Below are 72,089 nucleotides of genomic sequence, written 5' to 3'. Positions count from 1 at the left end.
TCAATTAATTATCCAGTGACCACACACAGCGACAACGAGATGGTGGCCTTTGCATGACAGTGGAGGGCGAGTTTTGACGATGACGGCGGCATGCCGGCAACCAGATCCTTACCCTTCTGTGGAGAAACAGATTATGCTAAGCATGCAAAATATCCTGCTCGTTAAAACAGAGAGCAGTTCGTGTTGCAGGGAAAAAAACGCAGAAGGCTCTTTAATGATAAAATTCTTCTTTTCCCTCAATTCAATTCAATTACAGATTTCTCAAAATTTCTATCATTTTAAGATTTTTTTATTTAATCTAATCCATTGGTGGTGATAAACGGAGTTATTGTGGCATAAGTTTCTAAAAGGGAATTTTAAAGATATATGCTCTATGGAAACAAATTTGTGTGGCAAACTCTGAAAAATGAAAACAGAGCTGTCATGGTACTCAAGGCGAAGGAAGAAGAACACACCTTTGTTTCTCTCTCTTCTTTAAAATTGTTTTTTTGAATTTTTTATTTACTTTATCTCTCAGCCGTTGGATTATGGGCTGGAAGATGGCAGGACAGATATGGTGCAGGAGGTGATCCAATTCCATTTATAGTACAATTGAGAACACAGTTGTAATGATCATTAACAATGAAAATGAATACTCATTATAACTGTTTAATGTAGCAGTTGACTGCTTTCTTTCCATTTTATTTATCAGATTTTTTTTTTTAATTTGACAATGAATAAAAATGTGTCACACAACCCCACTAACAGGCAAATGTGCCTGAAAAAAAAAACACAACTCCACAATTCTTCTTAATTTTATAGAATCAGCTAGTATTATTATTTTTTTGATCTCAATCAATTTGGTGCAATTAGTTTCAATTTTTTGTACATACATTTTTTTATGCAGTCATTATCACCGTATGTTAATGGTATTATTATGTTTTACATTAAAATTATTTTAGGGTCATTTTCACACAGTAATTGTCTAGGTGTAAAAATTTGTAGGGCCTTTTTCCATTTTTTCCAAGTGATTATCAAGTATCGTTAGAATTGTTACTTTTTTGTGTTCAAATAAAGAATTAAAAAAATAATCACATGCAATTTAATTCTATTTGTCTTCTATGAATGTTGCCTTTTATAATTAGTAGTGTCATAGAAAGGGTGAAATAATTCTCAATTGCCAAGTGGCAAAATATTCATGTGGATGGCTAAGAGAAGAGAAGCATTTAATTTGGGTCATTATAAATCATTCTCAATTGTATATAATATAGACTAGTATGGACACCCGTGCCAAGCACGGACTAAAATTTCACATACTTGGGGAGAGAATATTGTGATGTATCAATTGTTAGTTAAAGTTCAACATTGGATAAATGAGCAGAGGTTGTACAACAAATAAGTAAATGAACGCATATAATTAAGCCTAAATATTTTGAAAGAAGACGCGGTATCATTCTCACATGTGGTTGCTCTTTTTGCAATGTATCGAATCACATTAATGTTGACTACCTAAGAAGGACTTAAAGTGGTATCATATCTCGGTTCAACATTGGAGGGGAGCAGAAGTGGTTCTTGGCGGTGGACCATTGACACAAAGAGTCTCATACTTAATGTATATATGTTAATGTGTCCAGTGTGAGTTAAAATTCGACATTAATGTCTTAAGCCTTTGGGTGAAGATATAGAGTTATCTAGGCATGGCATTGGGGCGGGGTGGGAACGGGTTTTACCTTCCCCATCCCTGTCCCTGGCTCTCATATACTTACTCATTACCTTACCCATACCCAACAGGGATGAGGAATTGAATCACATCCCCGTCCCCAACGGGTTTGGTATCCCCGCCTCATCTCTATCCCCATAATGAATTATTATTTTTCAATAAAAAATAAGTTTTTTTAACCTCGAGGAAAATGTTGTAATGCATTATCCAATAATATGCTTATTTTAACATTTCATTGAGTGAATTAGTTGGTTGCTTCTTTAAATATCAATTGTAAATTTTATAAAATGTCAAATATCAATGGATGATAAAGTAATTTTCTACAATGGGATGGGTTTGGGTATGGGTTCGGGGTGAGTACCTATATCTATGTTATACCCATGTTTTGAAGTCGGGGAAAACACAAACTCATAGCCAAACCCAGTCAAAAAGGGGAAAACTCGTCAAATCGGGGTTGATTTGGACGGGTAACCGCGAGTATGAGTTTTGTTGTCATGTCTAGTGTTATCCTCATTTATGTGGTTGCTCTTGGTTGAATGTGATGTTACCATACTCAACATGTCTCTCTTCAATCCAATTCGAAATAAACCCCCTCATTGAATCCCTTTTCCTTTATGTTCAACATTCTTGTGGTCCTCCAATCTAATTTTTATATCTACATAATATTCATCTTAACCATAAAGGAAACAACAATGGATATTGAAGTGGCACAAATAAAATATATGTCTCATATATTTGTTTGAACTCTACACACACACTTTCAATATTAATGTCTCGACCTTTTTCAACTGCATTACCATCGTTGATTATTAGTTTTGCAACATCATCACACATAACATAAGTAAATTATGCATTCTAGCACCCTTTGAAAGATTGATAATAATCTAAAATACAAATTGGTCGGGTCTTCTTGTTCGACGTCATCTATAACATAGAAAATCATTTTTGCGAGTACATTATGCTCATCAATGTATTTTTTAAGCTCTCAACCAAAGACACATTAAGATCTTGACCGTCAACATTCGCACTGTATAAAGAAATATTGTATTTAAAATGTTCATTTGACTCTTAAACTCAATTGTTGGTGCATAATCAGAACCTAACATCAGACTACCATTGCAATTATAGTTTTCACCAATAAGAATGAGTGGTGACGGTCCACCTCTATTTTTTTTTCTTTTTTTGAAGAAAACGATCCACCACTATATCAAGGTGAACGAAAACATATTACTGTAAACTTTAATATTATCCTGGTAGTGTCAACTATTTGGATGACCACCATGTAATTTAACTAAGGGTCCTGCTAACCAGTACCCTGGGTGCAGCGGTTAAGCTTATCATAAAAGGGAATTATTACCACAAAAGAATGCTGCTTTTGACATTATTATCAATTAATTACACAATTTCAATGCATTAACTGCTATATAATTTCCTTTTTCATATTCTTAACCAGTGCCCCGGGGGCATTGGTTAGCATTTCCCTTTAACTAAATAATAGTTGCGCAAACTTCTACTATTAATTTATTTTTCTACTTAGTTATACATTAATTATTAAGGCTTAATTGCATGTTTGATCCCTTATGTTTATCTTAGTTTTCATGTTGATCCCTTATGTTTAAAAGTTTCTATTTGGTCTCTTACGTTTTAAAAGTTTCAGGTTGGTCTCACTTTGGAGTAAGTTAGTCCCTTCCATCACTTAACATTTAAAGATTCAGGTTGACAATAGCGGTGATGGAATTTAACCTATATAGAAAATCAATTTTAAAACATTTTTTTAATATTTTTTGTTTTTTTAAACTCAATATCATGTCGCGGAAGGGACTAACTTATCTCAACGTGAGTAACGTTTTGGACCAACTTGAAACTTTTAAAACGTAAGGGACCAAATTGAAACTTTTAAAACATAAGAGACCAACTTAAAAACTAAAATAAACATAAGGGATCAAACATGCAATTAAACCAATTATTAACTATATGTTGGTTATATTGTGTTTATTCGTTTTTTATAGTGTACTTATGAATGTTTATTTTTCAATTAATCTATATTATTTTTTTTTTTTGTTGATGAATCTATATTATACTGTAAACATTGGATTTAAAAGTAGAGTTGAATATGTTTTTCATCCCTATAAAATTAACAACTTTCCTTTTTTGTCCAAATAAAAAAAAAATTAATTTGTGCTAAAACCATTATTTTTAACTATTCTTAAACTTTTAATTTTTATCGATTTTTTTATCTATGTGTTTAGAACATAATTTTTTTATTTAAAACAAATCAAGCCAAGTTGATTTGTTATTGATGTTTTATCTACGGTTAATTAGAAACTATTACTACTCACAAAAACCAACGAATGAACTTATTATTGATTTGTTATTAACCTTTTACCCTTAAAACGTTTCTTTTTTACCACGTTACCCATGTATGGAAAGTGTTGTTACACCGTCGTCGAATTTTGTGATTAATCAGTGTCATTTTTTTTAGAGGATAATCAGTGTCATGTTGTTTCGCATTGCTCTTGATTAAAATTAATTGCAATAATGATGTTTATAAATTATATAACATGGTTGTATTTTGGATTTGGTTTGAAGTAAACATGAAATAGTACATATGGACACTTAAAAATTTGCAATTAGTCAATTAATGTTTTTTTTTTACAAAATCAATTAATGTTTTTATATTAAAATATTACTTTTTACAGAATATTTTAATTTATGAATGCATCCTTATGAAGTAAATCATCTTCTAGGCATATTGTTTTTCATCAAGCATATTCTTCTCATTTGCACACCAAACAACTTAATTTAAAACGTAATAGTTGACTCAAAAAAAAAATGAAATGGTTTTATGGTACATAAATGCTATTAACTTGCACTTTCTCTTTTGAATTATTTCAATTAATTTGCACTTCGTATTTTTGGTTTATTTTAATTTTAAACCGAAGAAATTAGCATTGTTTTGTACGGAAAAAAATAGCATATTTTTTAACCTTTTTTTTTTTTTTAAAAAACCTCTCTTATGATTTTATTTTTATTTTTATGATGTATGTATGTAAGGGAAAAAATATATTGTGTGCAGATTATTTCAAAAATTTGGTAGTAAATAAGGTAATAACTTTTGTAAATAAAATATTATTAAGAAAATGTACGCAATCAAATACAAATATTATGTAATGCATATGTGTATCGATTAATATCTTATGCAATCTAAATAATTCAATTTGTGGAAAGTAAAAAATTTACTCACTAACCATAACAAAAATTAAAGAGAAATTCTACTCCACACATGAAGTAATTATATTATTTGGGAATGATTAGAATATGGAAACTCATAAATCTATTACATTGAACCGTATAGAGTAGAACCAATTTGCCCCAATCATAAATTCACCATTTTTTTTTGCACCAATCATATAGGATGGTCTTGAAAAATACATCACAAAGAGTACAATGGTAGAAGAGCGTTTAGAAACCATTGTATATATGTGTAATAGTGATATTAAAAATCAATATAAATTAATTGTGATCAATGACGGATTTAAAGTTATTCAAATAGTATTCTCTACAAAAAATAACATTAATAAGAAGTATATTTGATAGTAGAAAAAAATGCACCTAGTAAATTGCAAATGAGCTTATATTTAAGGACACGAAAATTATTCAAATAGGGCTTATAATTAGTTAGGGAGGGATGGATTATCGGCCAAACATTGACCCGTATAATTCTCTTGAATAAAATATGCTAAATATGTTTAAATTCATATTAATAGATTATAAATTACATTATAAGTTCAAATAAGATGCTTATCATTTAAATTAGTTCGACATACGTTTTACATATCACTAAATTATTAAAATGAGCAAACGACAAAGAAGAGATTGCAAAATACACAATTTGTCTATCACAATATAATTATAACTGATCCGGATTGAAATTGAAATGAAAATATAAAAATTCTTGAGAAACTTATACAATTGAGTTTGTATTCGTTTTGTTTCTGTTCGATACAGTCTAAGATTTACATCGCCACCAAAGTTACTCATAGAATACACCTTTCTCTTTTGTAGGTGTTGCCCAAATTTGTATAACAACTTCTTCGCATAGTGAAATGAATTATATTACCTTGAAAGTACAAAGAAATAAAAATACAAAAATTAGATTAATTTATAATGTCGAAAAAATAAATAAATTCATTATATACAAATAAAAGTCTTCATGAGAATCATATCTAGATAGAACAGGTGTATGTAACCGTTGACATTGTAAACAAACAATACATGAATGATTCGAACAACTTACTTTGATTCTTTGATTGAGTTGATCTCACAGATGTTATCAGATCTTAGTGTCATGACGATTTTTTGGAGTTTCACAGCACAATTTGGAAGAAATGTGCAAGTGAAAAGGATAAAAGAAACATATGCTATATATAGGAAAATAATAAAAGCAAACGACATCATGAACAAATAAAAAATATGATGCAAAATTGGTTAATCATAAAATGTTTGATTGACTTACAACCTATAAGGTGACACATGTTACACTCTAATTGATTTATTTTTTCCCTCAAAAAAAAAATTGATTTATTTTTAAAAAGTGACATTATACTCTAATTTGATTGGCTCAATACAATTCTACCTATAAAGACATATGATGATTTGTTTAACTTTGATTAGTTAAAAAAAATAAAACAAAATATATTTGATTTGATTTTGGTTGAGAAAATAATCAATGATGATGTTTTGCTCCATCTACTTAATCAACAATACCGAAAAAAAAATCAACAATAATTGATTATAAATGCCATTTTCATTTTTAACAAAAGTTCCAAATATATATATATATATATATATTTGGTCAAAATAAAAGTTCCATATATACAACGTGAAATTAAAGTTTCATAAAAGATAAGTAAATGTGTATATCATTTTCATTTATTTTGAATTGAGATTGAAATTTGAATATGTGTATAAAAACATTGTAGAATTGTATTGGAGAAGTAATAAATGCTAGATGAAAAATGTAATGCCATGTGTACTTTGACCCATAGAACTATTCTTTTATATTATATAAAGATTGCTTCATGTGAGCCCTATATAGGCTATGCTATATCAGGTTTATAATATATAATAATTAATGTAAATTGATGAGACAATTAGCTTAAATATTGAACATAATTTAAATAATGCAAACATGTGCACACAATCAAATACAAGGGCAACAAATATTAGAATTTTTTCTGATATCTTGTGAGCTATCTGGGTTTTGGTTTTGATGGTTGGATTAGGCAAGTGTACCAAATCGTTCACCAAGTAATAAAGTGATAAGTAGATTATCGTATCTACATGGATTGTCGTTTCATCCAAACAATTCGCGTTACTTATTTGGGAACAATAAAATAAATAAAGAGATAAAGATTTAGAGTTCTGCAATTTAATCTGTTTGCAATAAAGCAAAGTTTACCTGTTTTGATTGCAAAATGTTAGCGGTAGTCAGGACTCTTCAAATCCCCTCTATTCATTTGTTAGAATTAATTAATAGTCAAGTCACGTTCAATTATTCTAAGTAGACTATTAGGTAATATCACCTTCGTAAGTGCCTAAGTCAAGGTTATGCTTTAGAGTAGACAAATCGCACGCAACAACTGTAAAACAAGTAGTATAAAGATAAATAACTAAAATAAAGACTTTGAATAAATTATCCAACAACCATAATAGAGGTTCATCTTAGAACCTAAGCCTAAAAATATTTAGTTACCCATGGTAACTAAAGACAAATTACAAAAGAAATAAAACATACCCTAGAGAAACTTGGAGTGAGGAGAGAGACTCCTCCTTTGAAGCTCCTAGGGATCGCTTTCCTCTTGAACCGCTTCGTTCTAAATGAGAAATTGTGAATGAGGAATGAAGTATTAATAGGGTGGAGTTTCCCCCTCAACTTGGGCTAATATATTGGGTTTTTCGTGTCAAAAAGTCACAAAACAGCGTCTTGGCCCACAAGGAACAGGCACAGGATCCTAAAACCATGCGCCAGGTGCATGTGAGTGAGTTTCTAGGCGCCAGGCGCCTACACTCATGCACCAGGTGCCTGATCATGTGTTCAGGCTCCCGGAAATATGTGCCAGGTGCATGTGAGTGTTGTCTGGGCCCCGAAACGCCTATTTCTTCGTCTTTTTGGGTGTTTGCTTCCATATAAGATGTCTTGGAACTTGGGAACATAATTCCTCCCTCTGTAACGCCTTCTGAGGCATATTGAATCTTCATTCCTCATCTTCCCAAGGTCTTCACAACTCTTCAGATGTCTTGCTTTGTCGATTTGCATGATTTCTTCGTCAATTACATCAAAACACCCTAAAATTACTATGTTTTGAGAAGAATAAAATTATAGACTCAAATATAGAAAATATTCCAGATGTCCCGAAATCGTAAGCAATTGCTCTAACACTCCTATATTCTGGATGTAAAACCTACTGAAAGTGACTGAAAAAAATGCTAAGAATAATGTATGATGACCTGTTGTAACACCCTAAACCCCGAATGCAATAAATCATGCGAATAAATCAATTATTCAAAGAGTTTAGATGCTACATCTCCAATTACTCCAAAACATGCATAAATAAGTTTTCAAAAACTAACTCGAAGCGGAAAAATAATATCATAATAACACATCAACAAATAACAGAATCACAACAACCATGTCTCAGGTCTCATAATACATCACCAAGAATATCTCAAAATCTCAAACATAAATAAACAATAAGTCTCAGCAACAACATAGACACATAACAAAAATGTAAAAGTCCCGACACGCCTAATCAGAGCCTTATCTAAGACTCCAAGCAATAAAAAGAGGTAGCTCCAAAGCTAGTCCTCAAGAAACTCACAAGCAACAAGAAAATCAATCCTGCACGCCGTCTACCCATTCATACAAACAGGCAAGCAATCAAACAAATGACCACTGGGAGTTGGATAATATTCCACATAATAAAATATAATCAAGTAAAGCATTGAAGGATTTCAAATATAAAATATGGATGCATACTCATCATTCCTAGAATACTAGTTTCATGTGAATATTATCATACTTCTATCAAAGCATATCTAGCATATTCATTTTTAAGGTCAAGTAAATACTCTTTCAATCAAGTTATTCAACAATGATTCATCACATCAACATTACTTCTCAAATATACAAGCGTAACCAAGCAACATATACACGACCACAATTCCACATAGCCACAACATTTACCAAATTTCACCGATGCATATAATCACCAAAGCACATAGTCAAGTATGACACGTTTCACCAATCTCATGTGCATTCAATGTTCTAGACACCTCTACATGCATATGAGATAATCACTTTTAAGCCACTTAATCCAACCCCAATGCTCCCGAATCATTTCTAAACTTAATCCACGATTAAACCACTTATAAAAAACACTTAAATTAAACCGCTTATAACAAACAGTTAAAACACATCAACACATCATTTCCTCATTCAAAATCATAATTGTTCACCCATTTTTCCAAAAACCCAAAAACACATATAAGTGACTTTTAAACCATGAACTTATCACTTAATTTTCACACAAACAAAACTTACATCATCCCATAATATATCAAAGACATAGAATTCAAGTTTAATGCCATTCATCATCAATTCACCAATTATCATGTTCATATCCATTTTTCACATAAACCTCAAACTTCACAAATCAAGCTAAACATCACAACCAACTTCAACTAGTAGTTTCCATCTTTGAAAATTTGTGCCCGGGACAACGCTTCAGTAGTAATTTGTACCTCTCCCATGCATCGTAGAGATTTTTTCCGTTTTCTTGTTGGAAACCAACTATCTCCTTCCTGTTTTCAAGGTATTTTGTTGTTGGGAAAAAGCGGCAGAGGAATGATTTCTTCAAATCATCCCAAGTAGCTTTGGTGCTACATGGAAGTGTGTTGATCCGATCCTTTGTTCGTCCACTTAGAGAGTAGACAAACAAAAGAAGCCTTTTGTCGGACTTTGAAGCTCCTATTGGATGAATGGTGCTGCAAGCTTCTAAAAAATGAGTTAGATGAGCATTACAATATTCGATCTCCCTAGCTACCTGAGAATTGGTTCTCCCTTAGTGTAACACCCTATTTCTATTAAGCGGTAAAACGCGCGAATACATCAGAAATATTCTAGAAATAGATGCTACGTCTCAAAACAAACCCAACAATATCATGCATATATATAAGATCTCAACGATCACAGCGGAATTCAAATCATAAACTTCAACATATACATGCCATGATCAATAAATCCTCAAATGAAAATACTTCAAATCCGACAAGTGGACAATAGCAACAAAATAGCAACAGAATCCAAAACAACAAATAGACGCTAAGCCTAATCAGAGCCTAGATACTACGACACTGACACGACAACGGAGAAAGCTCCCGTCGTCCAAACATCCAACAAGCAAACTCACCAAGCGTCTAGTCCTGCACAACGTCTACCCATCCATACAGACAGGTAGGCGGTCGAAACCACTGGGGGTAAGTATTACATTAATCATAATCAAACTATAATAGACATATGTATAATTGTAAAAGAGTTCACAAGTATTTGCATGCATGTTCAACATCAATCATACAAGCAATACAAGTATACACTTACCACCCATCATTAACAATCTCAAAAACAATCATCTGACAATTCAATTTATGCAATGCGCCTAGACTTGACACATATATGCATGTGGTACCAAATCAACAACAATGGATGCAACAAAAACATCCAAGTAAGAGTACACCTCCTCTTACTATGTAAAAGTACACCTCCTTTTACATTTCAACAACAACAACAACATGTTATGATGCATGGACATATAGCAATGACTCGATAATGCACAACTCCAACATAACAACTATCAAAACAATGTAAAAGTACACCTCCTTTTACATTTCAACAACTCAACAACATTGCATTATCAAGAATCATGCCCATACATTCAACAATCATAGCTCACATAAGGTTCATCCACATTCATCATCATCAATTTACAATTCGTTTCCATTTACATCACATAAATCAAGTAAAATGGAATAACACAACAATTTATGATAAACATCATTCTCAACCTTCCACAATCATTCAAACACAATTATTTAATCATATGTGACCATTCACAAAAGGTTCATAAGACTTTAGTCCTTCAAAATTCATTTCTACTAAGTTCGTCTCCAAAAGTCACCTTTTAAAATAATAGAATTTATGAACCAAAACCAACTCTACAAGCTCAATTGCCTATGCCATGTATTCTCACAAGTCGCTTATAGGTGCAGTAGAGGATACATAAGCATTTCATCGGCCAAAAACAACGAATTCATAAAAATCACAAAGTTCGTCTCACTTTTCCTCTTTTTACAAAATTTTCCATTTTCAAAGCAAAACAAGTTAGATCCCTCACATCATAGTTTAAATGCTACTAAACACTTTAATTGAACTCATAAAATATAAGTTTCGAAGATTGGAAACAATCCATGAGGTTTGGGTCGACTTAGAAATAGTTATGCGGAATTTTCGTAAAATTTCACCAAGACCACCTTGGAGTATTTTTATCATAACTCAAAAACCAAGAATTATTTTCAAGTCAAACCAAAGCCATTGGAAAGCTAACAAAATTCTCTACAACTTTCATGTTTACACCGAAAACCAATTCAAAACAGAAACGTGCAGAAAAGACACAAGAATGCGAAACAGGGAGTTCTGTCCTGTGCAACTCGCAACTGCGAGTAACTTTACTCGCAACTGCGAGTAGCTCCCAGGAAGCCACTCCTGCTCGCATCCAACTCGCAGCTGCGAGTGCAGTGCGAGTTGTGACAGTAGTTTCGGGAAAAAGAGCCATTTTCACCCCAAAACCCCAATTTTGACTCCCCAATGCCCAAAGTTGATTCCAAAGTTTGTTTAAACATTTCTAAACATGAAAAGACACTCAAAATCATATACAACTTGCCCCAAAACATTCTCTTAACCAAAATCATCATTTGACCCATTTTCATGAAAACTTCAAATAAACAACACAAGTTCAAAATTATGAATACCCAAGGTTCAATTCTTCAACAGCATCATCTCACAACATCAACAGCAATTAAACATCATGAATTTACCACCAATTCAACAACTACAACATAATTCATCAACTATTTCACTCAAGAACATGTTATATGTATATAAACCCATTTTGTCATGCAAATTCAACAACAACAACACAATTATCATTCAATTCACATACCCAAACATTGCATCACAACATAAGCACGAATTTCACCATTAATTTCACAAATAATCAATTATTCAAATAAGCACTTATGTAAGAAGTTAGGGTAGAAGCTACAACTAGGTGATTATGAGTAAAGACTAACCCCCTTACCTCTAACACCAAGAATCCTTAATTCAAGCTTCAATTTAGCTCCTAGATGGTGAATCTCCCTCTTGCCTCTAACCCTTGTTCTTGCTCTTCTCTCTAGTTTCTATCTCTTCTCCTCTCCAATGAAATGAAATGAAAATGTTGTAACCCTATCTCTTCTCACTAACATTAGTTTATAAAGGCTCACTTAATGGGCTTATCTCACAAACCTTAATGGGCCTAACCCATTTCTAATTCAACCTCAAAAATGTTACTACTCACTTACCGGTAAAATACAACACTAACGGTCACTTAACGGTAATTAAAATAATTACTACACCCTCTCTAGTAACTAGGTAAAATAATAACTTCCACTAAACACTAAAAAAAAAATAACTTTATGCAAAATTACAAAATTGCCACTGCCCTCAAAATGACCAAAATGCCCCTAAGTCCAAAATGACTAAAATACCCTTCTACACCGAATTCTACGAATCCCGACCAAAAATACACACAGAGGCAAATAATCACATAAGAGCACATATAACACACATAATAAATAATAAAATAAAACTAGCGAAAATTGGGCTGTTACAACTCTCCCCCACTAAAAAGAATTTTCGCCCTCGAAAATTACCTGAAGGAAACAACTCCGGGTACGCAACCCTCATCCTACTCTCCGATTCCCAAGTGGCACTCTCACCGGTCGGTCCAACCCAAATCACTTTAACCAAAATGATCTCCTTGCCACGCAGACGCTTCACTTCACGATCCTCAATCCTAACTGGCCAAGTCTCAACGGTCAAATTATCCCTTACTTCCAAATCATCTACTTGAATCACATGAGACGCATCATACACATATTTCCGCAACTGAGATACATGAAACACATCATGAAGATTCGATAAAGATGGCGGTAACGCAATCCGATACGCTACAACCCCAACCTTCTCAACAATCTCAAAAGGTCCAATAAAACGAGGAGTTAACTTCCGACACTTCAAAGCACGTCCAACACCGGTTACAGGATTCACTCTCAAGAACACATGATCACTAACCTGAAACTCAATATCCTTCCTCCTCTTATCATGATAACTCTTCTGCCTACTCTGAGACGCTCTCATCTTCTCTTGAATCATCTTAACCTTCTTGGTCGTCTCTTGCACAACTTCCGGACCTAACAAGGCACTTTCTCCTGACTCATACCAACACAAAGGAGTTCTACACCTCCGACCATACAAAGCCTCAAATGGTGCCATTCCGATACTAGAATGAAAACTGTTGTTGTAAGTAAACTCAATCAACGGTAAACATTCAACCCAACTGACACCTTGTTCCAAAACACAAGCCCTCAACAAATCTTCTAAACTCTGAATAGTCCTCTCCGTCTGACCATCAGTCTGAGGATGATAAGCAGAACTCAATCTCAACTTAGTTCCCAAATCATCTTGCAAACTTTCCCAAAACTTAGAAGTAAACCTCGGATCCCGATCCGACACAATACTAGAAGGAACACCGTGCAATCTAACAATCTGCTCAATGTAGACCTCAGCCAACTTAGCCACAGACATACCGGTCTTAATAGGAATAAAATGTGCCGACTTCGTCAACCGATCAACAATCACCCAAATCGAATCAAAACCCTTAACAGTCTTCGGCAACACTCCAACAAAGTCCATTGATATACTATCCCACTTCCACTCTGGCACAAACAACGGTTGCATCAAACCTGACGGCTTTTGATGTTCAATCTTAGACTTCTGACACACCAAACAAGCATACACAAACTCTGCGATCTCTTTCTTCATTCCAGGCCACCAAAACAACCTCTTCAAATCCTGATACATCTTAGTCGCTCCTGGATGAATACTCAAACTACTTCTGTGACCTTCTTCCAAAATCTGCCTCTTAAGCTCAAGAACTCTCGGTACACAAACACGATCACGAAACATCAAAACACCGTTCTCACCCAATCTGAAGTCCCCACCTTTACCTTGATTAACCAACACCACACGATCTACAAGTTCCAAATCTTCCTTCTGACCGTCCTTAATCTCTTCCAAAATATTACTTGTCAACTTCAACATTCCCAACCTCACACCATCCGGTGTCAATTCACTAACCAAACTCAAATCTCGGAACTGCTCAATCAACTCCAACTCTTTTACCATCAAGGTAGACATATGCAACGACTTCCTACTCAAAGCATCAGCAACAACATTGGCCTTTCCAGGATGATAGCTCAACTGGAAATCAAAATCCTTAAGATACTCTAACCATCTCCTCTGCCTCATATTCAACTCCTTCTGGTCAAACAAATACTTCAAACTCTTATGATCACTGAACACTTCAAACTTAGAACCATACAGATAATGCCTCCAAATTTTCAACACATACACAACGGCCGCCAATTCCAAATCATGAGTCGGATAATTCTTCTCATGCACTTTCAACTGCCTTGAAGCATAAGCCACCACCTGACGATTCTGCATAAGCACACCACCAAGACCCATCTTAGAAGCATCACAATACACAACAAACGATTCCTTAGGATTCGGCAAAATCAACACCGGAGCCGATGTCAACCTCTTCTTCAACTCTTGGAAACTCTTCTCACACATAGCATCCCAAACATAAGCTTGTCCTTTCCGAGTCAACTGCGTCAATGGCAACGCCAACTTAGAGAATCCTTCAATGAACCTCCGATAATAACCTGCCAATCCAAGAAAACTTCTAACTTCAAAAACAGACTTAGGTGATTCCCATTGCAACACTGCATCAACCTTCGACGGATCCACCGCAATGCCACCTTTAGAAATCACATGACCAATGAAACTCACTTCCCGCAACCAAAACTCACACTTTGACAACTTAGCAAACAACTTATTCTCCTTCAAAACTCCCAACACCATCCTCAAATGCTCGACATGCTCTTCTTCGGACTTAGAATACACCAAAATATCATCTATAAACACCACCACAAAACGATCCAGAAAAGGATGAAATATTCTATTCATGTACTCCATGAAGACACCTGGCGCATTAGATACTCCAAATGGCATCACAGAATACTCATAGTGTCCATACCTCGTTCTGAACGCAGTTTTGGATATATCTTCCGCCTTCACTCTAATCTGATGATATCCTGACCTCAAATCAATCTTGCTAAACACTTTTGCACCAACCAACTGATCCATCAAATCATCAATCCTCGGAAGCGGATACCGATTCTTGATTGTCACCTTGTTCAACTGCCGATAATCCACACACAACCTCATGCTTCCATCTTTCTTCTTGACCAACAACACAAGAGCTCCCCACGGCGAAACACTTGGCCTGATAAACTGTTTCTCCAACAACTCTTCCAACTGCTTCTTCAACTCTCCCAATTCTGATGCAGACATCCGATACGGCGCAATCGAAATATGACTTGTTCCAGGCACCAAATCAATTGCAAACTCAACCTCTCTCTCCGGTGGTAACTCGGTAATGTCGTCCGGAAAAACTTCTGGAAATTCTTGCACTACCGGCAAATCACCAACTCCTTTCTCACTACTCTCCTTCAAGGAAGCAAACATCATGAATACACAAGCTTCACCATCCAAAGACTTCTTCACTTGCTCCGCGGTCAAGAACCTTCTACCTTCCTCAGCTACCGACTTAGAAAACGTTACACTCTTGGTCAAACAATTAATGTTAACACCAAAAGTCAACATCCAATCCATACCAAAAATAACGTCCATATGCTTCAACGGAAGACACACAAGATCCAACTCAAAATCAACGTTGCCAAAACTAACTGGACACTTAGCACACACTAAAGAAGTAGTCACCGATCCACTAGCCGGGGTATCGATAACCATCCCTCGAGACAACGGAGTCACAACCAAACCCAAACGCTCAACACAACTAGCCGCGATAAAAGAATGAGTAGCACCAGTATCCATAATTGCAATCAAAGGAGTACTATTGATAAAAACACATACCTCAGATGAGATTATCCGGATGCTCCACCTCTTCCGCATTCAATGCAAACACCTTGCCCGCAGCCTTCTTCGGTTTGGTACACTTGGTGCTGATATGCCCCTTCTCACCACAATTGTAGCAAGTGATCTCCTTCTCCACATAAGTACAATCATAAGCCTTGTGACCCGCCTTTCCACACTTGTAACAACTATCACCTTTCTTGCAATCATTAGCAAAATGACCCAAAGTGCCACACTTGAAGCACCTCACCTTAGCAACATTCACCTTAGAACCTCCACCACCTTCTCTCTTCTTGCCTTTGTCTTTGTTATACGGCTTCCCAAATCCATGCCCCTTTCCTTTCTTCTCATTCTGAGCCTTGTAGTGATTAACCTTAGCTCTTCCAGCATCATCAAACATGCGACACTTATGCACCAAAGTGTCAAAATCACGGATCTCCTGAACACACATATACTGGTAGATGTCGGGCCTCAAGCCGCTCTCGAACTTCACACACTTGGAAACCATAACATCCTCCGCATTGATGTACGGACAAAACCTCGAAAGTTCCTCAAATTTTGCCGCATACTCAGCCACTGAACGGTTCTCTTGCTTCAAGTTCAAGAATTCTACTTTCTTCTTAGTCCTCAAATCCTCAGGAAAGTACTTCCTCAAAAACTCAGTCTTGAACCTAGCCCAAGTCACAGCTCCACCAACCTCAAGCCTCCCCTTAGCATTGGTCCACCAATACTCAGCTTTTTCTGTAAGCATATAGTAGCCATCCTGACCTTCTGGTCCTCACTAGTCACCATAGCACGAAAGATCCTCTCCATGGCTTGCATCCATGTCTGAGCTCCATCCGGGTCATACCTACCCTTGAACGTCGGCGGACTGTTTCGCAAGAAACGATCAAGCCTTCGCTCCTCAGCCTCTCCAGGATCACGATGACCAACCGCCACCCGCTCGTTAGCCTGAGCCAACACCTGAGCCATCGAAGCCAAAGCCTGCGCAATCGCTCCATCATCTCTACCACCAGCCATCTTACTTCTACACAAAACCAACCAACAGATAAGAACAACAACACAACAACACAAGAACAAGTACCGAAGGTAACTCATTACCATTCGCATACTAACAGGGCAATTCAACAAACACTAATCTACTAGTCTAGACAAGACTGACCACGGCTCTGATACCAACTTGTAACACCCTATTTCTATTAAGCGGTAAAACGCGCGAATACATCAGAAATATTCTAGAAATAGATGCTACGTCTCAAAACAAACCCAACAATATCATGCATATATATAAGATCTCAACGATCACAGCGGAATTCAAATCATAAACTTCAACATATACATGCCATGGTCAATAAATCCTCAAATGAAAATACTTCAAATCCGACAAGTGGACAATAGCAACAACATAGCAACAGAATCCAAAACAACAAATAGACGCTAAGCCTAATCAGAGCCTAGATACTACGACACTGACACGACAACGGAGAAAGCTCCCGTCGTCCAAACATCCAACAAGCAAACTCACCAAGCGTCTAGTCCTGCACAACGTCTACCCATCCATACAGACAGGTAGGCGGTCGAAACCACTGGGGGTAATTATTACATTAATCATAATCAAACTATAATAGACATATGTATAATTGTAAAAGAGTTCACAAGTATTTGCATGCATGTTCAACATCAATCATACAAGCAATACAAGTATACACTTACCACCCATCATTAACAATCTCAAAAACAATCATCTGACAATTCAATTTATGCAATGCGCCTAGACTTGACACATATATGCATGTGGTACCAAATCAACAACAATGGATGCAACAAAAACATCCAAGTAAGAGTACACCTCCTCTTACTATGTAAAAGTACACCTCCTTTTACATTTCAACAACAACAACAACATGTTATGATGCATGGACATATAGCAATGACTCGATAATGCACAACTCCAACATAACAACTATCAAAACAATGTAAAAGTACACCTCCTTTTACATTTCAACAACTCAACAACATTGCATTATCAAGAATCATGCCCATACATTCAACAATCATAGCTCACATAAGGTTCATCCACATTCATCATCATCAATTTACAATTCGTTTCCATTTACATCACATAAATCAAGTAAAATGGAATAACACAACAATTTATGATAAACATCATTCTCAACCTTCCACAATCATTCAAACACAATTATTTAATCATATGTGACCATTCACAAAAGGTTCATAAGACTTTAGTCCTTCAAAATTCATTTCTACTAAGTTCGTCTCCAAAAGTCACCTTTTAAAATAATAGAATTTATGAACCAAAACCAACTCTACAAGCTCAATTGCCTATGCCATGTATTCTCACAAGTCGCTTATAGGTGCAGTAGAGGATACATAAGCATTTCATCGGCCAAAAACAACGAATTCATAAAAATCACAAAGTTCGTCTCACTTTTCCTCTTTTTACAAAATTTTCCATTTTCAAAGCAAAACAAGTTAGATCCCTCACATCATAGTTTAAATGCTACTAAACACTTTAATTGAACTCATAAAATATAAGTTTTGAAGATTGGAAACAATCCATGAGGTTTGGGTCGACTTAGAAATAGTTATGCGGAATTTTCGTAAAATTTCACCAAGACCACCTTGGAGTATTTTTATCATAACTCAAAAACCAAGAATTATTTTCAAGTCAAACCAAAGCCATTGGAAAGCTAACAAAATTCTCTACAACTTTCATGTTTACACCGAAAACCAATTCAAAACAGAAACGTGCGGAAAAGACACAAGAATGCGAAACAGGGAGTTCTGTCCTGTGCAACTCGCAACTGCGAGTAACTTTACTCGCAACTGCGAGTAGCTCCCAGGAAGCCACTCCTGCTCGCATCCAACTCGCAGCTGCGAGTGCAGTGCGAGTTGTGACAGTAGTTTCGGGAAAAAGAGCCATTTTCACCCCAAAACCCCAATTTTGACTCCCCAATGCCCAAAGTTGATTCCAAAGTTTGTTTAAACATTTCTAAACATGAAAAGACACTCAAAATCATATACAACTTGCCCCAAAACATTCTCTTAACCAAAATCATCATTTGACCCATTTTCATGAAAACTTCAAATAAACAACACAAGTTCAAAATTATGAATACCCAAGGTTCAATTCTTCAACAGCATCATCTCACAACATCAACAGCAATTAAACATCATGAATTTACCACCAATTCAACAACTACAACATAATTCATCAACTATTTCACTCAAGAACATGTTATATGTATATAAACCCATTTTGTCATGCAAATTCAACAACAACAACACAATTATCATTCAATTCACATACCCAAACATTGCATCACAACATAAGCACGAATTTCACCATTAATTTCACAAATAATCAATTATTCAAATAAGCACTTATGTAAGAAGTTAGGGTAGAAGCTACAACTAGGTGATTATGAGTAAAGACTAACCCCCTTACCTCTAACACCAAGAATCCTTAATTCAAGCTTCAATTTAGCTCCTAGATGGTGAATCTCCCTCTTGCCTCTAACCCTTGTTCTTGCTCTTCTCTCTAGTTTCTATCTCTTCTCCTCTCCAATGAAATGAAATGAAAATGTTGTAACCCTATCTCTTCTCACTAACATTAGTTTATAAAGGCTCACTTAATGGGCTTATCTCACAAACCTTAATGGGCCTAACCCATTTCTAATTCAACCTCAAAAATGTTACTACTCACTTACCGGTAAAATACAACACTAACGGTCACTTAACGGTAATTAAAATAATTACTACACCCTCTCTAGTAACTAGGTAAAATAATAACTTCCACTAAACACTAAAAAAAAATAACTTTCTGCAAAATTACAAAATTGCCACTGCCCTCAAAATGACCAAAATGCCCCTAAGTCCAAAATGACTAAAATACCCTTCTACACCGAATTCTACGAATCCCGACCAAAAATACACACAGAGGCAAATAATCACATAAGAGCACATATAACACACATAATAAATAATAAAATAAAACTAGCGAAAATCGGGCTGTTACACTTAGCGTGGAAAAAACTGAGTGTTTGATGTCAAAGAGGACAAGATTCACTGGTTGGAACCCCTGGGATACTTCGTCAATGTTATTGTGCCTCCCGTAGTCTCCTAATGTTACGCGTTCTGGTTCTCCAGTCTCTTCGTTGGACGAGAAGTCACTAAGACTTGGAAGTGAAATAGTTGTTGCGTCTCTTGCTTCTCGGATTGCTTTTTGAATAGCTATCCTGGTTTTATCGATATCGAATAACAAGGTACCTTTTTTTGAAGGAAAATAGCAAGGTACCTAAATCTGCATCATGTATAAACAACTCGCAAGGAATTTTAAGAAAAGCTTGCAATAGAGAACTAGACTATAACAAGAAGGAAATAAATAAATATTTTATTTTCGAGTTTTGTCGCTATATGGAAAAAAATTTGACTAAAAAATAAATAAATAAAATTCTTTAAGTTAATATTAATACGGGCCAGATTCAGGCCACCCTTTATTATTGTTATATCCTTTGTGAAACCACAAGTCTTAATGTTCTATTTATATTTTGTATTTTGTAACAAAAAAAAAAAATCTATATTTTGTATTTTTTTATGTGTAGACCATCATTTCGATGTTTTTTTTTTTTTTGTCAAAAATCTCTCGTAATTTTATTTTGGGCGTATGAACTTTACAATGAAAAGGAGAATTGTTCCGACAGGTGAAGTGTAGTAAGAAGAGATATGGGCGATAATTTTATTTTATTTTTACCGAAGGGTGATAGGTTGTTTAATTTTTTGGGGTGGTGGCCGGAGTTTAAACCACGGGTTATGTATATTTTATGCATTGTCCATATCAACTGAGCTAAGCTGTAGTAAGAAGAAGAGATATGGGTGATATGAATTTTTTTTTTCCTTTCCGAAGGGTGATAGATTGTTTATATATACAAATGGCATAAAATTAATACGAGCCATATTTGCAACAAATGAAAACAAATTAATTATAGAAATCAATAATAGCGGTCATTAAGCTGTCCAAATTAATAGCAGTATTATATTAATATTAATAATAAATAAAAGCTTGATATTTGAAGTTGGAGTTATTTATATTAATAATAAACAAAAGCTTGATATTTGAAGTTGGAGTTATTTCATTGATAATTGATTTGAAGTTGGAAGATTTTTTTCCATGTGCAAATAATAAGTTAAACGTCTAGAAGCATATATTTTTCCATGTTTGTGTACGTACACGCAATGAACTACATACTATATCTCAGTAATAGATGAGTTATAAAAATATTTTAATCTTAAGTAAAATAATTATTGACCGGCTTTATTTACCTTATGATCGAACACAAAATTATCATAGTCTTCTTTCCATATAGGGTTAAGACTAAAAATGAAAAATACAATATACTATTATGCGTTAGGAGGGCGGCCATTGTGTAGGAGGTTTAGGCGTTTGTTTGATCTGGCAGAGAATAAGTCCATTACGATGGCGGTGATGAGCGATTTGGGTTGGGGGGAGGGAGGGGATGCTTGGCAGTGGCAGCGAAGGTTGTGGGTGTGGGAGGAGGAGATGTTAGGGGAGTGTAGGATTTTACTTCATAAGCTCACCATGGATGCTTGAATCCTGCTGGTGGTTATACGGGGGTGTGTGTCAGTTGCTGTCAACTTAGGAAGTGCATAACTGTAATACTATTTCAGATTTAATTTGGCACAAACAGGTCCCCTTGAAGGTTTCTATTCTTGCTTGAAGACTTCTTCAGAATAGGTTGCCGTCAAAGAATAATTTGGTGGCGCGTGACATTATATCTCACGAGTCACAACTTTGCGTGTCCGGATGTGGAGGTGTCGAGACTGTCCAACATTTGGTTCTTTCTTGCCCTTGCTTTGCTCCTATGTGGGGCTTGGTTCGGTTGTGGCTCGACATATCCGTGGTTAATCTGTTTCTTTTACATGATCATTTTATTCAGTTTGTTTGGTCTTCAAGTGGTTCGCAAGTTCGTCGTTCTTTTCTGCATCTTGTTTGGCTTTGCTGCGTGTGGGTATTATGGAATGAAAGAAACAATATAATTTTCAAGAACAAGGAAAGTATCGTTCACTAATTGTTGGAAAAAGTTAAGTCTCATTCTTTTAGGTGGATGAAGTTTAATAACATTAATTAATGTTGGTCTAAATTTTCATATATGGTGGTCGAGCCTATTTGTTTGTCTGGGCATCAACTAATTCGTTTCTGGTTTTGCTCTATTTGTAGCCTGATCTAATGCATACTTTATGTCTTATGCTAATGAGGAGCTTCCGTTATTCGTAATATATTCTATTTTTCCTTGTTAAAAAAACACAATATACTAATATGCATTCTATATAGTATCACATATATAAATTTATTGTAAGCGTGAAGCATGCGAGTGATTGGTTTTTCAAATCTACATGGTCACAATCTTGTGACAGAGAACCAATGACCCACATTGGTCATTGGGGTACCCTCTTTCATTGCTTCTTTTTTTTTATTTTTCCAATTGATTGAAGCAAATTCATCTTCACACACTCTTGTTGAAATGTGCATGATTAAATTTAAGATTTTAATTACCCTATTAGCTTAGAAAGTCTCCTAATAAAGAAAGAAATAAAACACTATTCTCCTCCATATATTATTTGAAGATAATTTTTTTCCCTCTATCTTTGATTTGAATATCTATATTTCATTAGAGGTTTTTATGATTATATTTTCTTAGTAACACCTGGTTGTGTTTATTAAGGTAAAACATGTTTTCATGACATGATAAACCTTTGCATATATGCAACAAAAACCAACAAAAAAACAATTAAACACACACCTAGAGAAGTACATAGAGACACCCTTTAAGGCATGCTTTTACTACTGAACTACTACAGAAGTGGCCCTCTATTTTATTTGTAGTTTTGTACCTTACCCTTTTCAAGAATTGATTAAATGATTCTTTTTTTCTCATAGGATTCTTCTATCACACACCAAATCTCAAAAAAACTCTTCATTTTTCTATTGCTTTTGGATTTGTAGAATTGATATTATCTAACATGTATAATCAGATTTCTTCACCTTCTTCTCAAAGGACTAATTCACCAAATATAAACATGAGAAGCAATTTTGATGCTGAAAGGTATGATGGAAAATAAATATTTGTTCTGAAAATAAATATATATGTATTGACTTTGATTAATTGATTAATTTCTGGAGCATATGTTATTGTTTATTTTTGTTGTTTCAGTCAGTACTTAATGGAGCTTTTAGCAGAACATCAGAAACTTGGACCTTTCATGCAAGTCTTACCCTTGTGTAGCAGACTCCTCAATCAAGGTATGTATATTCCAATGTCTAGGTATTTTGTTGTGAAATTTCTTTAATTTGAATTAGGCCTACTCATTATTAACATTACTTGTATTTTTTTTTTTTTATTGTATGGTTTTTATACAAGTTATTATTACATTGAATATTACCTAATTATTATCAGAGATTTTGAGGGTTTCTGGAAAGAATGGATTGTTACAGAATCATCAAGGGTTTATTGAATTTGATAGAATGCAATTCATGAACCAAAGTCATATGGCTTCTTCAGATTTGAAACCAAACTTCACTGGCTGGAATAGCCTGTCACATGATGTAAGTACCTCAGTTTTTGTTCTAATAACCATTTTGGCATTGAATGTGTGAGACATTGTCGGCCTGTTACTATTGTCTGTGATGTATCGAAACTGCAAACACGTTCTCAAGTGTCTCTTTGTTATTCATTTTGGTTTGCGAACGTGTCTTTAGTTAGTTACTCTAGTCTTCCAATGTGTTTTTCGTTGGTCAATTTAATCTATAAATTATTAACAAACGAGACATTGGGGATGTGTTTGAAATTTCCCTGGTAAGCTAAAGTTTATTTTAATAATTGATTAAGCACATGATGCAACAGATGTTAGCTGAAGTGAAGGGACTGAACATGGATTGGCAAACAGCACCAATTGTTCCAAATTCCCACATTGTGAAGAAGATATTGCGCTTAGATATTCCTAAGGATGGCTATCCAAATGTAAGATCTGTTATGTTGTCACATATTTTATTTGGTTTTACTATCATGCATTTTTCTTATCATGTTATGATGATTTTATCACCTGATGATCTTTGAGTTACTATTAACTTGCATAAGTACTTGTGAAATGTTTGGGAGAGTTTATGAAAACAGGTTAAGGCCATATGCAGTTTTAAGCTTATTTTCATAAGCTCTTCAGTATAGCTTATGAAAACAACTTGTAACTTATATGAAAAACAGTTTGACTTTATTTTACTTTTTGTTATAGAGATAGCTTATAGCTTATATTAGCACTTATACGATAAGTACTTATGCTATAAGCCTTTAACTAAGCTGTTAATTTATAGAAACAGGGATTAAGGCTAATCCTATTTTCAGTTTAATTTTGTTGGGAGGCTTCTTGGCCCTAGGGGTAATTCACTGAAGCGTGTAGAGGCTACCACAGGTTGCCGCGTATATATTAGAGGGAAAGGTTCAATTAAAGACCTAGACAAGGTATAGTCCATCAGTCCTATATCTTATCACATTGTTTTGTAACTTTACTCGGCCTAATTTTAACTACCTAAGAATTAGGCAAAGTTGCACCTGCGATCCTTTAAGTTTTTCCTTTGTTTCAGATTGGTCATTTAACTTATAGAGCCGCAGGTGCGGTTTTGCCTGAGATATCTATGACAGTCATTTAGTGTCTCAACTTTTCTTGGCTTTTTCTTTTAATATCTTTAACAAATTTTGTTGCCTATACCATTTTGACTTTAAAAGGAAGAGTTGCTACGGGGAAGGCCAGGCTATGAGCACCTGAGTGATGAACTTCACATCTTAATTGAAGCCGAGCTACCTGCTAATATTGTCGATGTAAGGTTGAGGCACGCACAAGAAATCATAGAAGAGCTACTTAAGCCTGTGGTATCTCATCTTAACTCTATTGCAATATGGATCTAAATATGCTCATAGGATATGATATTGTTTTTTTTATTTTACTTGCTCCCGAGGAAAATGGTTTATTCTATGAGTCAGTTTGGATCAATTTTAAAATCAGTACTTACTCATAGTAAATCATAGCGCACCACTTCAAAATCAAAATTGTAACTTCACTTTTATGGAACAGCACATAATCTGCTGACAGACTTGTGCAGAGTGACTCACATTGATTATGAAGCACTCGCACAGACACGGACACGACACTGACATGTAAACACCGGAAAACAAAAGTAGTTTTAACGAATAACCACATGTATTGGTGTCTCATCGTCAATCTGAACTATGGTACTGCCTAGGTTAAGTCTCAATCCCACCCGGCATATATGTATAAAGCATAACAAATGAATATGCAATGTAATGATGGACTGATTAAAAAGGATAATACACCATTCTAAGATTGGTTATATGCTAAATAACGGAAAAAACTGACCATAGTTCAATGTGTATTAGAGAAGAAAAGTATAAAAGATTCATGATAACTTTGAGTATTCTAACTTGAAGCTTCATATAAGTTAAAGTCAAATTCTACATTTTAATTTTTTCAAAAGTTCTCTCATTTAGCTTCCCTATAAACACATGTAAGCTTATAAGAACTTTTTCTTGAGTTAAAAGTTAAATGTTTATTTGATCTTATCTTACAGCATAAGTAATTGAAATTATGTTTGGAAAATCGTATGAAAATACCTGATGACATGTCTATAAGTTTATTTTAAAAAGCACTCCCTGGCAACTTATGAAAATAATTTGCAGCTTATAAGAAAACAATTTAACTATATTTCATCTTTGGTTATAAAAAAAGTTTATGCATAAGCATTCATATCATAAGTTCTTATTCATACACTTCAGTAAACTGTATAACCAAACAGTTCCTATATCTATTGAAAACATTACTCCCACTTACTGTCCTTGTGAGAATGTTCTAGTTCTAGAATAACAGGAGAGTTAAAGCTAATGTTGAAAGGCAGTAGTGTTGGTCGCATGTGTTAGTGTGAGCGTCGTGTCTGTGTCTGTATCAGTGTTAGAATGACAACCTAGCAGTAGAACTTGTTTCCATCCTCTTTTGTTCTACATGATACTCCATTTAATCAATCCACAATTTATTTATTTTTTTACATTTTAATGCATAAATGTATGTTAAAATGTGTTTTGAACCAAATTTCTTTATTTGTGTAGGATGAGTCACAGGACCTTTACAAGAGGCAGCAACTAAGAGAACTTGCTATGCTCAATTCCAACTTCAGAGAAGAGAGCCCTCAACTGAGTGGCAGTGTCTCTCCATTCACTTCCGATGAAATAAAAAGGCCCAAAACTGAGCAATAATAGTTAGTTATATGCTGATGATTATTGCACTTTATGTTGCTTCCTTTAACTAGGTTCTTTAAAGCCATATTGAGAAGACCTTGTTTATATGATTCTGATTTGAATAAGGAAGAAAAATAATGAGGAAAAACATATTCATTGTTAGTCTATTGCATTAATAGACTTTCAAAACTAGCAGATTTCTTGCTGAAATATTTTGACCTGTTTACCAATCTATCTATAATGTGTGTAAATACGATATTCCTTGGATTTATAGCGTGATTGAGATAACTAAGTTTCTTAAGCATGTCGGCATCAGGACTTTGATATAAGGTCAGTGTGTATGGAAGAACTTCTTTCCAGAGAGGACGGCTCTTTAAATATATCTTAGTATATCGAGTTTATTGATTTTCTACATTAGTTGAGGATGGACACATATCCTCTACAGCAGATACGTTCTGCAATGGCTGTAAAGTCGTTGGATCTTGGTGCAAGATTCAAATGCATCTAGATCCAATGATTCTACATCCGCTGCAAAATATATGGCTGCGTTGAGTATTAGAGACAGAAGTGTTGGTTAAAAATTAGTTACGAGTTAGTTATACTCGTGGACTATACCAACTTTTATATTTCTTATATTGAGGACATATAATCAAAAGAAAATAGGGTTATTAGTGGTTTTGGCCTCTAACATTTGGTTTTGCGTGTTAGTTCTTTGAATTTTTTTTATAGAATTTATCCCAATAATTGAAGATTGTCATCTCTTTAGTATATGTTCTATTTTTTCATCCAAATTGGTTGGTTTGGCATGCTCAAGCTGTACTTTTTAAGAAGAAAATTGCTCTTTAACACCCCAAAAATACCAAAATGCACGGCGGTAGTTAACTGTTGCTCGCCTCCAATGACGGTTAACTCTTGTATTGTAGAAAACTCACCATTTTACACGTAGAAACTCTTGTTTGTTCTTTTTTAATCAATAAAGTTTCTTTGTTTTACTACTTGTCTTCTGTTATTTTTATTAGGCAGCACATTCTCATGATGAGTGAGTGGTTTTCTTAGATGGAATCATGAAAAGTACTCTAATGGCAAACTTTCCATGATCCTTATTTCTTTCTGTTGTTTAGAAAATGCATTTACATAATCTAATCTTATTGCTTTTCAAAAATGGATTACAATATGCTTGTTAGAACTTGGCTTGCCAATTTAGATTGGTTTAGGCACAACAATATCTAACAAAGATTTGTTGATATTATCAATGAAGGAACAAATGTCGAAGTTGACAATGGGAAGATTAAAATATCTTAGACACTATAATTCACTAAAATTTCAGCCATTGACCGAGGGACTTAAAGGTGAAAGTATTTACTAAAAATATAATTTTAGACACAATATTTGAAACACAAGAATTTATGAGATGATGATGTTGTTGTTGATTGTTGTTGTTTCTTAAAAAAAAATGATTTTTTTTTTTTATGAATATTGATAAATGTGATGTTGAAAAAGGGGAAGGAAGAAGATGAAGAAAGAAAAAAAAAAGTCATTTACCCTGTGACGTGGCATAAGACAGCCCATGTGGAGGAGCCACGTGTACAGTTAACTGTCACATCACGGAGTTTAACAACCAAAACAAACGGAACAGGATAATTGACTAACGTTTGATGATTTCATATGGTTTTTGAAGTATCTTAAATGTCAAGGGCTTTTTTTTACAAAGTTACAATTTCGAAGATTTTTTTGCCTATTTTCTCGTTCTTAAGTGTATCAAAAGTCAACAGAAGTTTAATGGCTTAGGCATTGGCCTTGGTCCCCCCCCCGCTCCCCTCATCTTATACATATACGCTTACTTACTTTAAATAATATTTCCACTTCTCCAACTCACATTTGACCAATCAAATACATAAATTAAGGGTCCATTTAGTTTGGACCACCTAATCTTTGGGTCTAACTTGGACCACTAGAATTACCTGTCATTCCAGTTAATGAATGGGTCATTAGATTTTCGGTACACATTAAAGCGGAATACACTATAGTGCCCGTTTGGTTCAGCTTTGAATATAATTGATTCTGAGAGAATTGATTCTGATAGAATTGATTCTGACAGAATTGATTCTAAGAGAATTGATTTATGTTTGGATACAATTATGTAGAATTGATTAAACAAAATGATTTATGTTTGGATGCAATTATGTAGAATTGCTTTTGAATGTATAATTACTAAAATACACATAGCTAAAGGAGAATTGATAAAGAATGAGAATTGATAAAGGGCAATAAAGTAAAATAACATGTTGTAATAATAAAATATACAAACCTATACACGTTGTTCAAGGAGAATTGATTCTAGAAAAGCTAGAAGCTAGGATTTGTAGCTTCATGGAGAATTGCTTTTGGAGGATAAAAGCAATTCTGAAAAGCTGAACCAAACACGTTGTTTTTGGCTAGAATTGCTTTTGGCACTGTAGAGAATTGATTTTGGGCTAGAATTGCTTCTCAGAAGCCAAACCAAACAGGCCCATAACAATCTCTTATTATTTTTAGTGGGACCTTATAAATTAATACTGACAGTTGACCAATCAAACCTCACATTTCCCTCAAAAAATTAAAACACTATTGGTATATCTGCAAAAATACCTTAATAAAATCTTCATAATATTTTTACGGATTAAGCCTTTCCTTCACAACACAACACTCATAGTCTCACACTCAAGCTTCATAATTTCCTTTTGCATTGTTGTTGAGGATCAAACTGATTAACGAAAGTCGCATTCATGTTTAATTTATATTTTTAATATATTTAAGGATCATTGTGATAACACCTCACACATTTAAGGATTAAAATGAATGTGAAGGTGAGAAAAACACAAGAAGGGGGGGTTGAATTGTGTTTTGAAAAATTCTTCGTTTCTCCTAAAAACTGAACACACTGATCAGAAGCTAAGTGAGACAGCTTCTGAAGTGATAATCAGAATCTAAATGCAGCGGAATAAAACAGAGAGAGAGAAGAAGAACGACACAAAGCAATTATACTGGTTCCTTCCACAAACCGGAAGTAGTCCAGTCCCCCTTGCACTTCCAAGGAGATTTCACTAAGAGTAATATCTGATTACAAATGCTCAAGCACACAAGCAAGAGACTTCCTTTGCTCAAGCACACAAGCTAGAGACTTCCTTTGCTCAAGAACACAATCAAGAGACTTCCTGCTCAAGCACAACTGCAAGAGACTTCCTAACTAAACAAAATTACACAGAAAATTGTTTAAGGTTGAACACTTGATATACAATCAGAGGTGCTCACAATACAAATCAGATACAGACTCAATGGACTTAAGAATTTCTAAGATATGACTTTGAGACACAGAAATTCTAAGTGAATGCAGAACAATTTCAGCAGAGATTTGGAACTTGTAAAAGTATTGAGAGTCTGTTGTTCAGCATTACCAAAATCTCTAGGTCTTCACTCCTTTATATAGAGGTGTGAAAGAGACGTTGTGAAATTGCCAGCACCCAAAGAGTCGTTGTTGAAGCTTGATCTTTCACCTTTGATCTTTTGCCTGATTTGGTTGTTGTCCTATGAAGAACTAATTTGAAATCCATTCCTTATCCAAAGGAACATCTATGCAGGCGAAGCCGTATTCTGGAGCTGTTTTCTTGTCTTGTAGCGTGGACACAAAACAGAGTAGTGGAGAACGTGGTTGTACAATTCGTACAAATGTCAACGCTTTCGTCCAAATTGCAAGCACATGCCTTCAAACACCTTTGAAATGACCGTTGCAAAATTCCACTAATCCTTTGTAGCATTTTCGAATCCAATAGACAGCTTTTGCAGTGATAATTCTTCAATTCTTGAATCTTTGCAAATCCAGTTGATATTCAGCTTCTGGTGAAATAGCTTCTGATGAGGCAGCTTCTGATGATGCAGCTTCTGATGATATGACTTCTGCAGCTTCTGATGATGCAGCTTCTGATGATATGACTTCTGGACCTCTTGTCTTCAGGAGCACTATTCTTACTTCAGAAGCGACTTAACTTCAGGAGCACGTTGCCTTCAGGAGCGTCCAAGCTTCAATTATGTTGTTTCCTTTGCTCTTTATTTGCTCATTCAGAACCAATGATGATGTAACTTTTTAATTATGGTCCTGTACACTTGAACAAATATTAGCTAGTCCAATTTACAATTTTTAATACCTTGTTATCATCAAAACTCTTTAAGGTTCATTGTTAAACACATTTTGTTCCAACAATCTCCCCCTTTTTGATGATGACAAACAAAAGTATTTAAAAATTGATCAATTGTTGTTAATCTAATTAACAAGTTGACTTTGGGGTTCTGAGGTTTGTAAGCTCAGAATCTGAGGTTTGTAAGCTCAAACTCCCCCTGAGTCTGATAGTCTTTAAGGTGAGGTTTGTAAGCTCCCCCTAAGTTCTATCCAGGTTAATTAAATTCATTTTTCGCACAATAAAATTATCAGAGCTTTAAAGAATGAATCATTGAAAGAATTAATTAGGAGATAAGAAGAATGGTTCAATTAATTTTACTTGAATTTTGATACTCCTTCTTTCGTTCATAGCTTATACCAATAAGGTAAAAAATGATAGAAGTTTTTCAAATTTTTCAAATGCCATTAATGGGGCTCAGAGCCTTTAAATACTTGTCACATATACTCCCCCTTTTGTCATTATCAAAATGATTAAAAAATAAGCATAAAAGACAAAAAGATTTGAGAAAAACTCAAACATGAAGAGAGTATAATAGGAAAATAACTAAGTCAATCAGTGCAATGTAAATGAACAAGAATATCCAGGCATTGTTCATAAATCAGAAGTAGCTAAGCAGTCAGAACCATTAAGCATTCAGAAACATAGAAAAACAAGATGGTTTCAGAAGCAAGGACTAAGAATTTAAAACAAACAACAAACAAAAGATAACACTAAGGTGTGCAACTAAGGGTTGGTTTGTTGTTGTTTCTTCATCTTCTCCATTTCTTCAATTTTCTTCTGCAACTGGTCTTCAAGAAATTGTTGCCTTTGGAGAAGAGCATGTTCCCTTTCTCTAGCCTCTTGCTGCTGCTGTGCCATCTGTTTCTTCAGAAGCTTACACAACCTTGCTTCTCTGGTCAAGTAGTCCATTTCTAAGAAGAAAGGCTGGTTTGCCAGGAGCAGTGTAGGATTTCTAACTCTGAGACTCTGATTCAGATTTTCCATAAGCCTTCTGACTGAAGCTTGCTTGACTCTGATGCACTTAGCCTTTATGTTTTCAATTAGCTCAGTTGCCCGGTTCTGAAGTGATGCCCAGGAGTCTTCATATGCGTTGGTGAGATCAATTGTCATCCTTTGATCCACCAGATTATGCATTTGAGAGAGAATAGAGAGTAGCTCAGCATTAATATATCCAGATTCCAGGGTGTTTGTGGGTGGTTGTTCAAGAATTTCAGGATCAGAATCACTAAGTTCAAGGTCTTGAACAGGGCTAGAAATTGGAATGGTGATGTGTTGAGTTGGGGTTGAGGTTGATGGCTGGTCAGAAGCAATGTGTGCGGTAGAGGTTAGGTCTTGGACATTGACTTGAGAGTTGTCAATATCCATGGGAGTTGGTTGGGGTTCAATGTGCTCTGGTTGGGTTTCAGTTTCAGTTGGTGGTTGTTGTGGTGAAGTTGATGTTTGAGTGTTGAGTTGGGGGTCAATGGTAGCTGTTGGTGATTGTGGGGGTGTTGTGGGTTTATGTGGTTCAGGTGTTTGTTGATGGGGGTTTTCTGAAACAACATTTTCAGAAGCAGCTGCTTCTGGAGTTGTTTCAGAGACTTTTTCTGAGGTAGATTTGTATATAGGTAACTCACCTGAGTAGTGGAGAGCAAGACTGTCTAAGACAGAAGTGTCTTCTTCTTGCTCAGTTGCTTGTGGTGAAAGGGGTGAAATGGGGGTAGAGGTGACTGGAATCTGACATACCTTGACTGAAGAGCCAGCTACTGAAGTGGTAGCACTAGGTGCTTTCAGAACCGCTTCTGAAGCTTTAACAGCCACTTCCTTGACTTCTTCAGACTTCTTCTTGAAGAATTCATCACAATTCTCCAGTCCTGAAGCCTTGAGCCTTTGATCCCTTTCCAGATTGTGCTGAGCTTCTTTCCTTTTTATCTCAGCTAGCATCTGAACAGCTTGCTCATCAGCTTCTTTCTCCATATCAGAAGTCACTACAACCATTGGAGTGAAGGTTAGTTCAGATGCCTTCTCCTTATGCTCATTTCCCTTTACCCCATCAAGAGCTTTGTTCAGATGCTCTTCTGTGATGATGGACTTTGATTTGTCCTTACTTCTTTTCTTTTCTCGGGAATAGAAGCAGCCTTAATTCTCTTCTTCTCTTGTAAATCTGCTAACTTAAAAGCAGCAATTTCCTTAGCCATTCTGGCCTTGGCAGGAGTTAGCTCAACCATAGAGCTTTTTATATCAACAGGTGCCTTTTTCTTCTTCAGCTTGGGCTCAGCTTCCTCTTTTTCTACTTCATCCAAAGCTTCATCCAGTTTTTCCTTGTGATAAACTGTTTCAGCTTTCCCCCTCTTTCTTTTAACATCCTTCTTTTGCTTGCCCTTATCAGTAGTTGCTTCTGATGCAGTGGCACTTTTTACCTTTTTCACTTTAGCAGGAACAGCTTTCTCCTGAGTGCTTGCATCTTCTTCCAGGACATACTTAGCAACTGATTCAACTAGGAAATCAGAGTCACTTTCCTTAAAGATGGGAGGAAAGTCCCTGATTATCTCAGTTTCAGCAGTTGTCATCTCTAACCACTTCTCATCTTTAGGGGCTGTCTTGAATATGTGCATAGAATGCAATGTCTTGCTACTGATAGTCTTCTCTGCAGTAGAAACTTCGAAGCAATTATCAGAAGCACTCCTTGTATTTCTCAAGAAATCCAGCACTCTTCCTTAATGAAAGATCTCAGACAATAATCTTCCATAAGGCACTTGCTTCCTTCCTCTGATAGTGCTTTCATTTATTGCCCAGCAGAGATGATCCATTACATATCTTGGGAAGTTTATCTTTTCCAGAATAGCCATGAAGTAAATTGCTAGCTTCTGTTGGTTGTTAGGTTGATCAGACCCTCCTGCCCTTTGAAAGAAGCAGTCGTTACTGAATTTCACCAACATCCTGTTGTGAATCTCCATTTTAGAAGGCTTGGCATCTTTCTTCCCACCCAGAAGAGTGTTGTAGTAACCTTGTAGCAGAACATCTTCCTTCTTGACTATTTCTTGGAATCTACCCTCTGCTTTCATTCTACAAGCTTTAGCTATAACGTCCTCAGTGATGGTTATAGGAATGCCCATCACTTCAGACCTTATTTCTAAGCTATCAAATGATGTAGGATTCATATCCATGGTCATTTTCCCTTTCTTTGACCCAGCTTGTTTGCTTACAACTTTTGCAGGCTTTTCATTGTACACTTCAGCTCTTAACCAAAAGTCCTTGACCAAGTTCACATACGTTGGTCCATTTAGCATCTTGAAATACTCAGACAACTTCTGAGTTTCTATCAATCCTTCCATTTCCACTTCGTACTTCTTGAGTGAAGCAAAGTCCACCGGTGACTCTACTTGAACTATTAAGGATTTCCATGGAATATCCAGTCTTTTCTTTGTAGACTGACCCAGATTCTGGTGCGCTTTGCATGTTTGATGTAGATTCTGAAACTTTTGAGCTTGATGATGCCATTTGATGATTGACGAAGATTTGAAGAAGATGAAGATTTTAGGGTTCTAAGGTTGAGAGATTGCGCTTACTTCACAAGAAGTTTGAGAGCAAATGTGTTTGTTGTGAGTGAGTAGTGTGTGAATTGACAAAGTGTTAAAAGTAAAACGATTGCAATTCAAAAGAGACAAACAAACATAACATTAATGACAAAATTGGGGGCGCGTGAAAAGTACTTTCAAAGCTAAAATCATCATTGCCCTTTTTAGTTATACACCAATACATACAGGCCACGTAAGAAGTTCACAGAGTAACTACCAAGTTAGTGGGCCAGAAGTTACTTTTAAAAAGTAACTCCAAACGTTTCCACTAATTCAACTATTCAGAAGCAACAAATCCAGCTTCTGGACTTCAGATGCTGACGTCATCATCAGAAGCGAGTTTTCCTCAGAACTTCAATAAAGAGCTTCTGATGGACTACTGCTTCTGAACTAACTTCAGAACCTAAAATCCTATTCAGGAGCAAGCAGACATCTAATCAGACACGTAGTGCATGTTCAAATTTTTCTTTATAAAATCAAATCTTTCAACAGTTAAAGGCTTAGTAAATATATCAGCCCATTGATTTTCAGTATCAATGAATTGTATATCTAAAATTCCTTTTTGAACATAATCTCTGATAAAATGGTGTTTGATTTCAATGTGCTTAGCTCTTGAATGCAAAATTGGATTTTTAGACAAACAAATAGCAGCAGTATTATCACAATAAATGGGAATACTGTTAGCAGTTATCTGATAATCTTCCAACTGATGTTTCATCCATAGTAGTTGTGTACAACAACTTGCAGCTGAAATGTATTCTGCTTCTGCTGTAGACATAGCAATAGTTGTTTGTCTTTTGCTAGCCCAGGATATAAGATTATCACCCAGAAATTGACAATTGCCACTGGTTGACTTTCTTTCAATCCTATCACCAGCATAATCAGCATCACAGAATCCAATTAGCTTATAATCTAAGGATTTCCTATAAAGGAGTCCAAGATTAGTTGTTCCTTTCAAATACCTGAAAATTCTCTTGACAGCAGTCATATGAGATTCTCTAGGATCTGATTGGAATCTTGCACACAAGCATACACTGAATAAAATATCTGGCCTAGATGCAGTGAGGTATAACAAAGAACCAATCATACCTCTATACAGCTTCTGATCTACTTTACCTCCTTCATCTTCTTTGCTTAAGGTGCACGTAGGGTGCATTCGAGTGTTCATCACTTTACAATCTTCAAGTTTGAACTTCTTCAGAAGCTCCTTTGTGTACTTTGATTGATGAACATAGACTCCATCTTTGCATTGATTGATTTGAATGCCAAGGAAGAACTTCAGTTCTCCCATCATGCTCATTTCAAATTCATCATGCATTAACTCGGAAAATTCCTTGCAAAGAGATGCATTAGTAGAACCAAATATTATATCATCAACATATATTTGCACAACAAGAATATCTTTCCCAAGGGTCCTTCTGAAGAGTGTAGTATCAACCTGTCCTCTTTTAAAATCATTCTTGATTAAGAAATTACTTAGTCTATCATACCAAGCTCTGGGAGCTTGTTTCAAGCCATATAGTGATTTCTTCAGTTTAAAAACATGGTCAGGATATTTAATATCCTCAAATCCAGGAGGTTGCTTGACATACACTTCTTCTTCTATGACACCATTTAGAAATGCACTCTTGACATCCATTTGATATAATATTATGCCATGATTAACTGCATAGGAAAGAAGTAACCTGATTGCTTCCAATCTTGCAACTGGAGCAAACGTTTCAGTGTAATCAATGCCTTCTTGTTGGCTATACCCTTGTGCAACAAGCCTGGCTTTGTTTCTTGTTACTTCACCTTGCTCATTCTGTTGGAACAAAATGTGTTTAACAATGAACCTTAAAGAGTTTTGATGATAACAAGGTATTAAAAATTGTAAATTGGACTAGCTAATATTTGTTCAAGTGTACAGGACCATAATTATAAAGTTACATCATCATTGGTTCTGAATGAGCAAATAAAGAGCAAAAGAAAATGAAGCTTAGATGATTCTGAAGGCAAAGCGCTCCTAAAGTCAAGCTGCTCCTGAAGAAATAGCGCTCCTGAAGTAAGCTGCTCCTGAAGAATAGTGCTTCTGAAGACAAGAGGTCCAGAAGCCACTTCATCAGAAGCTGCGTCATCAGAAGCTGCAGAAGTCATATCATCAGAAGCTGCATCATCAGAAGCTGCCTCATCAGAAGCTATTTCACCAGAAGCTGAATCTCAACTGGATTTACAAAAGATTCAAGAATTGAAGAATTATCAATGCAAAAGCTGTCTATTGGATTCGAAAACACAAACAAAGGATTAGTGGAGTTTTGCAACGGTCATTTCAAAGGTGTTTGAAGGCTTGTGCTTGCAATTTGGACGAAAGCGTTGACATTGTACTTTGTACGAATTGTACAACCACGTTCTCCACTACTCTGTTTTGTGTCCACGCTTCAAGACAAGAAAACAGCTCCAGAATACGGTCTCGCCTGCATATATGTTCCTTTGGATAGGGAATGGATTTCAAATTGGTTCTTCATAGGACAACAACCAAATCAGGCAAAAGATCATTGGTGAAAGATCAAGCTTCAACTAACGACTCTTTGGTGTGCTGGCAATTTCACAACGTCTCTTTCACACCTCTATATAAAGGAGTGAAGACCTAGAGTTTTGGTAATGCAAGAACGCTGAACGAAAGACTCACAAGATTTTCACAAGTACCAAACCTCTGCTGAAATTGTTCTGCATTCACTTAGAATTTCTGTGTCTCAAAGTCATATCTTAGAAATTCTTAAGTCCATTGAGTCTGTATCTGATTTGTACTGTGAGCACCTCTGATTGTATATCAAGTGTTCAACCTTAAACAATTTTCTGTGTAATTTTGTTTAGTTAGGAAGTCTCTTGCAGTTGTGCTTGAGCAGGAAGTCTCTTGATTGTGTTCTTGAGCAAAGGAAGTCTCTTGCTTGTGTGCTTGAGCATTGGAAGTCTCTTGCTTGTGTGCTTGAGCATTTGTAATCAGATATTACTCATAGTGAAATCTCCTTGGAAGTGCAAGGGGGACTGGACTACTTCCGGATTGTGGAAGGAACCAGTATAATTGCTTTGTGTCGTTCTTCTTCTCTCTCTCTGTTTTATTCCGCTGCATTTAGATTCTGATTATCACTTCAGAAGCTGTCTCGCTTAGCTTCTGATCAGTGTGTTCAGTTTTTAGGAGAAACGAAGAATATTTCTAAAACACAATTCAACCCCCCTTCTTGTGTTTTTCTCACCTTCAATTGGTATCTAGAGCCTTGGTCTGTTGTGTAACACTTAACCGTGCAACAGTCAAAGATCTGAGAAAAACATGTCTACTCCTCCTCCTACTGGTTCTAGTGATACTAGCTATAAACATGTCTCACATGATTATAGTGATAGTAAGAAAACCAGTGTTGGAAAAGTTCCAAAGTTCAATGGAGATGCTGAAGAGTTCTCTTGGTGGAAGACCAACTTTTACAGTTACATCATGAGCCTGGATGAAGAATTATGGGATATTCTGGAAGATGGTGTTGGTGATTTAGTCCTTGATGAAGAAGGAGCTGCTGTGGATAGAAAGAAACATACTCCAGAACTGAGGAAACTTTACAAGAAGCATCATATTATCAGAGGAGCTCTTGTCACTGCCATACCCAAAGCAGAATACATGAAGATGAGTGACAAATCCACTGCTAAAGCTATGTTTGCTTCTCTCTGTTCAAATTATGAAGGGAGCAAGAAGGTCAAAGAAGCAAAGGCTCTCCTGCTTGTACATCAGTATGAGTTATTCAAGATGAAGGATGATGAAACTATTGAGGAAATGTACTCAAGGTTTCAAACCTTAGTTTCTGGGCTACAGATTCTAAAGAAGAGCTATGTTGCTTCTGATCATGTAAGCAAGATACTCAGAAGCTTACCTGCCAGATGGAGACCAAAGGTGACTGCCATTGAGGAAGCTAAAGATTTAAACACTTTAAGTGTCGAAGATCTTGTTAGTTCTCTCAAAGTTCATGAGTTAAGTCTTAATGAACATGAGTCTACTAAGAAGAGTAAATCAATAGCTCTTCCATCCAAAGGCAAGTCATCAAAAGCTCTCAAAGTAGTTGAATCTGAAGAGGAAGAACAGTCAAGTTCAGATTCTGAACCAGATGCTGCTGAAATGGCCATGCTCTCAAACAGACTTCAATATTTGGCCAAGAAGAACAGAAAGTTTCCCTCCAGAAGGGGTAACTCCAGAAGCTCAAAGAAAGAAGATCAGAAGGGATGCTTCAACTGTAAGAAGCCTGGACACTTCATTGCTGAATGCCCTGATCTTCAAAGAGAAAAGTCAAAGGACAAGTCAAAGAGGTCTACATTCAAACCAAGCAAACTCAAGAAGCAGATTAAGCAGAGTTTAATGGCAACCTGGGATGATTTGGGTAGTGAATCTGGATCTGATAAAGAGGAAGCTGATGAAGATGCAAAGGTAGCTGTTGGGTTGGTAGCAACTGCAACTTCAGAAGCTGGATCAGATTCAGACTCAGAAGATGAAAACGAGGTATATTCCAAAATTCCCAGAAATGAACTTGTTGAGTCACTTAAAGAACTTCTTACACATTTTGAAGTAAGAACCAATGAGTTGAAGGATTTAAAAGAAAAATATGCTGATTTGGTACAACAGCAAAAATCAACTCTATTGGATCTGAAAGCTTCTGAACAAGGACTTAGGGGCTTTGACTTCATGTGTAAAACATATGAAGATCAGCTCAGGTTCTTATGTCAGAAGCTACAAGAAAAGTGTAATGAAAAACCTTTAAGTAACCATGAAATTGCTCTTGAAGATTTTATAATATCTGGCATTGACAGAAGCAGAGTAGCTTCTATGATTTATAGCATTTACAAGAACAATGGCAGAGGAATTGGTTTTCCAGAAGTGAAACTTGAGAAAACCAATCTAAAATCTTGTTGTGAATGCATCAAGGAAGGTCTGAAAACATTCTTTGTACCAGAAGGGGCTGAGTTGGAAACTGTTGTTCAATCAGAACCTGAAGCTTCTAGTCCTAAGGCTAAGATTACTTCAACGCCAAAGAACTCTAAGTCAAAGGCTATGATCAAATCTGATTCCAAGACTTCAAAGGTCAGGATCCTGAAAAGATCAGAACCTATTCCTCAGAGTCTGGTGAAACCAAAATCTGGGGTTCTGAAGTCTAAGTTTCAGAAGAAGATAGTTACTGCTTCTGAAGTACCAAAACCTAAGGTGATGGTTAATCAGAAGCAACCCAACTCACAGCACAAGGTACAAGAAGTGAAGAGTAAAGCCTTAAGTACTAACCTTCCAGGACCCATAGAACAATGGGTACCTAAATCTAAAAATGTCAATGATGCAGGTATGTCTAAGAGCAGTGCCAAAGCAAAGATCATGGTACCTAGACAGCGGTTGCTCAAGACACATGACAGGAGACAAGTCCATGTTCCTCAGCCTAACAATGAAAGAGGGAGGAAATGTGAAATTTGGAGGCAACCAGTCAGGCAAGATCATAGGTACAGGAATTATTGGTAATTCCTCTACCTCAATTAATAATGTATGGTTGGTAGATGGTCTTGAACATAACCTTTTGAGCATTAGTCAATTTTGTGATAATGGTTATGATGTGCTTTTTGAAAAACCCAACTGTACAGTAATCAACAAGGAAGACAAATCCATTGTGTTTAAGGGAAAGAGAGTTGACAATGTCTATAAAATCAATTTTTCTGAACTGGCTGATCAGAAGGTGGTTTGCCTACTATCAGTGAATGATAAGAAATGGATGTGGCACAGAAGGTTGGGACATGCTAACTGGAGGTTAATCTCTAAGCTTAGTAAGTTACAACTTGTGAAAGGGCTACCAGACATTGACTATCATTCAGATGCACTCTGTGGTGCATGTCAGAGAGGGAAAATTGTGAAATCATCTTTTAAAACCAAAGACATTGTTTCAACCTCAAGACCTTTAGAATTACTCCATATTGATTTATTTGGACCAGTGAGTACTGCATCCTTATATGGAAGTAAATATGGATTAGTCATTGTTGATGATTACAGCAGATGGACTTGGGTGAAATTCATAATGAGTAAAGATGTTGCGTGTGATGTATTCAGTAGCTTCTGCACTCAAATTCAATCTGAAAAAGAATCAAAAATTTTGAAAGTCAGAAGTGATCATGGTGGAGAATTTGAAAATGAGCCATTTGAAGCTTTTTGTGAAAAACATGGAATTTTCCATGAATTCTTTTCTCCTAGAACACCACAACAAAATGGGGTTGTAGAGAGAAAGAATAGAACTTTACAAGAAATGGCCAGAACCATGATTCATGAAAACAATTTACCAAAACATTTTTGGGCAGAAGCAGTGAATACAGCATGTTATTTTCAAAACAGGATCTATATCAGACCTATTTTGGAGAAAACAGCATATGAACTCTTTAAAGGAAGAAAACCCAATATCTCTTACTTTCATCAATTTGGATGTACATGTTACATTCTGAACAACAAGCTCTACCTAAAGAAATTTGATGCCAAGGCCCAAAGAGGAATCTTTTTAGGTTACTCTGAAAGGTCAAAGGCATACAGAGTGTATAATTCAGAAACACTTTGTGTTGAAGAATCTATGCACGTTAAATTTGATGACAAGGAGCTTGAAGATAAAACTTCAAAGCAAGGTGAAAGTTCTGCAGAGATACAGGTTCCTGAAGCTACTCCAGAACCTGATCAGATAGCTGAATCTGAAGATAGTCCAGAAGCTGAACCCACATCAGAAGCACAAGATGAAGCTGCTTCTGATGAAGCACAAGATGGCTCACATCAAGCAGATCCTCCCAGAAACACATTCAAACACAAGTCTTCACATCCTGAGGAGCTAATCATTGGAAACAAAGATAGTCCAAGAAGAACAAGATCACATTTCAGACAAGAGGAGTCAATGATTGGACTAATCTCAATGATTGAACCTACAACAGTTGATGAAGCACTTTCAGATGATGGATGGATCCTAGCTATGCAAGAAGAGTTGAATCAATTTCAAAGAAATGATGTGTGGGATCTGGTACCCAAACCTCAGCACAAGAACATTATTGGAACAAAATGGGTATTCAGAAACAAGCTGAATGAGCAAGGTGAAGTAACAAGAAACAAAGCCAGGCTTGTTGCACAAGGGTATAGTCAACAAGAAGGCATTGATTACACTGAAACGTTTGCTCCAGTTGCAAGATTGGAAGCAATCAGGTTACTTCTTTCCTATGCAGTTAATCATGGCATAATATTATATCAAATGGATGTCAAGAGTGCATTTCTAAATGGTGTCATAGAAGAAGAAGTGTATGTCAAGCAACCTCCTGGATTTGAGGATATTAAATATCCTGACCATGTTTTTAAACTGAAGAAATCACTATATGGCTTGAAACAAGCTCCCAGAGCTTGGTATGATAGACTAAGTAATTTCTTAATCAAAAATGATTTTAAAAGAGGACAGGTTGATACTACACTCTTCAGAAGGACCCTTGAGAAAGATATTCTTGTTGTGCAAATATATGTTGATGATATAATATTTGGTTCTACTAATGCATCTCTTTGCAAGGAATTTTCTGAGTTAATGCAGGATGAATTTGAAATGAGCATGATGGGAGAGCTGAAGTTCTTCCTGGGCATTCAAATCAATCAATGCAAAGATGGAGTCTATGTTCATCAATCAAAGTACACAAAGGAGCTTCTGAAGAAGTTCAAACTTGAAGATTGTAAAGTGATGAACACTCCAATGCACCCTACGTGCACCTTAAGCAAAGAAGATAAAGGAGCTAAAGTAGATCAGAAGCTGTATAGAGGTATGATTGGTTCTTTGTTATACCTCACTGCATCTAGGCCAGATATTTTATTCAGTGTATGCTTGTGTGCAAGATTCCAATCAGATCCTAGAGAATCTCATATGACTGCTGTCAAGAGAATCTTCAGGTATTTGAAAGGAACGACCAATCTTGGACTCCTTTATAGGAAATTCTTAGATTATAAGCTGATTGGATTCTGTGATGCTGATTATGCTGGTGATAGGATTGAAAGAAAGTCAACCAGTGGCAATTGTCAATTTCTGGGTGATAATCTTTTATCCTGGGCTAGCAAAAGACAAACAACTATTGCTATGTCTACAGCAGAAGCAAAATACATTTCAGCTGCAAGTTGTTGTACACAACTACTTTGGATGAAACATCAGTTGGAAGATTATCAGATAACTGCTAACAGTATTCCCATTTATTGTGATAATACTGCTGCTATTTGTTTGTCTAAAAATCCAATTTTGCATTCAAGAGCGAAGCACATTGAAATCAAACACCATTTTATCAGAGATTATGTTCAAAAAGGAATTTTAGATATACAATTCATTGATACTGAAAATCAATGGGCTGATATATTTACTAAGCCTTTAACTGTTGAAAGATTTGATTTTATAAAGAAAAATTTGAACATGCACTTTGTATCTGATTAAATGCTTGCTTGCTCCTGAATAGGATTTTAGGTTCTGAAGTTAGTTCAGAAGCGGTAGTCCATCAGAAGCTCTTTATTGAGGTTCTGAGGAAAACTCGCTTCTGATGATGACGTCAGCATCTGAAGTCCAGAAGCTGGATTTGTTGCTTCTGAATAGTTGAATTAGTGGAAACGTTGGAAGTTACCTTTTAAAAAGTAACTTCTGGCCCACTAACTTGGTAGTTACTCTGTGAACTTCTTACGTGGCCTGTATGTGTTGGTGTATAACTAAAAGGGCAATGATGATTTAATAGCTTTGAAAGTACTTTTCACGCGCCCCCAATTTTTGTCATTAATGTTATGTTTGTTTGTCTCTTTTGAATTGCAATCGTTTTACTTTTAACACTTTGTCAATTCACACACTACTCACTCACAACAAACACATTTGCTCTCAAACCTCTTGCGAAGTAAGCGCATTCTCTCAAACTTTAAACCCTAAAATCTTCATCTTCTTCAAATCTTCGTCAATCATCAAATGGCATCATCATGCTCAAAAGTTTCAGAATCTACTTCACGGATGATCCCTGAATTTGACTACAAAGGAAGAAGCATGAAATTGGAAGAATGGGAACTACAGGTTCAAATAGAAAATCCGGTGGATTTTGAATCACTTGCCTTCCATGAGTGTTGGATCAGAAGCTACTATGAAGAGCAGGAACTTATGCATTACTTCAAGATGTTGAATGGACCAACATACGAAGCATTGGTAAGACACTTCTGGGTAAGGGCTAAGGTTTATGACAAAGCTGCGTCTATAACTGAAGAAAGTCAAATGGTGTTGATTTATCCCGAACTGGAAGGGAAGACCAGAGAAGAAATGGGACTTGAGCCATTTACAGGTATTGAAATCAGGTCAAGTATTTGTGGTATTCCAGTGAGATTTGCGGAATGGCAGATAGAAGCTGTACTCTGTAGAGAGGCCTCTGGAAAATACTCTGGAATTGATCTCTCAAATACAGCTGAAGAACGCCTCTGGAAGGAAAAAGTAAACTTGGCACTGTACAACTCAACGCAAGCAGGAAAGTATGCTGATCTAAGCATGGATAAGAAGCTGCTTCTGAAGATTCAGAATGAGGACTTACTTCCATGTGGTGGTAGTGAGAAACCCAATTTGGCACAAAAAGTCTTTCTTCAACACTTCATTAAGAAGGAGAAAGTGAACGTGCCAAAATATATGTTCAAATACTTGATAGAGTGTCTGAAACAGAGTCAGCTGCAGAATAGAACCTGGGTACCTTATGGAAGACTCTTGTCAGAAATATTCTATCAAGGAGGAGTCTTGGACAAGCTAAGCAGTGCTGAAGCCTTCACAGATGAGCTGCTTGATACTAAAACTGGAAAGTTCATTAATGCACAAACCCTCAAGAATATGAAGTTGATCCCTGCTGTCACCAAGCTTCATACAGATTTGAGTGAATCACTTGTTAAGTCTGATCTTATGAAGGACTTTCCACCCATCTGCAAGAAGGATCCCATTGAAGTGCAGATGTACTATATCAAGGAACATTTTGAGACAACCAATGAAAGAATCAGATTGGAAGATATTCCAGAGGAAATGTATGGTGGTGCTCTGCCACGAGCCAGAGGCAGAAAGTCAAAAAGGAAGATGACTGCAGAGCAATATCTAGAGGTTGAACAATCTGTTAAAAAGGCAAAAGTTGCTACTGACAAGCTCAAAATTGGTAGTTCATCAGTACCTTCTATTGAAGAAGTTCTACACTGCTCCTGGCAAACCAGCCTTTCTTCTTAGAAACGAATTACTTGACCAGAGAAGCCAGGTTGTGTAAGCTTCTGAAGAAACAGATGGCACAGCAACAGCAAGAAGCTAAGGAAAGGGAACAGGCTCTTCTCCAGAGGCAACAACAGCTTGAAGAACTGTTGCAGAAGAAGATTGAAGAAATGGAGGAGATGAAGAAACAACAACAAACCAACCCTTAGTTGCACACCCTTGTGTTTTTCTTTTTGTTTGTTGTTTGTTTTAAATTCCTAGTCCTTGCTTCTGAAACCATTCTGTTTTAATTCTCTTTGCTTCTGATTGCTTACTGATTCTGACTGTTTAGCTGCCTCTGATATTTTAGATATTCATGTTCATATATTTTTGATCTGATTAATTTCTTGTATACTCTCTTTTGTTTGAGTTTTTCTCAAATCTTTTTGTCTTTTATGCTTATTTTTTACCTTGTTTTGATAATGACAAAAGGGGGAGTATATGTGACAAGTATTTAAAGGCTCTGAGCCCCATTAATGGCATTTGAAATTTTTGAAAAACTTCTATCATTTTTTTTCAAAATTCAAGTAAAATTAATTGAACCATTCTCCTTATCTATAAGTTAATTCTTTCAATGATTCAATTTTGTTTTTAAGCTCTGATAATTTTATTGCGCGAAAAATGAATTTAATTAACCTGGATAGAACTTAGGGGGAGCTTACAAACCTCACCTTAAAGACTATCAGACTCAGGGGGAGTTTGAGCTTACAAACCTCAGATTCTGAGCTTACAAACCTCAGAACCCTAAAGTCAACTTGTTAATTAGATTAACAACAATTGATCAATTTTAAATACTTTTGTTTGTCATCATCAAAAAGGGGGAGATTGTTGGAACAAAATGTGTTTAACAATGAACCTTAAAGAGTTTTGATGATAACAAAGTATTAAAAATTGTAAATTGGACTAGCTAATATTTGTTCAAGTGTACAGGACCATAATTATAAAGTTACATCATCATTGGTTCTGAATGAGCAAATAAAGAGCAAAAGAAAATGAAGCTTAGATGATTCTGAAGGCAAAGCGCTCCTGAAGTCAAGCTGCTCCTGAAGAAATAGCGCTCCTGAAGTAAGCTGCTCCTGAAGAATAGTGCTTCTGAAGACAAGAGGTCCAGAAGCCACTTCATCAGAAGCTGCGTCATCAGAAGCTGCAGAAGTCATATCATCAGAAGCTGCATCATCAGAAGCTGCCTCATCAGAAGCTATTTCACCAGAAGCTGAATCTCAACTGGATTTACAAAAGATTCAAGAATTGAAGAATTATCAATGCAAAAGCTGTCTATTGGATTCGAAAACACAAACAAAGGATTAGTGGAGTTTTGCAACGGTCATTTCAAAGGTGTTTGAAGGCTTGTGCTTGCAATTTGGACGAAAGCGTTGACATTGTACTTTGTACGAATTGTACAACCACGTTCTCCACTACTCTGTTTTGTGTCCACGCTTCAAGACAAGAAAACAGCTCCAGAATACGGTCTCGCCTGCATATATGTTCCTTTGGATAGGGAATGGATTTCAAATTGGTTCTTCATAGGACAACAACCAAATCAGGCAAAAGATCATTGGTGAAAGATCAAGCTTCAACTAACGACTCTTTGGTGTGCTGGCAATTTCACAACGTCTCTTTCACACCTCTATATAAAGGAGTGAAGACCTAGAGTTTTGGTAATGCAAGAACGCTGAACGAAAGACTCACAAGATTTTCACAAGTACCAAACCTCTGCTGAAATTGTTCTGCATTCACTTAGAATTTCTGTGTCTCAAAGTCATATCTTAGAAATTCTTAAGTCCATTGAGTCTGTATCTGATTTGTATTGTGAGCACCTCTGATTGTATATCAAGTGTTCAACCTTAAACAATTTTCTGTGTAATTTTGTTTAGTTAGGAAGTCTCTTGCAGTTGTGCTTGAGCAGGAAGTCTCTTGATTGTGTTCTTGAGCAAAGGAAGTCTCTTGCTTGTGTGCTTGAGCATTGGAAGTCTCTTGCTTGTGTGCTTGAGCATTTGTAATCAGATATTACTCATAGTGAAATCTCCTTGGAAGTGCAAGGGGGACTGGACTACTTCCGGATTGTGGAAGGAACCAATATAATTGCTTTGTGTCGTTCTTCTTCTCTCTCTCTGTTTTATTCCGCTGCATTTAGATTCTGATTATCACTTCAGAAGCTGTCTCGCTTAGCTTCTGATCAGTGTGTTCAGTTTTTAGGAGAAACGAAGAATTTTTCTAAAACACAATTCAACCCCCCTTCTTGTGTTTTTCTCACCTTCACATTCAACTTGTTTCTGAATACCCATTTTGTTCCAATAATGTTCTTGTGCTGAGGTTTGGGTACCAGATCCCACACATCATTTCTTTGAAATTGATTCAACTCTTCTTGCATAGCTAGGATCCATCCATCATCTGAAAGTGCTTCATCAACTGATGTAGGTTCAATCATTGAGATTAGTCCAATCATTGACTCTACTTGTCTGAAATGTGATCTTGTTCTTCTTGGACTATCTTTGTTTCCAATGATTAGCTCCTCAGGATGTGAAGACTTGTGTTTGAATGTGTTTCTGGGAGGATCTGCTTGATCTGAGCCATCTTGTGCTTCATCAGAAGCAGTTTCATCTTGTGCTTCTGATGTGGGTTCAACTTCTGGACTATCTTCAGATTCAGCTATCTGATCAGGTTCTGGAGTAACTTCAGGAACCTGTATCTCTGCAAAACTTTCATCTTGCTTTGAAGTTTTATCTTCAAGCTCCTTGTCATCAAATTTAACGTGCATAGATTCTTCAACACAGAGTGTTTCTGAATTATACACTCTGTATGCCTTTGACCTTTCAGAGTAACCTAAAAAGATTCCTCTTTGGGCCTTGGCATCAAATTTCTTTAGGTAGAGCTTGTTGTTCAGAATGTAACATGTACATCCAAATTGATGAAAGTAAGAGATATTGGGTTTTCTTCCTTTAAAGAGTTCATATGCTGTTTTCTCCAAAATAGGTCTGATATAGATCCTGTTTTGAAAATAACATGCTGTATTCACTGCTTCTGCCCAAAAATGTTTTGGTAAATTGTTTTCATGAATCATGGTTCTGGCCATTTCTTGTAAAGTTCTATTCTTTCTCTCTACAACCCCATTTTGTTGTGGTGTTCTAGGAGAAAAGAATTCATGGAAAATTCCATGTTTTTCACAAAAAGCTTCAAATGGCTCATTTTCAAATTCTCCACCATGATCACTTCTGACTTTCAAAATTTTTGATTCTTTTTCAGATTGAATTTGAGTGCAGAAGCTACTGAATACATCACACGCAACATCTTTACTCTTTATGAATTTCACCCAAGTCCATCTGCTGTAATCATCAACAATGACTAATCCATATTTACTTCCATATAAGGATGCAGTACTCACTGGTCCAAATAAATCAATATGGAGTAATTCTAAAGGTCTTGAGGTTGAAACAATGTCTTTGGTTTTAAAAGATGATTTCACAATTTTCCCTCTCTGACATGCACCACAGAGTGCATCTGAATGATAGTCAATGTCTGGTAGCCCTTTCACAAGTTGTAACTTACTAAGCTTAGAGATTAACCTCCAGTTAGCATGTCCCAACCTTCTGTGCCACATCCATTTCTTATCATTCACTGATAGTAGGCAAACCACCTTCTGATCAGCCAGTTCAGAAAAATTGATTTTATAGACATTGTCAACTCTCTTTCCCTTAAACACAATGGATTTGTCTTCCTTGTTGATTACTGTACAGTTGGGTTTTTCAAAAAGCACATCATAACCATTATCACAAAATTGACTAATGCTCAAAAGGTTATGTTCAAGACCATCTACCAACCATACATTATTAATTGAGGTAGAGGAATTACCAATAGTTCCTGTACCTATGATCTTGCCTGACTGGTTGCCTCCAAATTTCACATTTCCTCCCTCTTTCATTGTTAGGCTGAGGAACATGGACTTGTCTCCTGTCATGTGTCTTGAGCAACCGCTGTCTAGGTACCATGATCTTTGCTTTGGCACTGCTCTTAGACATACCTGCATCATTGACATTTTTAGATTTAGGTACCCATTGTTCTATGGGTCCTGGAAGGTTAGTACTTAAGGCTTTACTTTTCACTTCTTGTACCTTGTGCTGTGAGTTGGGTTGCTTCTGATTAACCATCACCTTAGGTTTTGGTACTTCAGAAGCAGTAACTGTCTTCTTCTGAAACTTAGGCTTCAGAACCCCAGATTTTGGTTTCACCAGACTCTGAGGAATAGGTTCTGATCTTTTCAGGATCCTAGCCTTTGAAGTCTTGGAATCAGATTTGATCATAGCCTTTGACTTAGAGTTCTTTGGCTTTGAAGTAATCTTAGCCTTAGGACTAGAAGCTTCAGGTTCTGATTGAACAACAGTTTCCAACTCAGCCCCTTCTGGTACAAAGAATGTTTTCAGACCTTCCTTGATGCATTCACAACAAGATTTTAGATTGGTTTTCTCAAGTTTCACTTCTGGAAAACCAATTCCTCTGCCATTGTTCTTGTAAATGCTATAAATCATAGAAGCTACTCTGCTTCTGTCAATGCCAGATATAATAAAATCTTCAAGAGCAATTTCATGATTACTTAAAGATTTTTCATTACACTTTTCTTGTAGCTTCTGACATAAGAACCTGAGCTGATCTTCATATGTTTTACACATGAAGTCAAAGCCCCTAAGTCCTTGTTCAGAAGCTTTCAGATCCAATAGAGTTGATTTTTGTTGTTGTACCAAATCAGCATATTTTTCTTTTAAATCCTTCAACTCATTGGTTCTTACTTCAAAATGTGTAAGAAGTTCTTTAAGTGACTCAACAAGTTCATCTCTGGGAATTTTGGAATATACCTCGTTTTCATCTTCTGAGTCTGAATCTGATCCAGCTTCTGAAGTTGATGTTGCTACCAACCCAACAGCTACTTTTGCATCTTCATCAGCTTCCTCTTTATTAGATCCAGATTCACTACCCAAATCATCCCATGTTGCCATTAAACTCTGCTTAATCTGCTTCTTGAATTTGCTTGGTTTGAATGTAGACCTCTTTGACTTGTCCTTTGACTTTTCTCTTTGAAGATCAGGGCATTCAGCAATGAAGTGTCCCGGCTTCTTACAGTTGAAGCATCCCTTCTGATCTTCTTTCTTTGAGCTTCTGGAGTTACCCCTTCTGGAGAGAAACTTTCTGTTCTTCTTGGCCAGATATTGAAGTCTGTTTGAGAGCATGGCCATTTCAGCAGCATCTGGTTCAGAATCTGAACTTGACTGTTCTTCCTCTTCAGATTCAACCACTTTGAGAGCTTTTGATGACTTGCCTTTGGATGGAAGAGCTATTGATTTACTCTTCTTAGTAGACTCATGTTCATTAAGACTTAACTCATGAACTTTGAGAGAACTAACAAGATCTTCGACACTTAAAGTGTTTAAATCTTTAACTTCCTCAATGGCAGTCACTTTTGGTCTCCATCTGGCAGGTAAGCTTCTGAGTATCTTGCTTACATGATCAGAAGCAACATAGCTCTTCTTTAGAATCTGTAGCCCAGAAACTAAGGTTTGAAACCTTGAGTACATCTCCTCAATAGTTTCATCATCCTTCATCTTGAATAACTCGTACTGATGTACAAGCAGGAGAGCCTTTGCTTCTTTGACCTTCTTGCTCCCTTCATAATTTGAACAGAGAGAAGCAAACATAGCTTTAGCAGTGGATTTGTTACTCATCTTCATGTATTCTGCTTTGGGTATGGCAGTGACAAGGGCTCCTCTGATAATATGATGCTTCTTGTAAAGTTTCCTCAGTTCTGGAGTATGTTTCTTTCTATCCACAGCAGCTCCTTCTTCATCAAGGACTAAATCACCAACACCATCTTCCAGAATATCCCATAATTCTTCATCTAGGCTCATGATGTAACTGTAAAAGTTGGTCTTCCACCAAGAGAACTCTTCAGCATCTCCATTGAACTTTGGAATTTTTCCAACACTGGATTTCTTAATATCACTATAATCATGTGAGACATGTTTATAGCTAGTATCACCAGAACCAGTAGGAGGAGGAATAGACATGTTTTTCTCAGATCTTTGACTGTTGCACGGTTAAGTGTTACACAACAAACCAGGCTCTGATACCAATTGAAGGTGAGAAAAACACAAGAAGGGGGGGTTGAATTGTGTTTTGAAAAATTCTTCGTTTCTCCTAAAAACTGAACACACTGATCAGAAGCTAAGTGAGACAGCTTCTGAAGTGATAATCAGAATCTAAATGCAACGGAATAAATCAGAGAGAGAGAAGAAGAACGACACAAAGCAATTATACTGGTTCCTTCCACAAACCGGAAGTAGTCCAGTCCCCCTTGCACTTCCAAGGAGATTTCACTAAGAGTAATATCTGATTACAAATGCTCAAGCACACAAGCAAGAGACTTCCTTTGCTCAAGCACACAAGCTAGAGACTTCCTTTGCTCAAGAACACAATCAAGAGACTTCCTGCTCAAGCACAACTGCAAGAGACTTCCTAACTAAACAAAATTACACAGAAAATTGTTTAAGGTTGAACACTTGATATACAATCAGAGGTGCTCACAATACAAATCAGATACAGACTCAATGGACTTAAGAATTTCTAAGATATGACTTTGAGACACAGAAATTCTAAGTGAATGCAGAACAATTTCAGCAGAGATTTGGCACTTGTAAAAGTATTGAGAGTCTGTTGTTCAGCATTACCAAAATCTCTAGGTCTTCACTCCTTTATATAGAGGTGTGAAAGAGACGTTGTGAAATTGCCAGCACCCAAAGAGTCGTTGTTGAAGCTTGATCTTTCACCTTTGATCTTTTGCCTGATTTGGTTGTTGTCCTATGAAGAACTAATTTGAAATCCATTCCTTATCCAAAGGAACATCTATGCAGGCGAAGCCGTATTCTGGAGCTGTTTTCTTGTCTTGTAGCGTGGACACAAAACAGAGTAGTGGAGAACGTGGTTGTACAATTCGTACAAATGTCAACGCTTTCGTCCAAATTGCAAGCACATGCCTTCAAACACCTTTGAAATGACCGTTGCAAAATTCCACTAATCCTTTGTAGCATTTTCGAATCCAATAGACAGCTTTTGCAGTGATAATTCTTCAATTCTTGAATCTTTGCAAATCCAGTTGATATTCAGCTTCTGGTGAAATAGCTTCTGATGAGGCAGCTTCTGATGATGCAGCTTCTGATGATATGACTTCTGCAGCTTCTGATGATATGACTTCTGGACCTCTTGTCTTCAGGAGCACTATTCTTACTTCAGAAGCGACTTAACTTCAGGAGCACGTTGCCTTCAGGAGCGTCCAAGCTTCAATTATGTTGTTTCCTTTGCTCTTTATTTGCTCATTCAGAACCAATGATGATGTAACTTTTTAATTATGGTCCTGTACACTTGAACAAATATTAGCTAGTCCAATTTACAATTTTTAATACCTTGTTATCATCAAAACTCTTTAAGGTTCATTGTTAAACACATTTTGTTCCAACAGAATGATATATATATATATATATATATATATATATATATATATATATATATATATCGATAATTTTTAAAATAAATGTTTGGATTCGTCTATATCTAAGTTGTAAACACATTCCTCCTTCAAAAAAAAAAAGTTGTAAACACATTCCTAATGACTCTTTTGTTGATAATTTTATAGACTAAATTGATAAAAAAAAAACATATTTAAGGATTAAATCGACCAAAAATTATATTTGAGAATCAGATCATCCACAATGGTGGGTGCTTCACCTATTTAGCACCACATTAAGTAGGCACCTCCATTGTGGAGTATAACATATAAGTGCTTATGGAGGAGGGTGGTTATGCAAGCACCCTCTCTTTTCATTTTTCCATGGGTCCCATTTAATAAATCTTGGTAAAATGAATAAATTTTGTTAAAAATGTAATGATATAGAGTTATTGCTGGATCCTATTTAATAATTTGTTTTGAGGTGCTGTGTTGGAGAAAATCGGTGCTTATTAACTATTACCGTAAACGTCATCGTGAGCTTAACTCAGTTGGTATGGACAATGCATAAAAATATGCAAGGTCCGGAGTTCAAACCCCGACCACCACAAAAAAAAACTATTACCGTAAACTTGATGATGTGGACATAGGTGATCCACTTAAGCACCCAATGTGAGGTGCTCTATCGTGGATAGTCTCAAAATGATAGTGTATCGCATTTAGAGACATAAATGGTTTTTTTCTTTAATAGAAAAAGAGACATACATATGGTTTTTAAAGACATAAATGGTTTGTTTTTATTCAGCAAGCATAAATGGTTGTTTACCCATTATATATTTAGCTTAATTTTAATATACTAGATCGGAAAATTTCTAGACCGTCAATCAATCAAATTGTTAAAGCAATAATATCTCAATTCCATAATTTTTATGCACACTTTCATTGCTTACCTTTTCTGGCAAAAACCAAAATTTCATTCTTTCATTGCTTACCTTTTCTGGCAAAAACCAAAATTTCATTGCTTACCTAAGCAATATTGTTTGTAGTACGTTAGCAAAACTATGTGTTAAATATATAGACAGCGCATACTGCACACTGTTTTTTTCTTTTATTTTGGTATGAAACTGCTCACATTTTTTATTTAATGTCCCCCTTCTGCTCATAGTTTTTCAGTCACGATATTTATTTTATGATCAGTTTCTTAGTCACAATACTTATGTCAACTTAATATACAAAAGCAACAATAATACGGTACTTAATTTTTATATAAAATATCGTATTTCAAAATTTATCTATTTCCTCCATTTGTCAACGGTTACCTATTTTTTTTAATACTTTTTTTTAAAAATAAATAAACAAATAAATATAAACATTTTATACAAATAGCTAGAACGAGAATGACGTATACGATTACATACACATTTCCCTAACAAGTAATTTAGCTTGAATGATAAACTATTTATAAATTAACAATTCAGTGATTTTCTGTGAGCTTAAATGGAAATGTAAATCTTCTAATATAATTTTCCTATCACACACAAATACTATGTACAAATTCATGATTTAATTTCGATTTACCTGTGTAAATATTTTTTTTTAGATTTCACCCTTGTAATTTGATGATTATTTGGTTTTAGATTTTCATGAATTTTGACCGTGCAATATTGATGATATAACAGAGGATAAACCGAATTTTGCTCAAACTGCAAGGGCGAAAACACCATAAATTTTGGAATTTGATGTCATAAAGGTTCAAAACTAAAGAATCTTCAAATTACAAAAATGAAATCTAATTTTTTTTTTTACAAGAGTAAACTAGGAATGATCTATATTACAGAGATAAAACACTAATAACTCGTTAATTTGTATAATTTGGTAGTACAAGAGTAATTTATATTGTGAATTTCGATCAGCTAGTTTATCTTTGTAGGTTTAAATCGGAGAGTAAAATTGTGGGACTAAAGAACGTTCACTTAAAAATTTATTGACGTCTATATGTTTGTAATTCTGTTGGCAAAACAGTTACTGTACACGTAGCAATGAAGACTTGCAACTAGAATATACAAACAAAAAATAATTATTACTTTTATTGTATCTTTATTACATGAGTTACTATCAAAAACTTAAGAGCATGTGAATTCGTTTTCATTATTTATTGGAGTATTGCATGCGTTATTTCATTTCATTACCTTAGTTGACAAACATGGACGGGAATTCGGGTTCGGATCCTACCAGACCGCTTCTCTCCGCCATACACGACGGTCGGACCACGCAAATAATTCGCCGGAATTCGGTAAACTCTCTTAGATCAGCTTTCCTGTCTACACTTCCTGATAAAGTCCGTTCTTGCCTTGATTCTGAGTCTCCTTTCGATGTTGATCTCTCCAACGCCACCGCTTTAAGCCAAGGTATGATGCTACACCAGACACGACACTGATACGTGTAATAATAAAAGAAAATGAATCACATCTGATATCACATGTGTAAGCAGGTGTCGTGTCAGTATCAGACACATATAAAGACACCATCTAACACGCCTTTGATCAGAGGTGTCAGTGATGTATAGTGTATGTATTTATGAATGATGAAGTTGAATAATTATTTTATGAAGGTGTTATAAGGTTGAATTTATGTGTGTATAGGAGAGAAAGAGTACTATGAGAAACAAATTGCTACACTGAAATCGTTTGAGGAAGTGGATGCGGTGGTGGAATCGGACTGCATTGATGAGGATGATAAAGAAGAGCAGGCACAACAAGAAAGAGCTATGAAGATTTCAAATTATGCAAATATTGTTTTATTGATATTGAAGGTATATACTATATATCATATTTATGTATTAATTTTATGTATTAAATTTCAAGTTTGCGGTCGCCAGATTCATATGTTTGGATTCAACAAACAGTTATTATACATATTAACTGATTTTCAAAAAAGTGATTTTGAATTTAATTTGATTTTGTATTGATTCGTTTACAATTGGGTATAAAGTTTATTGATTTTTGTTTGGTATTTTCACTGAAAAAGCTATTTTGATGTAAAGTTTGATATACAATTTAGTGTTAATTTTTGACATAGGACAAAAGGTACTTTTTGTCACTTTTCAGTTTAACTAAAGTTTGGAATCAAAATTAATTTGATGTAATTGTGGTTATAGAATGGTTCATTTTTAAACTAGAACTTTTTGGATGCTTGGATTGTATGTTTGTTGTTTTGTTATTCATATTATTATATATGCTTCGGTACAGTCCTTTTGTGAATTATTTTTATTTGTTTTTGTTGAAAAGGAAAAGAGCTTTTGTGAATTAAGTAAAATAATATACGTGTTGATGTGTAGACATATGCGACGGTAAGGAGTGGATCCATAGCTATTGCAGCATCAACTTTAGATTCTCTGCTTGATCTAATGGCTGGTGGTATACTCTGGTACACTCACATAGCAATGAAGAACATAAATATCTATCAGTATCCCATCGGAAAGCTGAGGGTGCAGCCAGTAGGCATAATTGTTTTTGCCGCTGTCATGGCCACACTTGGTGAGTCAAATTTGACTTGAACTATATTCCTAGCTTGTATATTGTTCATTTTGTTGTTGCTTACATCAAAATTCTCTTTGTCTTTTTCCTTTGAGTTGAATGGTGAATGATTCAGATCACAATGATGTAATGTATACCATTTTTATTGTAAATGAATTTCAATTTGATTTTGAATATGCCATATGCTTATGCTATAGTGCCGAGGAACATTTATTTGCTAGTGCTCTTGTCTAAGTATCTGACTGGTTGAAAATTCTAATGTCTTTGGTAAACGTAATGAAAGACCGTATATAGCCCTTATGCTGTTCATTCCGTTGTGAACAAATTTTTAAAATCATTTCTAAAACGTGCAGTCCTTATTTACTGAGTTTAAGGAAATCATTCAGCTATAGGTTATAGCTGATGACAGGTTATGTACAGAATTTATAAAATGATGACAGAAATTGAACTTAATTTTATTAATGAAAGTTCTGAATAAAAGTGAACATCAACATGTTATGAAGTATTCATTCAGATATTTGGGGTTAATCTGATATTCCCACTGCTTCTGAAATTACATCATTTAATACTTTTTGACAATACTGGTACATGGACATGTAACACATAACATGATACATTGAATCTATTTTGCTACAGGTTTTCAGGTGTTATTCACGGCCGTAAAGCAATTAATAGAAAACAGTCCTAGTGAAAAGATGACATCTGAACAACTAATATGGTTGTACTCTATCATGATATTTGCAACTGTGGTGAAGCTTATACTCTGGCTTTACTGCAGAAGCTCGAGAAACAAGATTGTCCGTGCCTATGCAGATGTAAGTGTCCCTCTCTTCTGATGTTTGCTTCATAAATTAAGTCAAAGTAGAATTTAACAATAAGAAAACATGTCAATATGCAGGATCACCACTTTGATGTGGTAACAAATGTAGTTGGATTAGTTGCGGCTATTCTTGGTGATAAATTTTACTGGTGGATTGATCCGATAGGAGCTATTTTGCTTGCAATTTACACCATCACAAATTGGTCTCGCACTGTCATGGAAAATGCCGGTAATTCTAAACAAAATTTCAAACATATAAAATGTTACAATATGCATATATTCTTGGTGTTTCAAATATTGAACAAAATTGTATACATAATTAACTTTTGCTTCCGGTAAGGTCAAAAAGACAGATCTTAATAACAATAAAAAGATTTAAAATTTAAGACGTAAATGCAATTGGTTAGCTTATAGTTCGTTTTGTTGTCATTTGTATGTGAATGTAATTTTGTGCTTATTCTGATCACCGATACCTTCCTTTACAGTTTCATTGGTGGGACAATCTGCACCTCCTGAAGTTTTGCAGAAGCTGACATATCTCGTTATAAGGCACCCCGGAATTCAACGTGTTGACACTGTCCGTGCATATACATTTGGTGTTTTATATTTTGTGGAGGTATGTTGAATTTCACAGAATCAATTTATAGGATTATTAACTACACGAAAAAACTAACTTCATTTATCCAAAAAAAAATGGTTATACAACACGAGTCCTGATTTTTATAAAATTTAACTTGGCATTCTTGATTAGCATTCACAAAATACTGATATGAATCTAATATTTTTTGTTACTGTTATAAAGGAATGTGCGTAATGGATCCAGTTAGGTTTCTCTTATTGTGTACGTAGCACTTGTGACGAGTTGATTGTCCAATATTACATTTTGAACATAATTGTGACGACGAGTTCAATTTCTCTTGCCTAGTTAGCTTTGAATGTCAGTACATATATATCTTGTTATGACAAAGATAGGATAATTTTCTTTTACTGGGATTTAGTCTTACAAACCTCACATACTAATGTTCGTGTATGCTATATTCATACAAGCGCACCAAACATAATATCACAAAGATAAGAAGATTTTATGTCTCATCATTTGAATTTGATTTTGAGCAGGTAGACATTGAACTGCCAGAGGAATTACCGTTAAAAGAAGCACATGCCATTGGGGAGACTTTACAAATAAAGCTTGAGAAACTTCCGGAAGTTGAGAGGGCATTCGTTCATCTAGACTTTGAGTGCGATCACAAACCAGAGCACTCAGTTCTCAGTAAACTACCCAACAATACGTAAGCACGTTTTACCGGTCTGTGCATAAGAAAAGCATACTTTTGTAATTGAGTCTTCACCAATGATTTCTTCGTGAAGAGCAAAACTGTAAAAGAGAACGATCCAGATGGTTGCTTATAAGGAAGCTGATAATGCAACCGAACTTCGAGTTACTTTTCATACACTTCGAGTTACTTTTCATACAAATACATTCTGTAATACGAGCAAGTTACAAAGTTTTCAATGTTTCATTAGTTCTATAGTTCATTTTGGAATCACACATGATGTATTTAAGGTTACTTGTCAGGTTGTATCCTTAATAATATATAAATGCCTCAGTTTTACGGATACATTCCATTTATGATTCGGTTTTTGTGATTGTCACACCAAAAGCAAAGATGGCTAATATGAAAATGGGGGAATATGAATAATGTGAAAAACATGGTTTCAATTTTCAGGTGCAACTAACTATTAATCATTTGGGCCTCAAATCTCATTTGATTAGTTGATACTTGTATTTCCCCTTTTTCATATTTCTCAGAAGATAAAGTTCATCTTACTATAGTATATTAAAAATAATGTACACACAACAACAAAAGCACTTTATTTTATATATATGGTTCCAACCATGACAGTACATAATTAAAAGTTAGATACATCATTTGTGCATCTCTCATACCCTAGACATCTTGGAAATGCATTTGATACACACAATTCAAATATCTATTTACTAATAACAGAATCACTGATAAGTGAAACATCCACTGAGCCTATTGAAGTAAAATCATATATTTCTAAGCAGACATTGGCAAGAAAGCTCTTCCAGGCTGACGATTGGCCAAAGGTCCATGGCACCCAAGAACCTGAAAAATGCAGGAAAATTTTCAGTCAATTACCTCATCTATAAAAAAATATGGTGAAATCTCCAACCAGCTCCCTTAAATAAATTGATATCATGTTTCAAATACTAACCTTTGCATTTACCCCATCCGGCATAATTCTGTTCTCAGATTTCAACTTCAAGTACTCGGCATGACTCAACTTTGTAAAACCCCTAAAAAATTGAAAACAATTAAGTCAGCACAAACTACTACTACATAAAATTAGAATTGCTTTAAAAACAAGGCAAGACAAGTTATGTCGAAGACGTCTTATGCTTGAAAATTGTCTAAAACGTGCTCTCCAAAAGTAGAAGCTCACTGTTATTGTCCTCACAACTTATGATTTGATTGGTGTCCGGTTTAACAAAAAGGAAAACAAGTATAAATTGAATTTTGAGACACATGTATGTTTTTTCTTGTTTTTGTCAAAGTAACACCGATCAACTCACAATCTCAAACATTACATCATGAATGACCTTGAACTTATAATTCTAGAGACAGAAGTCGATCATCGTTGTAGTTTCAGACAATTTTCAAGTACTAATATACGGATGTCTATCTCGAACTTACCAAAAAAACAAAAGCATGCATGCATAAGTATGAATCAGAGAAAATTAACCAAAAAAGATTAAAATCTAGAAGGAAAAAAAAAATCGACAATACTGAAAAAAATCTTACCACTTTCTACTAACAATAATCTTCTGACGCCCAGGGAACTTAAACTTAGCACGACGAAGAGCCTCTTGAGCGTGATCACCATTCCCACTCTTACACCTAACAGACAACAGCACCTGACCAATACTAACCCTAGCACAAGTCCCTAACGGTTTCCCAAACGCACCTCTCATCCCCGTCTGTAACCTATCAGCTCCAGCACACGATAGCATCTTATTAATCCTCAACACATGGAAAGGATGAACCCTCACACGCAAATGAAACGTGTCTTTTCCAGCAAACTTCGACATATACTTGTTGCACGCAATTCTCGCTGCTTCTAATGCTTCACTCGATACATTTTCCTTCTCCCATGATACCAAGTGGACGCAGAATGGGAACTCATCTACACCTTTTTTCTTCGCTCCTACATCGTAGATTCGAATCTTTGGATCTGGTACACCGCGACAAAATCGTGACTTTGGGTATGGTTTGTTCTTTATTTGCCGGTAACATCTCGCCGGTCCTAACAAATATCAAAATGTTTATACTACATTAGAATAATTAGAGTTGGGTTATTTAAACATAAAAATTCAGACACAGATATCTTATTTGACATCATATATATTTAAAAATAAATAAATAAATACACACAACACAACATCAATGGGACACTGTGTTTGACATCAAAATTTTGTTATTAAAATATATTTATGGAATAGTTAATACTTAATATGAAATTTATTTGAAGATTTTGAATTAATGAGAGAATAAAAGAGAGGTTGTTTAGTTGCTTACTTCTTCCCATGGTTGATTTTTTGTGTTGAAACTGAAAATTGAATTGAAAAATGTGAGAGATTTGGTGTTCCTTTTATACCTTTGCATTGGCGCGTTTTGTTTGTGTGCTTACGTATTGGCTTGCGTCATGTCTTAAGAAAGTGGCCATAGCTAGGCCCGTTTGCGGCCCAGAATGTTCGAGAAAGTGGGTTGGCTTGTTGGACCCGGGTTCTTTTTAGGCCTGCTACGAACAATACCCAACCGACATGTATTTTTTTACGAGAAAGATAAAATATTATAAGTAATTAAAAAAAGGATTTAAAGATATTTAGTAACTCTAAACAAGTTTTATGCTAATAGCTCGTCACATAATCACATATTAGCTCACGTTGGTGATTAATTACATTTTAATTTTTTTTATTATATAAATAAAGTTTAGGTGAGTTGGATTCCGGAACTCATCAGAGTCAGAGCATACACAAGACTCTAACATACATATCTATATTTTACCATCTAAAAAGGCCTTCATACTTGCAACATAAGTTAAATCTACGACCTTGCGGATAAGTCAACTTCTGATCAACTGAGTTAACATTCACATTCATTAGCGATGTTTTAAAATTATTGGTACGTCGTTTTTGCACTATGTTTTTATTTTTGTTCATAAATGACGTACGATTGATAAACACAAGACGTGTAGATGTAGCTGTATTTGATAAGAGAAGTTGTAATACAACAAGATGAGATGTACTTGATAGTTACTGGTAGAGGTAAAACATACAAATAGAGGGTTGAGTAGGATTTTTGCTATTAAATTTTTGGCATGTAACCAAACGTTGCTAGTAATGCCAATGGATGACGGTTTACTATTAAAAATCCTCTCATTTATTGAAATCGTTTTCCATACAGATAACTTGTACTCATTAGTCATTACTCTTATTTGTAGATCATGCAATATGAGTGTCCCATATCTTTCATGCATGTTAAGTCAATTTCGTGTTTAATAAGCTTATCAATATCTCCATCCTTGGGTGTTGGGTGCATTTAACCAAACAAGGATTAGATGTAACAATAAGATATTGGAAAAACCAAAGTGACACAAGAAAGAAATTTATTTTACCCCTCGTGACATAGGCAGGAAGACTATTTTCATCAAGTCCCTTGCTTTGGGCACACATATTAAAATATACTAATACTTTGGATAAGATTAGATTTTAAACCCTTAATTCATTAAGTAAAATTCATTAATTTGGATCCTCCAGCTATTTGGTTTCATGGATAATCCATGGTCCGTGCATATGGAAAGACATTTGTTTGGAGAAATCAACATCTTAAATAAATCTCAGTTCTTTCGAGAAATTAGTCTCTGCAGTTGCATGCAGAAGATATCTTGATTTACAAAACAATATATATAAATTTCATTTAATTCATGATTTTGGTTTATGTAAGGGTACAAAGGGGAAAATATCATTAGTTACATCTTGATTTCATAAAATAACCAACATTTTGGGATTAAAGAAAGCAAAATGTGTTATGAATAATAAGTTAAGTGGATGTCCATCCTTAATATTCCACCTTCCACTTTCCTATAACCCCTATTAGTGAATGTATGCTTAATGGTCCTTATGACTTTGATCAGTCACTTGCTCATTTATGTCCTATAAATAGGACCTATATTGCAATGTAAAAGATACACGTGTGAAGAGAAATACAAAGTGCTTTCATCTTCTTCTTCCTCTTCTTCTTTGATCTTGTCTTTTAGTTTATTTTATAACAAAATGTAAGTTGAATTGACATATTTTGTAGACTCAATAGCATGAGGATGAGATTGTAACTCGTAAGAGATATATTCCAACTTAACTAGAGGTTATGAATTCAAATCCAATTCTGAGAATGATTTAGTGGTAAATACATCAAAATCAAGAAATTAATCTTTACCGTTGATACTCGTTTCGCGCACACACAAAACATATATTTTGTAATGTAAATTAACTTCTTTTTAAAAAGGGTAATGTAAATTACCTGATAACTATAAAAGCCAATTGAGCCATCTCGTATTATCAATTTTAAAATATAGTTATAAGTGTAGTGGCATGACAAAATAAATTGATTTTTATTAAAAGTCTCATACACCAATTTACACTCTAAATTCTTAAAGTAAATATAATTGCATGAGTTTTTTTTTTTTTTTGTAGTAAAAAAACAACAATTCTGTATTCTTCAAAAAAAAAAAAAAAAATTCTGTAAGATATTTCCTTCTATCTTAAATATAAGCAAAAAGTCAAATACATTTGATCTAATTTAAATCAAATACATGACTTTTTACTTATATTCAAGACCAGATTGAGTATTATCTATAGTGTACTGCACGACAAACAAAATTTATAAATATGGTTCAAGAGTGACTCAAAAATTGCTATACTATTTGAATAACAACCTCAAATATAATTCACTTTCCTAGTAATTAAACTGCACTACATATACAACACCTTAGCTTATATGATATGTAAGAAACTAATATGTTATATACACCCTCCATGTTCTATCAGTGTATCAGATTGTACAAAAGAAAATAATATAAAGAGTGAAGATGAAATCCAGTGACATACCAAGTCTCATTATTCAATTGACAGGGTAATTAATGACAACCTCAACAATATCTAAACCTAATATTTTTCAACTCATGTGTATAGTTCTATCTTGGTTTGATGCTTGGTATTACTCCACTAACAAGGTCACTACCAGACACATCACCTGATACAAAAGTATTCCTTATAGCTGAGGATGAAGATGGTGTACTCATTGCTTTACTAGAATCACTGACACTGCCACTTGTTATAGATTCAGCTCTTCTGGTATCTGATTCCGGCATTACGTTCCATATGTTTTCAAGCTCTCTAACCACCTCTGCCATTGTAGGCCGATTATCTGGCTCGTCCTCAACACACTTGAGGGCCAATGTCAAAAATTTCTCCACATGCTCAGATGGATAAGATCCCATTCGTTCATCGATGATTGAAAATATTACGCCAGATTGGTATGAAAGATTGACCTGAAAAAAGGTATTGAAAAGCGTTTGCATCAAGCGTTCCATTAATTTGACAAAAAGGATACTAGTTACTTCAAGACTATCCAGTTTGATCCAAGTTAGAGAATAAGGAGAGAAACTAAGTGTAGTGGTAAGAAAATACCTCTCTAACAATATTTTTGCCATGTGAGATAGGATGCATCCCAGTCAAAATTTCTAGAAACACAACGCCGAGACTATAAACATCACTCTTGTCGGTCAATTTGTGAGTTAAGAAGTACTCTGGATCAAGGTAACCCTGCATATTTAAACAAGACATAAGGGAAATAAGTAACAAATAAAGATCGTTGAATAAATAAAATCTACCTTCGAATACATACACACTTTTCATGTAGACTAGATACGTTGTTTTCATAAGCTATTCTGAAGAGCTAATGAAGTAAGTTGTTTTCATGAGCACTCTCATACAGTCTCACAATTCAAATAAGTCGATCCAAACAGGATCTAACACAACAATAAGTTTGCTAATCCTCTTTACACACACATGCAAAGTTTAAAAAAGCCAAATCAAATTATGAAAGCCTTACCGGTGTACCCTTCACCACAGTAGATACATGACCAGGCACAATTCCTTCCATATCTGGAACTGGTGCAAGCCGTGAAAGTCCGAAATCTGCGACTTTTGCAGAGAGCTTAGAATCCAATAATATGTTGCTGGCCTTGACATCACGATGAAATATTGGAGGATCCGCTTCATTGTGTAGATACATGAGACCTTTAGCCGACCCTAATGCAATCTTCAATCTCGTGATAAAAGTCAGAGGTTCTTTTGCTGTAACTGTGGTAAAACAGCACATGATGTTACTAAATCATAAAAAGTTAATAGAAAATGTCAGAAAACTAAAAAATAAGAACATAATATGTACCAGAAAGGTGATCCCTTAATGTGCCATTTGGCATGTATTCATAAACCAGCATCTGTTCACCTTCTTCATCACAGTATCCAATCAGAGACACAAGGTTGCGATGATGTAACCTTGATAGTAGCGATATTTCAGTGAGGAACTCTTTCTCGCCTTGCAGTGACCCCTCCTGTGCACGTTTTATGGCAACAGCTGTCCCATCAGAAATGACACCTTTATATACCTTCCCATAGCCCCCTTGTCCGACTTGAGCGGAGCTGCTAAAATTGTTCGTAGCGGAGGACAATTCTTCATAAGTGAAGGACCTTACACCATCCATTTTGATTTTGATTTTAGACACTGTTAATAAACATACAGCTATGTTATTCTTGACAGCCGATCAAATTTGGTCTATAACAGTAATTTGTAGCACCGCTGCCACATTTTGATAAGCTACAAAATAATGATACATTTACTCATTCATGATAAGGAACTCACCATGACGCCGTTTGGAAATTGCACGATAATCTTTCAATTTTGTTCTTAATATAAGAAGAGTAACAATAGCAGATAGCGTCACTGCACATGCAATTGCCCCTAAGACTATGCCAACTATTGCACCCGTACTTATCCCCGATTTTGAAGAGGTGGAAGTCGCTGCAACAATAATGAGAAGTATGCATTAAATCCAAATTCCCCTAAGCAATATAGCAGATCATAAGAAGTTTATGAGACTTACCATTCTGGTATAAACCCATATTCAAGTTGATCAATTCATATGGTCCAAACAAATCACTGTCTGGAATATTCCATCCTGTGAACATGCTTTTAATTCGTTGGACCTCGGTTTCATTGAAAGTATGAGAACTATTACGATCAACATATAAAGGAAAAAACTTCAAGTCCATTCTTAATCGAGGTCCTGGTTGCCACCGAAAAGTAAAGTTTAGCTGACTGATGTTTATACTAAGACCAGTAGTCAGGTATTCCTCAAATTCATTTATGTATGGAAGGAAATCTGAAAACCCGGGACTTTTCAATCGATAACCAACAAGCAACGGGGCTGCACAGAAACAATCCAAAGAGAATTCATAAGGTGGCGGACATGATTGAACTGGACAGGAACCGTTGTTGTTTGTTGGAACTAGGCCATCTGTATTGTCAACACCTTCAGAACTACATAGCTGACTCAAGGTGTTATTTGAGCATAGAGGATTCCCACGAAGCCTGAAATACAATAATTTTTAGATAATAACATGGAACCTATATAACGATGATGGAGTATGTATGCTCAATCTAATGCTCAATTCTTGATCTTCGGAAAATAAGATGAGTAATTCGAACATGCGTAACAAAGACTAAAGAATGGGAATCTGAAGTCTCGGCTACAATGATCTCGATACAAACTACATAGTAAGTTAAGAATCTTACAAGACTGTGACATTTGAAGGAAGATCAGTACTGCCTGATACAGTTGTGAATTGATTATTTTCCAACTCCCTGCAAAATCATAAACACATGATGAGAAAATCAAAAGTGAAAATCATTCACTAGAGGGAAATACAAATGAACTGAATATATTAGCATAGAAAAACACAGAATATGTCCAAAGGTCAAATCTGCACCCATTTGATTGTGTACCGACCTATGTAGCACCGGCACTTAAAATTGAAGGCGTCTCCGATGTCTAACATCGACACAAAACATGTAGATGTAGTTACATTCAACTATTTCATTTTCTTAAATTATTACGGGAGTCTGCATATATGTCGTGTCCGGTGTCGGTATCAGTGTTGGTACTTATGATTTGGTATACTGAAAAGAACGCGCACGGGAAACCCCAATGCGCATTTAGAGAGAGAAAAATTGTGGAATTTATCACTTTAGGGCTTACAAGATAAATCTTTCTGATGCTTTTGAAGTCTTGTTCTGCCAAATTGTGGAAGGAACATTGCCATTCAATGAATTGTTTGCAAGAGACCTACCACAGAGAAAGATATTATTAAGAAGATTTTATAACTTGATTGATTAAATAAGAAATATATATATATAAAATATCTGGGTATCTAGTAACTTTAATTTGGTTCATATTAACAATTTGATGTATAGAATAAGAAAAATAAAACAAAAGACAACTTACAATCTCTGAAGTTTTGAAAGACCAGAAAACGAGGACGGGATGTTTCCAGTAAGCTTGTTGTTTGATAAATCGCTGCACATAACCACGGGTTAAAAATCAAAAACATGTAATCTCATATTATTTAGATTTACCTTGAAAAATAGAATACAAATTATTTAAATGATAGTGATTCTTACATTGTTGTGATGTTTTCTGCAAGTTTGGAAGGAAGTGATTCATTCAACTGATTCGAACTGAGGTCACTGAAATTCATACAATAATGCTCAGTAAAAATTACTAGTTTATTTTAAGCAAAAAAAGGACATCATAAGATAAGTGAACTTACAGATAAAGAAGGTGTGGTATACGGCTTAAGTCAGGAATCGGTCCTTGCAAGTTACAGTTCTTAAGGCTCCTGATAATATCAACCAATAACAACGTTTAGATAACCAAAACTTGAAATCAAATACTTCTCGTAACCAAACTGAAAACTTCAATCGCGATGACAAATTTTAACAAAGATAGTAAAGGAGAAACTACAAAGTAACAACTACGTGCTATCCTCTAGGATTGCGAATTCACTTACAACTTCAACAGTTTTGACATGTTACTATAAGTATCTGGAATGCTATTTCCTTCGAAGTTATTGTTGTCAAGTTGACTGCAAGAACAACAAAATCCAAAACAACACTTCAAAAATCGAATTATACTACAGAGAATATACAAACATTTAATTTTATGAGCTGTAATGTAAACATCAAAAGAGGATTATTGTGAGGGATGTGCTGCGATAATCATACAAATACAAAGTACTAATCCTTATTTATTATAAAACTAGACTAGCAAATTTAATCAGAAATTAAAATCATGAAATATAATGAACGAAAGAAACTATTCCTGATATATCATCTATGACACTCTAAACTATTTTACAATGCAATCATATGCTATTATGAGGTATCCTCTAGTCTCTAGATATTGTATCACTTGTCTATTTTAGAGTGAATGTCAAATTGTTATCGAACAAAACGGAGACTTATTTCATCCCTATGAAATGAAAATACCAATCTAGTCCTTACGAATCATAACAGGCGGTCAAATTAGTCCTACTAGGGACTAAAATGTCCATAGAAATTGTCTTAAAAAGGACTAATTCGACACACTTTTGAGATTCTGAAGCAGAAAATTCGTACTTTTCGTTTCTCAAAGATCAAATAGGTTTGCGTGTTTTTTCAACTGAAATTAGAAACATAAAATAGAATTATATCTGTGTACACACACATCTCAGAGACTAAGAAATCATACAGTATAAGTAAGTTTGGCAGTTTGGATAGCTCGGGAGGAAGATATCCTGATAAATTGTTGTTGTCAAGAAGGCTGCAGGTGCACAGAAACATCTTGTTAACAAACATGTAATTGTGATAACTAAGGATTAAATAAAACCAAGATAAATAAGCTAACGGCTGCTTCAAGTATCCAACTTACAAATGAACAAGTGATGGTAATCGCGAAAGTTCCGGTGGGATTTGCCCGCTAATTGAATTATTGTTCATGTGACTGCACCATTGGGGGGGAAAAGTAAAACATTATTTTCTTTTTTTGGTAAATGATTACAAAGGTTGAGAAATAATAGAGTTCAAATAAAAATAGCACAAGTGGTCATGCTTAAACAACATTATTGTCATAAAGAACCTTACAAATGCTTTGTCTTGTTTAGGTTTGCAAATGATTTAGGTAGAGGTCCTGATATATTGTTCTGATCAATTTGTATTCTGTCAAGCTTCGGAAGAAATCCAAGCTCCTCTGGCAGTGGACCTGTTAACTGATTTCCATTCAGGAGCCTACAAAAAATGGAGAGAAAAAAGTTGATGAGAAAGATTTCAAAATAACATAGCTATTTAGGACAAAACACCTCGCCTTTAGAAGACATGATTGTGAATTCATACCAAGGATGTTTATGTACTAAAATGTTTATAATGAGTCAGATTCCAGAATTAACCAAGGCAATAAAAAGAGGTTCGACTTACAAGAGGAATAACGATTTGATATTGCCAATTTCCTTTGGAATACTCCCAGTTATTTTGTTCCACATGAAGTTCCTTTAGAACACATAGAAAAGCATGTATCAGCAAATGAGGAAACACTGAAATGAGTCAAAACTATTACATAAACAAAGTGGTACCAAGCAATTGCGAAATTGAAAATCATTCACAATATTAGTCTTACAATCTTTCCATATGAACCAAGCTGCCGATTTCTGGTGCCAAATTTCCAGACAAGCTCAAATTCATTAGTTGCCTACAAACAAGAAAAACAAATTTATGAAAGGTGTTACAGCAGAAAGAAAGTTTTTAATTTTCAAACACAAAATGATAGCTCTGCATTGAGTAGTTTGATTTTGGAAATGAAAAAAATAAAACCGATGAATAAGATTGATATCTTGTCAGATGGAGATGACAAGATCTGTTAACTCATGAAAGTAAATTGAAAAGTTCATCATAAAGAACTGTGAACTATGAAACAGAAATGTCGAGTAGAAGAGAGCCGTACAATTCTTGAACATGTAAGTAGCCATCCACTAATGTTTCATTGAAACACAAAACTCCTGTCCAGTGAGATGTACATGGGTCTCCGCGATTCCAATTGCTCAAATTTCGATTAGGATCAATCAACCTTTCTTTTATGGCTTTTAATGCTTCAACTGCATGTTAATCCAAACAGAATTATCACAATAATGTCAACAAAAACAACATTACATAGCATTGTAACCAATGTTTTATCGATAGTGTCATAGTACCAATTTTTGCACGTGTAGTAATTTTAATTGTGATCTTTGACACCATTATATACAAAAAAACAAATTAATATGTGGAAATATTCAAGAAAATAGCTATTCGATAGAACAGAAAATTCTCCTTCCATTAAGTCAAGTATAGAAAACTCCACAATGAACCAAGTTCATCCAAAATGATACTGTTGAAATGAACTATCCCAAAAGCTAAAACTGTTTGGTGAAAACATGTGAATGGTTCTATATCATATTTCGAACATGTCTCGTCAGGCAAGGGCTCTTTAGGCTTAAAATGTGGAAAATGAAAGAACAGCCTATCTTGTGCTGAAATTCAACTTCTTATAGTGAGCGAGATGATGACCAAACTCAAGACTACTTGGTCATAGAATCTTAGAACTCATGTCATGAACCAACGATTAGGGAAAGAAGCATAATTGATTTTATGTTATATTTTTTTTTTCTGTCATCCAATCTATGCTTTTTTCATACAACTGAGTCCCTAAACTAACCAACACTGTAACTAACTAAAAAATATTATTTGCAAATTGTATCTGTACCACTACCAGAAACACTAACATCAAAGAGAAATAATCAAGAATCAAATATCCGAAAGCCTAAGCCATTAAACAAACAACTCAATTAAGTGTATATCATATAAGTGCTTATGTGTAAGTTATTTCTACAACAAATGATAAATGTAACTCAAACTATTTTCATAAGCTATCCAGAATAGTTTACGGAATAAGCTGAAAACAGCTTGTGAACACGCCATAAGCTATTCTCATAAGTTCTCCCAAACAATCTCACAAGTGCTAACGTCGGTACATAAGCTCAAATAAGCGAAATCCTCATACAGGGCCCCTTTAGACTTGAGGGGTGAAAGTTGTACAAGTCCACTGTCTTATTTCAAAATTTAACTTTAGAACCTAGGTGAAAAGCATCAAAATCTAAGCTCAGCTAACAGTTCCAAAAAATTAAGCAGAAAAAAGTAATCCCTAATAGAACAAAAACAATTATGATAAAGTACATCCCTAATAGAACCAAAACAATCATGAAATTCCAAAAAAGGAGAAAAAGAAATATACCTTCAGTAGGGTTAGTGATATTTTCCTGTGCAGCAACAAGTAACACATAGCAACAAAACCATAAAATGAAAACAACTTCATGCTTGTAACCTTTTGAAAGATACATCCTTGAAATCACCATAACCCTTTAAATATCTCTCATAAACTACTCAAAATACTTCTTCCTTTCCCTGAAAACAATACAAAATCAAGTTAGAAAATTCATTGATATGAATTGAACAAAAAAAAATAAACATGTTAGCATATAAACACAAAACCAAGTAAAATTTCACCTGAGACAACAGAAGCAAAATTGAAAGCAAACTGAAAAAAAAGACTCAAACTTTAAAGCAAATAACATGGACTAAGTAAAAACTAAAACATGGCATGTTATAATATTAATACTTACAGGAAAAATACCAAAGAGTGTGAAACTTGGTCTTTATGAATTATTTATATGAAACCAAAATGCAAAAAGATTCAAAACTTTGAAGTTTAAAACATAAACTAAGTAAAACCAAACACATGGGTTGTTATATTACCTAAGAGAGTGAAAAAGGGGGGTGTAAACGTGGGGTATTGTCTTTATGACTGAGTCGACATGACAACAAATGCAGAAAAAAAATGTAGGTGGTTTTGTTGATTATAGAAGAAGCCATCACTTTCATTGCTATAGTAAAAAATGTACAATTTGTATTAAAAAAAAGGGAAGAGAAAAATAATAATAAGATAAAGAAAGAGTTGTTATTCTTAAATGGGTTGGTTTCTTTGACTTTATGCGAATGAAAAAGGAGAGAATTTATTTGATTTGATGATGAGTGAAACAATAAATCAACCAAGATGTTGTACATAAAAGGTTTTTGGGGGGGACAACTTCAGTTTCAACTTCCAACTACTAGAGTAGAAGATTGAGTGTCTGTCTTTACTCTTTTTTGTCTTTTTCCTTATATCTTTCTTCTTTTTTTGGTAAAAATCTTATAAGTATCTTTCTTTTCCTTAACTAAAATACAAAATACAAATTACAAATATTGTGTAATATTATATGATGTAATATCTCATGAGCTATTAATATTCAATAATATTGGATTGGATGATGTTAACCTTTATATAGAAGTAAGAATTTCATTTGTATCATTGTCCAAAAAAAAATTGTATTACTATTAGTAAAAACAATGTATGCACTTCGATAAAAAAAATGTCTAAAGTGGTCTAATCAACATCGATTTGGTTCAATTTATTAGTCAAAATGACAAAATGTTGGGCTTAAGTTGACTGTGTAAGGAGGGATAGTAAAAAAATGTGGGGAATGGTGTGAACATCAGTTCTTTGGATCTCAAAATAAAAAACAAAAAATTGAATCAAATAGTTTGGTTTGAGTCGATTTGAACCGAATCAGAGAAGGTCGGTTAGTTTTTCAGCTTGTGAAAGACTAGGCTGCCACAAAGTTTGAAAATTTAATCATTATAGGTTTGTGTCGGACTTGTACGTCACAAACATTAATTGTTTTTTATTCAGGTTGTGACAGATCATGTCGTCACAAAGTTTAAATATTTTTTTATTTAAATTGATGTTTGTGACGGACAAGGCAACTACAAAATTTGAAAAAGGTTATCCCCACAAAAATCTATTTTTCTATAAATACCACTCCCACCTTTTCTCATTTCTCTACATTCTCTCTAAATTTTCTCTCTATCTTCTCTCTAAAAAAGTAACGATATTTTAACATCGAAAACTTGACAGGTATAGAAACACGTATAAACATACATATAAAATAAATGTTAGTTTGATCTAAAGAGAGAAATAAATTAAAACGAACAATCGTATGAAAACACGGTTTGGGATATTTTAGAACAATCCATTGAAATGCTTCTAAAAATAGTTATTATTTTTTTCTGAAATATCTTAATCTTAATCTTAATCAAATCAAACTTATTTCTAATACTAATAACAATGTTAAAAAAAGTTGCCAACCCTAAACCTAATCTTTTTGGCTCCAATTCATTATGACCATTAGATGAATCTATGCTAATCTTTCAATTTTAAATCACAATTGTATTGGTAACGTACGCACTTTCCAATTTCCAATAAACACAGTCTTCTCAATAAACACAGTCTTCTCTTCCACTTTCCAATAAACTCTCTCTCTCTCTCTCTCTCTCTCTCTCTCTCTCTTTCCAATATTCTTCCACTACCGTGCCTGGAACTCTCTCCCCATTGTCTCCCTCCGTCGTATCATCCTCCACGCCGTCAGTTGCGGCGATCATGTTACAATCGCTGCTGCCGTTAGCACCTTCAACGAGA

General features: G+C 35.2%; 5 protein-coding genes and 1 long non-coding RNA gene across 13 annotated transcripts in view; 3 read left to right on the top strand and 3 right to left on the bottom strand.

Annotated features, from left to right (window-relative positions):
- Positions 1-17,398: 17,398 nt before the first annotated feature.
- LOC146939382 (uncharacterized) lies at positions 17,399-20,444 on the bottom strand. The gene is made up of 2 exons (XR_015031629.1): positions 19,546-20,444; positions 17,399-17,625 (listed from the first exon to the last, which is right to left on the bottom strand). It is a non-coding gene; the product is annotated as an uncharacterized LOC146939382 (long non-coding RNA).
- A 2,086-nt stretch (positions 20,445-22,530) lies between these two features.
- LOC146939381 (KH domain-containing protein At3g08620-like) lies at positions 22,531-26,650 on the top strand. The gene is made up of 7 exons (XM_085753061.1): positions 22,531-23,221; positions 23,330-23,418; positions 23,573-23,721; positions 24,020-24,136; positions 24,515-24,631; positions 24,896-25,039; positions 26,288-26,650. Exons 1-7 carry the CDS (start codon positions 23,139-23,141, stop codon positions 26,432-26,434), a joined length of 846 nt encoding a protein of 281 aa, XP_085609187.1. The 5' UTR covers positions 22,531-23,138; the 3' UTR covers positions 26,435-26,650.
- A 27,481-nt stretch (positions 26,651-54,131) lies between these two features.
- Positions 54,132-57,922, top strand: LOC146939380 (metal tolerance protein 4-like). Its single transcript, XM_085757473.1, has 7 exons — positions 54,132-54,355; positions 54,590-54,759; positions 55,285-55,483; positions 56,120-56,298; positions 56,382-56,532; positions 56,789-56,919; positions 57,420-57,922. The coding sequence occupies exons 1-7, from the start codon at positions 54,151-54,153 to the stop codon at positions 57,594-57,596; spliced, it is 1,212 nt and encodes a 403-aa protein (XP_085613599.1). The 5' UTR covers positions 54,132-54,150; the 3' UTR covers positions 57,597-57,922.
- A 231-nt stretch (positions 57,923-58,153) lies between these two features.
- On the bottom strand, positions 58,154-59,964 carry LOC146939379 (large ribosomal subunit protein uL16-like). Its single transcript, XM_085757474.1, has 4 exons — positions 59,906-59,964; positions 59,132-59,633; positions 58,545-58,626; positions 58,154-58,435 (listed from the first exon to the last, which is right to left on the bottom strand). The coding sequence occupies exons 1-4, from the start codon at positions 59,913-59,915 to the stop codon at positions 58,367-58,369; spliced, it is 663 nt and encodes a 220-aa protein (XP_085613600.1). The 5' UTR covers positions 59,916-59,964; the 3' UTR covers positions 58,154-58,366.
- A 2,322-nt stretch (positions 59,965-62,286) lies between these two features.
- Positions 62,287-70,403, bottom strand: LOC146939378 (putative LRR receptor-like serine/threonine-protein kinase At1g06840). 4 transcript variants are annotated; one of them, XM_085757471.1, is made up of 22 exons: positions 70,331-70,403; positions 70,198-70,228; positions 70,082-70,112; positions 69,810-69,979; positions 68,484-68,634; positions 68,160-68,231; positions 67,961-68,032; positions 67,631-67,774; positions 67,419-67,490; positions 67,239-67,310; positions 66,520-66,594; positions 66,280-66,348; positions 66,131-66,196; positions 65,955-66,026; positions 65,709-65,795; positions 65,246-65,314; positions 64,554-65,041; positions 64,313-64,471; positions 63,839-64,174; positions 63,500-63,750; positions 63,076-63,210; positions 62,287-62,936 (listed from the first exon to the last, which is right to left on the bottom strand). In XM_085757471.1, exons 4-22 carry the CDS (start codon positions 69,928-69,930, stop codon positions 62,580-62,582), a joined length of 2,868 nt encoding a protein of 955 aa, XP_085613597.1. In that variant the 5' UTR covers positions 69,931-69,979; positions 70,082-70,112; positions 70,198-70,228; positions 70,331-70,403; the 3' UTR covers positions 62,287-62,579. The 4 variants fall into 4 exon arrangements, with proteins under 4 accessions (XP_085613597.1, XP_085613598.1, XP_085613596.1 ...); XM_085757472.1 differs by lacking the exon at positions 70,082-70,112; XM_085757470.1 differs by lacking the exon at positions 70,198-70,228.
- Positions 70,404-71,877: 1,474 nt separating this feature from the next.
- Positions 71,878-72,089, top strand: part of LOC146939377 (uncharacterized) — a 4,379-nt gene continuing 4,167 nt past the window's right edge. For all 5 annotated transcript variants that reach the window (XM_085757465.1, XM_085757463.1, XM_085757468.1 and 2 more), the window contains exon 1: positions 71,878-72,089. This exon is cut by the window's right edge and continues 181 nt beyond it. The gene's annotated coding sequence lies outside the window, so the exon portion shown is untranslated.

The sequence above is a fragment of the Medicago sativa genome, chromosome 3, assembly GCF_051527215.1.
Source record: "Medicago sativa cultivar Bolivia chromosome 3, Bolivia_mono, whole genome shotgun sequence".
Taxonomy (NCBI): domain Eukaryota; kingdom Viridiplantae; phylum Streptophyta; class Magnoliopsida; order Fabales; family Fabaceae; genus Medicago; species Medicago sativa.
The sequence above is the reverse complement of the archived record's forward strand: the minus strand, read 5'-3'. Positions and strand labels throughout refer to the sequence as shown.

Bases quoted from the DNA above. Each gene is read 5' to 3' on its own strand.
- LOC146939381 (XM_085753061.1), top strand. From the start codon at position 23,139: ATGTATAATCAGATTTCTTCACCTTCTTCTCAAAGGACTAATTCACCA. The intron at 23,419-23,572 runs GTATGTATATTC...AATTATTATCAG, and splicing joins TAGCAGACTCCTCAATCAAG to AGATTTTGAGGGTTTCTGGA. The intron at 24,137-24,514 runs GTAAGATCTGTT...TCCTATTTTCAG, and splicing joins CTAAGGATGGCTATCCAAAT to TTTAATTTTGTTGGGAGGCT.
- LOC146939380 (XM_085757473.1), top strand. From the start codon at position 54,151: ATGGACGGGAATTCGGGTTCGGATCCTACCAGACCGCTTCTCTCCGCC. The intron at 54,760-55,284 runs GTATATACTATA...GTTGATGTGTAG, and splicing joins TTGTTTTATTGATATTGAAG to ACATATGCGACGGTAAGGAG. The intron at 56,299-56,381 runs GTAAGTGTCCCT...GTCAATATGCAG, and splicing joins TTGTCCGTGCCTATGCAGAT to GATCACCACTTTGATGTGGT.
- LOC146939379 (XM_085757474.1), bottom strand. The intron at 58,627-59,131 runs GTAAGATTTTTT...TCAATTTTTTAG, and splicing joins ATTATTGTTAGTAGAAAGTG to GGGTTTTACAAAGTTGAGTC. The intron at 58,436-58,544 runs GTTAGTATTTGA...TGCATTTTTCAG, and splicing joins CGGATGGGGTAAATGCAAAG to GTTCTTGGGTGCCATGGACC.
- LOC146939378 (XM_085757471.1), bottom strand. From the start codon at position 69,930: ATGGTGATTTCAAGGATGTATCTTTCAAAAGGTTACAAGCATGAAGTT. The intron at 67,491-67,630 runs GTAAGGTTCTTT...CCAATGGTGCAG, and splicing joins CTAAACAAGACAAAGCATTT to TCACATGAACAATAATTCAA. The intron at 63,211-63,499 runs GTAAGGCTTTCA...TTAAATATGCAG, and splicing joins CTGTGGTGAAGGGTACACCG to GGTTACCTTGATCCAGAGTA.